The sequence below is a fragment of the Scyliorhinus canicula genome, chromosome 12 (assembly GCF_902713615.1).
Source record: "Scyliorhinus canicula chromosome 12, sScyCan1.1, whole genome shotgun sequence".
NCBI lineage: Eukaryota > Metazoa > Chordata > Chondrichthyes > Carcharhiniformes > Scyliorhinidae > Scyliorhinus > Scyliorhinus canicula.
The window spans coordinates 33,503,427-33,567,420 of NC_052157.1; the positions used below are offsets into that span (position 1 = coordinate 33,503,427).

General features: G+C 47.3%; 1 protein-coding gene across 1 annotated transcript; it reads right to left on the reverse strand.

The window, feature by feature from the left end:
• Positions 1-3,485: 3,485 nt before the first annotated feature.
• On the reverse strand, positions 3,486-60,736 carry pdia3 (protein disulfide isomerase family A, member 3). The gene is made up of 13 exons (XM_038814986.1): positions 60,511-60,736; positions 45,234-45,312; positions 43,067-43,184; positions 39,387-39,494; positions 32,003-32,132; positions 29,626-29,742; positions 23,014-23,139; positions 21,630-21,812; positions 15,355-15,463; positions 14,035-14,163; positions 13,857-13,936; positions 13,715-13,772; positions 3,486-7,458 (listed from the first exon to the last, which is right to left on the reverse strand). The coding sequence occupies exons 1-13, from the start codon at positions 60,645-60,647 to the stop codon at positions 7,342-7,344; spliced, it is 1,491 nt and encodes a 496-aa protein (XP_038670914.1). The 5' UTR covers positions 60,648-60,736; the 3' UTR covers positions 3,486-7,341.
• Between the last annotated feature and the right edge of the window lie 3,258 nt (positions 60,737-63,994).

The following is a 63,994-nucleotide window of genomic DNA, read 5'->3' on the forward strand; positions in this document are numbered from 1 at the left end:
TCTCCCCCCCCCCCCCACCCCCACCCAAGAAAAGCAGATGTGGAAAATCCTTCTCAGTCCCAATTAGTGATTAGAATGTATAAAAGAGGATGAATAGGCTTGAAGGGATATGGAAACAGGCAAGTAATTTCAATTAGAGATGCTTACTCATGTGGAGAGTAGGCCACATAATTAGTTGTGTGTGGTAACCTTTATGTATAACCTAGGCTGGCACTCCAATCCCGTGCTGTATCATCAGAGGTGCTGGCCTTCAGTTGGGGAGGTTAAACCAAAACGTCTGTCCATGCTGATAGTTGAGGTGGATGTTAAAAGTTCAATGATGCTGCTCCTGTGCAGTTCCAACAGCAGCGTATTCACCCATCATCTTGGTCAACATTTCTCTGTCTCTCAAGTAACGCCATCACAAAATGGTCATTTTTGATGCTTAGATTTACTGCACTCAGCCCTTCAGGGACTGTTTAGCACACTGGGCTAAATCGCTGGCTTTGAAAGCAGACCAAGGCAGGCCAGCAGCACGGTTCGATTCCCGTAACAGCCTCCCCGAACAGGCGCCGGAATGTGGCGACTAGGGGCTTTTCACAGTAACTTCATTGAAGCCTACTCATGACAATAAGCAATTTTCATTTTTTATTCAGACCTGTCCTGTCATTCAATTTTATTATGACCGATCTGCATGTTAACTCCGTTTATTCACCATCCTTTAATATTTTTACTTAACAATAGAACGAAGAGGATGATAATTTATGTTGGGGGCGGTGAAAAGTTAACGTGTCATGTGACAGGAGGAAGTCTGAGGTGAGGCATCTAGTGCAAGTGTAAAACCTCGCCCCTCCAAAACATTTCTGAATAAAGAGTCACCGGTGAGTCTTAAAAATAAACTTTTCAAAGTCAATCTCATTAACTTAAGCTTTGAAATGTCTGATCATTAATTTGCCATTGTAGCCAGCATTTTCACTTCCACAGCCAATGTCTTTCTCCTGTTCACTTGACATATTCTTGAAACATTTGACTTATTTTTCAATGTTTGCAGGAGAAAGATTTATAAATGCTTCAAAAACGTATTAGAGATTGCATAGTTATAGGCTGCCTTTCTCCAGAGGGGAGACTAATAGTGCATTTAAATCTACTCAATTCACCCTTTCCAGAGCACCTGTCCCCTATTTATATGCATTGTGAATAACAAAAAAAAATCCTTTCTCCTTCTAATCCATTTTTCTGTGTTTTGACATGTTTAAATTTATCGTAAACTCTGGACATTCTCTGTAAACATTTAGCATTTTAAAGTATTGTTGAGAGGAGGGAATATTTATAATTTAACTACTTATAAACGGTGAAGCCAAAACAGAGCTAACCTTTCTGTTGCCATTCAATAAACACCATTTATAATGATACAAACTGAATGGCACCAGAGGAAAAGATGTTTTCACTTATCTACGATCAGTGCCACGTGGGATGGGAACCAATGATCATGTTAAAATTGTAGTTCAGAATTGTAGCCAACCTATTCGCCATGTGAAGGCCTTGCATTCACATTAAGGCAGAAATGAAATCAAAAGCAACACATCTCAAACGGGTGAGCATGTTATTTGAATGTGGTGTCAGAGCACACTCTGCTGGTCAGCCAGTAAAGGTGATTTATTTTGAATGGCTATCATGTCACTTGCATCCAACTGACCAAGCCTTTTGGACTGTGCATCAATTCATGTGTAGTTGAGAGTCAATTAAAATGCCTGCAACAGTCAAAAGGCAGTCAAGGTGAAGGATGTGGCTGAGCTAGAGGCCATTTCAAGACAGCATCAGAGCTAGCGCCAATTAGTTTTTACGGGTCTGTAGTAATCACCAAGCCAGGCTTCCGCAGGGCTAACTTGAGCTCTCTTAACCCTCCACTGAATTTTTCAGGGGCATTCTTCAATGATGAGTCATTGATTGGGGTGCACCATAGCTCCAAGTGACCTGCAAGGCCCCACTTTGACCAAGTAACTTCACAAAGGCATTAGCCGGCGTGGAAGCGGTTGAGGAGTGTCCACTACTCAGGTGGCACTATTCAGGTTGATGCATGGGTGGGTTGTGGGATCTGTGATGAGGAAGTGTTTATGGTGGCATGTTGGTTCCAATCCTGCTGCTACATGGCCTCGGCTGTTATTCCTTGACATGATGTTCTTAGCTATGTAGGCTGGCATGATGGGAGACAAGCAGCCAGTGGCCTGGTATGGTCATTACAGATTTCATAGAATTTACAGTGCAAAAGGAGGCCACTCGGCTCATTGAGTCTGCACTGGTCCTTGGAAAGGGCACCCTATCTAAGACCACACCGCCAAACCCAGTAACCCCACCTAACCTTTTTGGGACACCAAGGGCTTTAGCTTGGTCAATCCAGCTGACCTGCACACCTTTGGATTATGGTTGCAATCTCCCTCCTTTTGTGAGCAGGTACTATGTTACTCAGGAGCAGGGGCCCGAAGAGTTGTTGTTCAGTCAAATCAAGACAGAAAAGCCAACCTCTTCTACTGAACATTTTGATATAAGCAAGCTTGGGGCAAGAGAGCAAATGTCTACAACCCCCCTCCCCAAGGACCAGCTGAGACAAACACATTCTTCCTTGCCTATCGCATCCAGCTGTCCACATGAGAGTTCAATCGCCATCACAAAGAATAGGACTACAGAAGTTGACCCTTATGCCGAATATTTGTCAATGAGTACTCAAGCATAAAGCAGATTCATTTTGAGGAACCAGCAGGCATTACAGAAAGGGATTTTTATGCATTCAATGGCAAAGGGACAACATTCACTCCTGACATTAATAAAAGCTATTCCGATTCAGTGGGCTCAGGAGTATCGATTTCCTTTGTTCTGATTCGACTTGGAATCTTGCGCACCTCACAAAGTGAAGTCATAAAGTAGGCTGATCAACTAGTTTGAAGAATGCTCACACACAGCAACCAGGACGTAAAAAACACCGATTTATAATTCACTTTTTAATCATTTTACAGAAAGCAAAATTAAGATTGGGGGATGCATATGGGATCATGGCAAGCTTTTTAAAAAATAAATGAAAACCATTTTAAAAATCATGGATTTTTAGAAGTTGAGGGAATGACAAATTAGGTTTCTTGGGGCCAGAGAGGTCATTCAGAAGTAATTGTGGCTTAGCGAGAATGCCGTTGAAAGCTCAATTTACATCTCATGCAACAAGATTTCACATTTTCAAAGTTACAAAAAGTCAAATTACTGTGCGTGGACGCTGTCTGGTTCTCTGTTGATTGTATCGGTGTAGACTCCAACAGTGCATCCTTGAGAGGGGTAAGTTATTACTGTCAGCAACCTTCAGATTTCCATGTTTAACAACATGTCAGTTGCCAGGTGGTGCTGTCAGTTTTACACAGGAATGGCAGAACACATCTGCATTTTTGCCTCATTACACAGCACAGCAAATTTCAGGTTAATAGATCATTTATGTTGAATAAAGGTTACACAGCATGGGTTTCAGAAAACTATTTATGGACCATAATCAGAACCCCATATAAATATTCTTTATACTGATAAAGGCTCAATAATGAAGTGTAAATTTTCTAAACGTTTTCTGCTTTCCCTTTAGCATGGGTAAAGTTTAGCAGGATCAGGAATTGGAGGAAGCGGAACTTTCTTCCAATTTACAGCACCTTTCTGATCACAAGTCCTGTGGATTAAGAACCCTGCAAAATGACACTAAAAAGGCCTAAATATTATGCAAATTAAGAATGCCAGCTAAGAATACCCAGGTTTCTCAGAAAATACCCTGTTCGCAATCCACAATGGAAGTCTGTTTTTTTTTTTTAATTGTCTGCTGGGCAGCGTTTGTTAATAGTTTCGGATTTAGAATCCTGCTTTTGCAGCATGCCCTGCTTTCAGCCTAGAGTATCGAACAAATCTCTTACCGCATGTGCAGGCGGGTTGATGCACTAGCTTGAAACATATTGGTTCAGTGTAGGTGCTTCCAACCTTCAGGGAAGATATATTGTAGACTGAACATATAAATTGTACTGGACAGCAAGGAATTTAAAATATAAGGAAACATGATTTAAGAGTACTGGAGTGAAATAAAATTTAGAACCAAAACGGGATATTAAATATTGATGCTCAAGGTAGAGAAGACTGGCAGTCTTCTACAACAGAACCACTGAATCAAGCAAATACCCAGAATACAATATTATAAACCTTCAGCAGGCCATGTTCTTTGGCAAGACAGTATTTAATATCTGTATACATTTTAATTCCCAATCAGATTATGTAGATATTCAAGCAAGGTTTATTTATCACCCCAAAATTGTTTCTTTACTGGACAATTCCAGGTCAGTGTTTGGATCAAATTCTTTCATGCTTGAAGTTTGTTATTTTAATCATCACAATCTCTACTTCTACATCCAATCCCAGGTTTGCAATTAAGTTACTCATTCTACCCAACTTAAAAAAAAAAGACATCTAATGTCCACTTTTTATTTTGCAAATGGAGGAAAGTGTCTTATTTCATGACTAGTAATTTCCAAAGCCTACACTCTTCTTTGAGCATTGTGACTTAATATTTTGGAAATGTACCAAATATTGCACACATCAATTGAGGAGAGGGGGGAGATCTCAATATTTGTACAAGTTTACAATAATAATGAGTCAAATACCATCAAGGTGCATCTTCACAGATTGGCCTCAATGTTTCACTGCATATTTAGCAATTTTGTTTTAATGAACATTCCTACATGTACACATCTCTCATTCCAAAATGCACTTTTAAATCTATATTAAAAATCCAGGCCAGTCCTTGCAAATCCTTTTTGGCATCAATCTCAGGTTTATAATTTGGTCAAATGGCCTGGGGTTTAAAGCAAGACTATGTTACAAGCATTCTCTTCTAAGTCATCGATATCACTGTCAATATAAAGCATACCCCCAACAACTCCATTGATTTACACCTCAAAGCCAACAATTCTTTCATTTATTACCTTTTAATTTCTATTGCTAAATAGTTTTAAAAGTACAGTGAATGTTTCTTTTCAAGTAAATGTAAAATGTAAATGTCGCCAGTCCCAGAGAACCATAAGCTGCTCTCCCCTTTTGAGAGAGGGAACTGACTGGTGATGATTTAACCGGAGGGTCACCACATCTCAGGAGAGGCCTTTACAAATAATCTCAGCCAGTCTGGGAATTGAACCCATGCTCGCATCATGAACCAGCTGTCCAGCCAACTGAGCTAGGTGCTAACCAGCAGTAAAGTTGGGCATTTCTGAATAGGAATCCATTCAATCCCTCAAGCTTTTCTGCCACTCGGGTCATGGCTCAATTGTGCCTAATTTCCATTTACCAGTCTGATCTATCTCCTCACTCAATACCTCACCCAATAAGAATCCAACTTTTGAATATATAAATCCTTTTTTGGAGGGTTGGGGGGGGCGCACGCCAGACTTTCAATCTGTGCTTTCTGATTTCACGCTCGAGTGGCGTGGCTCCAATTCTTTTATTCTGCATTCCCCTGGCAGAGGTAACATTTTTCTTATTTATCTTAACCCCATCATCAGTTTCAACATCAACTACACTGCCCCTTAACCACCTGGTTTCTTAGAATCATTGGTCATTTGGTTCATTATGGTGGTGCCAACTCAAGCTTTCTATTGGTCCCACTCACCTGCACTTTTTCCTTTTAAAGTAACTTACTGAATCTGCAGCTGCCACCCTTCCAGGCAATGCATCCCAGAAATGTTTTAAAGTTCTAATCTTCCTCCTGGATTTTTTTGACAATTATCTAAATACTTAATTACCAGTTGTCCTAACAGTGGAAATTTCATCCTCATCGACACCTCAATTTTAAGCTAATATCCTTTAACCATCTCTGATGTAAGAACACTGCCGGGTTCTCCAATCTTTCCCCATCACGAAATACCCCCATCTCTGGAAAATCATCCCTACATCCTTTCTGAAGGGTAGTGCTCCTTGTTGGAGACCGTTATTCCGCTTAAGGTCTAACTAATGATTTATGACATTGTCTTCATGATTGAATCCTTCTCTGACCTCTCCCTCCTCCAACAGATTGTGACACCTGACAGCATTCAGATGAAGAAATGTAAGGGACAAAGTTAAGGGGCCTTGAGGGATTCTGGAGCAGACAATGCATGAATAAAGAGAAGCCAATGCTAAAGTTTTCCTGTTATCAAATATTTGAAAGCAGAACTAAGCAAGTGAAATTGAGGGGTGGGTCAGTTGCAAAAAAAGGTCAAGGCCAAAGTCACCATATCACTCAATTTTGGGGCCATATTGCTGTTGGAGTGGGAGGGTGGTAACAGCTGGATTGGAGTAATTCAAACAAAGGGAATTGAAATGTGTATGTTAATCTGAGAGATAACATATTGCAGGATCTTGAAGAAACAATTACCACCCTAAATAGGCTTTACAGACAATACTTAGTCATTCTCAGGATAGGCAATTATTCACTACCAATATTCACAACACCAATGGTAACAGAACAGAATGATCTATAATCAGCCCCACAGAAGGCAATATAGGCTGTCCAATTGTGAAGATGTACAAAACCATGAAAAATACACAGTCAATTTCAAAAGGCTAAAAACAAAAAATAGGGCATCAGGAAATGTGGCATCCAGGCATATTCTAAAATAGCAGCAGCAGTGAGTGACCTGGTCCATCCAGGACATTTTCAGTTCCATTGGGTCATCCACAGACCGTGGGGCCCATGTGGAGGGGAGAAATATTTTAACAAGGTTGATAATGTACACCTGGAGTTGTCAGTACATCTGAGTACCCACCCTTCAGATCATTCAAGCAGAAAGGAAAAAGAACAGGATGCCTGTAGTTTTCTCACAAGAGCCGTGACTTGAACTTTTATCACCCACATCCCAAAGGTAGGTTAAACTTTGTTATTGCAATTTAGCTCCTCACATTTACAACTCAGAAGTTCAGAAGATTAAAGTGAGCAGTTAAGACTGAACTAAATATACCCAATGAAAATACAACCCCGAGATAATGGGAGCAAACTGAAAATAAAATAAATGGAGTGCTACAAATTTGGTGTGCAAATATTGCAGTGCATCTGGTTTGGTTTAAAGGGGTTTATTGTTCCAAAATGTACAAAAACATTCACCAGTACAAAATAAGACCAAAACAAAACCTGAATTTCTGCCCCTTTTGATTCAATAACTCCGATAGTGCATCTTAAAATTGATACAGAAATGGGACCGGTATGGCAGACTGTGAATCCTCTTAGAAAGTGACTATACCACCACCAAATCTCAAACCCAACCCTGGCTCCAATTACTCCTTGCATATCAACATGTTAGAATTAGAGGTGCTTCTAGTAATTTACAGATCTTCCTTGTCCTTCTTCTTCTTTGATTTCTTTTCTTCCACTGGTACAGCCAGAGGGTTGGTAGATTCTTTCTTCAAGTAATTCATGAAGTCATTAACTTCACGACCTCCCTAAAGTAAGAACACAATTATTAGTACATAGGGGGTCAACAGCTATTGTGACAAATCAGGAATTAAGAGACGAGAATCATTTTGCTCAGTATGGACTCAAAGGAAAACTCCCCTTGTCAAATCCAAATTAAGGCTGGGATGCAAAGATTTTGAACATATAAACATTACTCTGCTCATCATTCCCTTGCTACAAGATAAACAGCTAAGCAGCTACTAAAAATAGTACATACAGGAGGGGACAGATTTTGTTGAGAAGATTCTTCTCAGATGACCCTTAGTTGGCCAATTCACATTGTAGAATTAGTTTCTTCAATCATTTTTTTTATAGCTGCTTGCACATTCTTGGCTGTGTGGAGGTCTAAACAATAATGCATAGCCTAACTGAGGCTCCAACAAAAATTGGCCAGCAGCTCATTCAAAAAGCATGCTCAAAAAGAAATGGCTGCACCTTTTCCTGCTATTTCTTTTCCAAAGAATTTCAAATGTATATTTAAACATTTGATACTTTCGGGCAATACAAATGGTAACAGAAGAAAGACAACAAGAGGACCAGATGGCTGGTAAAGTATACGTGCTATTAGATGTTGCTTGTCCTCTTTGGTATTTAAATACCCACTTAAGAGGCAGCTATGCACTATTCCTAACAGCAACACACATTGTATGCGCGACATTGATTGTGTGATAGTGTGGCCATTGATAAGGACCTATAAACCATTTGCATTTCTTTATCTTGCTAAGATTTCAAATCTCTAAGCAATCTGGCAGACATGACTACTCAATTGTGCCAGGCCCCAGGTAGGCACCCAGAGAACTGAATCCTAGTGTCTTTTGAACTGTTATACATCTATCACTCACCCATGCAAAGCTATCACACAAACATACAGTCCTTTCACTGTAACAAATTCATCTGTTAAGAGATTGCACATTCAAGCTAGTGTACAATTTGAACTCTTGCCAGACTCAGCTTCCAAGGGCATCATACTTCACGCCATTAATGTAATCGAAATGCACTGGGACCAATCAGGTTGGCATATCCTCATCATGCTCTCAAAAAGCAGCAACTCAAGTGCACTTTGTTTTTTTTGATCAAAAGGGCGGTGCAAACAAGCCTCAAAGAAAAGGAAAAACACCAAATCACTGATGAGTTTCAAGTGGTAAAAGATCGCCAGAGGTATCCAAATATTTCTGTCTGTGCCTGTGGGCACATGCTTAGTTAATGGCAGCTCGAGGAAGACCATCCGACAGGCAGGTAGTCCTGCCTCTACAAGTCTTTGAGTAATTCGGCTTCCGGTGGCAGTTATGAGGGAGTAAGTCGCACATTTGGTGGCTCTCGCTCCGGAATGACTTTAAGACCTTTCCCCCCGACTTTTTTGAACTTTTGAGCACTGGAGTGAAAGACAGTAACACTCTAGATCTGAATCCATACAGAGTTGTATGGACTTGAGGAGCAGAAGGGAGCGAAAACAGGCGAAGAAGGGGCTGAACAAAGGTGGTGTGGAAGCTCAAGTGAAAAGATGAACAGACCACGGAAAGGACGGTCCAGGCAGCACTGGACAACATGCTGTAGGTCATGAAAGAGAGCTTCGCAGCACTGAAGCGGGATAATTTGGAGAGACTTGACCAGAGGCTGGATGCTCAGGATAAGAAGGTCCAAGCACTGGAGAAGACAGTGGAAGAGTAGGCGGATTTGCAAACGGTAGCGGACGTGGAAATTAGTAAGCTGAAGGAGCAGCAAGCAAGGCTGATGGACAAGCTGGAGGACCTGGAAAACAGATCTCGCCGGCAGAATCAGAATCATTGGGCTCCCGGAGGGGACCGAGGGAGTGGATGCCACGGTGTGGCAGACATGCTGCAGAAGCTGGTGGGGGATGATTTCTTCCCACGTCCTTTGGCAAGCTCGAGGGGGTGAAGGTGGTCCTAGTGAATGTTTACGCTCCAAACTGGGATGATGTAGATTTCATCAAAAGGGTGCTGGGGAAAATCCCCGACTTAGATTCGCCCAAGTTGATTATGGGTGGGGACTTTAATACAGTCCTCGACCCCGACTGGTAGTGCTCCAGAACGGGCAGGGTCCCGGCAATGGCAAGAGAACTCAGGTTAGGTGGATTGGCCATGATAAATTGCCCGTAGTATCCAAAATTGCCATCAGTGTTGGGTGGGGTTACTGGGTTATGGGGATAGGGTGGAGGTATTGACCTTGGGTAGGGAGCTCTTTCCAAGAGCCGGTGCAGACTCGATGGGCCGAATGGCCTCCTTCTGCACAGTAAATTGTGTGAGAGAGAAACTGAGAGGGTTCATGGAACAAATGAGGGGGGGGGTGGACCCCTGGAGAATCAGCCGGCCGACGGGGAAGGAGTTCTTGTTCTAGTCACATGTTCACAAGGTTTATTCTCGTATTGACTTCTTTATTATGAGTAGGGACTTTTTGGAGGTGGTGAGGGATACTGAATACTCGCAGATTACTATTTCGGACCATGCTCCACATTGGGTCGACCTACAGATCTACAAAGAAAGTTATCAGCGCCCACAATGGAGGTTAGAGGTGGGATTGTTGGCAAGTAAGAGGGTGTGTGAGAGAGTGGGGAAATGCATGCAGGACTACCTGAAGGTCAACGATACTGGGGAAGTCTCAGCAGCGGTGCTCTGGTAGACGCTGAAGGCGGTGGTGAGAGGGGAACTGATCTCAATCCGAGCCCATAGGGACAGAACGGATAGGGCAGAGATGGACAGACTGGTGCAGGTGATGACACGGACGGATAGGGAATATGTGGACTCCCCGAGGGCAGAGCTACTTAGGGAACGACGGAGAATGCAGGCGGAGCTGGGAGCACTATCCACTGGGAAGGCCGTAGAGAAACTCAGAAAGGCCAGGGGCGCGGTGTAAGAGTATGGGGAGAAAACCAGCAGAATGCTTGCGCAGCAACTTAGGAAGAGGGAGGCAGCCAGGGAGATAGGGACGGTAGTGGACGGGGCAGGGAACCGGGTGGGAGACCCGGCAGGACTGAACAGGGTATTCAGGGACTTTTACAGTAAGCTGTATACCTCGGAACCCCCCACGGGGCCGGAGGGGATGAGGCGCTTCTTAGATGGGCTGACCTTCCCAAAGGTGGGCAGGGAAAAGGTAGAGGGGCTGGGGGCTCCGATTAGAGCTGAAGTAGTAATGGGGGGCCTGAATGCCATGCAGTCGGGTAAAGCCCCGGGGCCGGATGGGTATCCAGTGGAGTTCTACAAAACGTTTGCGGGTATACTGCGGCCGGTGCTGGTTAGGGTGTTTAACGAGGCGAGGGTAAATGGGGTGTTAGTCCAGACGATGTCACAAGCCACCATCTCGCTGATATTAAAACGGGATAAGGATCCAGAGGTCTGTGGGTCCTATAGGCCAATCTCCCTGATTAATGTAGACACTAAACTGCTGGCCAAGGTCCTGGCGTCCAGAATCAAAGACTGCTTACCGGACGTGATTGTGGAGGACCAAACAGGGTTTGTTAAGGGCAGGCAGCTGGTAGCCAATCTAAGAAGGCTACTCAATGTGATTATGATGCCCCCGGAGGGCAAAGAGGAGGAGGTAGTGCTGGCAATGGATGCCGAAAAGACTTTTGACCGGGTGGAGTGGGACTATTTATGGGAGGTGCTGGGACGGTTTGGGTTTGGAGAGGGCTTTGTGGACTGGGTTAAACTACTATATCAGGCCCCGGAGGCTAGTGTAAGGATGAACAGGACGACATCCGAGTATTTTAGACTACACCGCGGGCCAAGACAGGGATGACCCCTCTCTCCACTGCTGTTTGCGTTGGCCATAGAACCGCTGGCAATTGCTCCGAGAGCGGCAAGGGGGTGGAAGGGAATAGTCAGTGGGGGATAGAACACAAGGTCTCGCTCTAGGCGGACGACCTGCTTTTGTATGTATTGGATCCAGCAGCAGGGATGGGTGGGATTATGGAAATCCTAGGGGAGTTTGGCCGGTTTTCGGGCTACAAGTTGAACATGGCAAAAAGCAAGATGTTTGTGCTGCAGGCGAGGGGTCAGGAGAATAGGCTGAGGGAGCTACCATTTAGGCTAATTGGGGAAAGGTTTTAGGTTATCTAGGCATACAAGTGGCGCGCGACTTGGGTAAGATGCATAGGTTGAACTTGTCCAGGCTGGTGGAGCAAATGAGGAGCGAGTTTCCGAGGTGGGATGCACTCCCGCTGTCACTAGCGGGGAGAGTACAGACGGTGAAGATGACGATCCTCCCGAGAGTCCTGTTTATTTTTCAGTGTCTCCCTATTTTCATTCCGCGGTCCTTCTTTAAAAGAATCAATAAAATCACCCTGGGATTTGTTTGGGCGGGGAAGTCCCCGCGGGAAAAGAGGGGGATGCTGGAATGGAACCATTGCGAGGGGGCTGGTGTTGCCGAACCTCAGCAACTACTACTGGGCGGCTAACATAGCCATGATAAGGAAATGGATGGTGGGTACGGGGTCGGTTTGGGAGCGGGTGGAGGCTGCTTAGTGCAGGGGCACCAGTTTGGCAGCCCTGGTCACGGCTCCCCTGCCTTTCCCGCCGGCCAGGTACTCTACCAGCCCTGTAGTGGTGGCGGCTTTGCGGCCAATGGAGGAGGCACGCGGGGGAAGTGGGAGCGTCGGTCTGGTCCCCAATATGTAACAACCACCGATTTGTCCCGGGGAAGATGGATGGCGCGTTTCGAGCGTGGCGGAGGTGGGAAGGATGGACGACTTGTTCCTGGAAGGGAGCTCCGCGAACATGAGGGCGCTGGAGAAGTTTGGGCTGGCGAGGGGGAATGACTTTCGGTACTTGCAGGATTTTGTACGTAGACAGGTCCCGTCCTTTCCACGCCTTCCACCGAGGGGGATCCAGGACAGGGTAATTTCCAGGGGTGAGGTAGGAGAGGGGAGTGTTTCAGATATTTATAAGGAGCTTATGGGAGCGGAGGACACAGGGACTGAGGAACTGAAACTTCAGTGGGAGGAGGAGCTTGGTGGGGAGTTGGAGGGAGGCGTATGGGCAGACGCTCTAAGGAGAGTAAACGCAACCGCAACATGTGCCAGGCTCGGTCTGATTCAGTCCAAGGTGATTCACCTGGCCCACATGACGGTGGCCCGGATGAGTAAATTCTTTGGGCTGGAGGACAAGTGTGCTAGATGTGGGGGAGGACCAGCGAACCATGTCCACGTGTTCTGGGCGTGTCCAAAACTCAGTGGATACTGGCAGGGATTTGCGGACGTCATATCCCAGGTACTGAAAACAAGAATGGCGATGAGTCCAGAGGTGGCGATTTTTGGGGTGTCGGAAGACCCGGGAGTACAGGAGGGGATAGAGGCCGACGTTGTGGCCTTTGCTTCCCTGATAGCCCGGCGACGAATACTGTTGGCCTGGAGGGACTCAAAGCCCCCAAAGACCGAAGTATGGCTGTCGGACATGGCAAGCTTTCTCGGCTTGGAAAAAAAAATCAAGTTCGCCTTACGGGGATCACTATCGGGGTTCGCCCGGAGGTGGCGATCATTCATCGACTTCTTCGCGGGGAACTAATCGTCAGCAGGTGGTGGGGGGGGGGGGAAAAGAATGCAGTTATGCCCCAAAAAGTGTCACTCCAAAAACAAGTCCCTAGACTTGGAAGAAATTTTCCCTAAAAAGTGGTAAGAGACAACTGCTAATTCCTGTTACCTACATCATCCGAGTTGCAATGTGCCTAGTGTTGAGCAGCAAGACTTATCAGAACAAAAATTAAGTCTTAACGATCCATGTGCCAAGTGAAGGCAAGACTTGCTTGTGGGGATTACTGATCCCTTAGCGACAGGGGACACTTCATATTCTTTAATGCAAAGGTATTTTAGATGATGCAAAAGCTTGAACCTTACTTCGCACTTGCTGCCTTAGTTTCTCAGATTTTGACTCCAAGTAGGACAAAAGAAAAAGCCAAGATGGATTGTGAAATAAACAGATTTCAAAGTTGAGAGGCTTTTGCTGCAGAGTACAGACATCTAGGCTGAGGAAATAATAGTGGATGGCAGTTTCATGTGATACCCAATTGTTGAAACCACCTTCTCCCCGAGAGTTATCTGACTGGCATACAGTTCCAATGAAGTTTTTTGCTTTAATGGTGCACCCTTTGCCAACAGACCAAGACCAAATGACAATTTAAGTATCAATAATGCCAGGTTAAATCTTTAGATCATTGAGTTGGGTCTTCATATTTTTTGGTACAGAAGCTGATCAACAACCGCCCTGCTGTAAATAGTACAGAGATTTTACATACCTCGTATTTCTTTGGACTCTGCTTCTTACCCATCGGGGAGAAATAAAGTGTGGGAAACCTAAATATTAAAAAGAAATTCAGAAGAGTTCCAAATCAGGAAATTAATTTCAACAAACAAATGACAAGTTTCCTCTGTTCTTACCCTTGAACTTCATATGGTGAAGGCACATCATTGGCTGTCGCATCCATCTTGGCAATAACAATGTTAGAATCGCTGCTCAACTAGCAGGGGGGAAAAAAAACAATGAGTCAAGAATATTACAGAACAATTTCTCTTTTAAAACCCAAGATCCATTTTTACAATCGGAATACAATCTAACCTTTTCTCCAAGTTCCTTATACTTTGGCTCCAGACTCTTGCAGTGGCCACACCATGGAGCATAAAACTCAATCAAGACATCCTTTGTTTCATCATTTACAATGTCATCAAAGTTCTCAGCTACTAGAATCTGTGAAAACAAAACATTTGCATTAGCAATTGAGCAGTCTCAGACAGGAACACGAAAATCTAACCAGGTAACATTCATGACAAGAAGAAAAAGCAAACTTTTTTTTGAAAATCATTCATGCTGGAAGTCATTTGTAGCAATTACAAAATACTGTCCCATTTCATTTCTCCAACTCATTTTCCTCTCAGATGTACAAACTGAATTATTTCCCAGATTTAAGTCTTATGTCCACTTACACAAATTCAAACATCTGATGCTGAAAAAAATATGATCAGAAACTTTGCCAAGCATAGTCAATTTATTTTAACCACATGTGTAATTTAGCATGACATCTCAAATGTGGCACTCTTGGAAGGAACTGGTGATCATCAACCTACTAATGCAAGGGTTTCCCTGCCTCATATTCAGGTCTAGGTTGCCATAATTACTCAACAATTCCATTATTGTACACCGAGGCTACCTGGATGGTAGAAGTGACTTTATATTAAAAACAAATTACATGTTTCTCTCTCAGGAAACGCACAAAATGGGGCCAAAATAGTACAGAATCAGACTTTTGAGCCAACAACTTCCTCCTAGAATGAAAATGTCAAGAAAAAACACACTGAATAACACCAGTATGATATATATTATCCCATGTCGCTATACAAAATGCATTAATACCGACATTTACGGGATGGCACAATAGCACAAATGGTTAGCACAGGTGGTTCACAGCGCCAAGGACCTGGGTTTGATTCCCAGTTTGGGTCACTGTCTGTGTGGAGTCTGCACATTCTCCCAGTGCCTGCATGGGTTTCCTCTGGGTGCTCCGGTTTGGTGCAACAGTCTAAAGATGTGCAAGGTAGGTGGATTGGCCATGCTAAATTGCCCTTAAGTGTCCAAAAAAAAAAAAAGTTGGGTGGGGTTACCGCGTTATGGGATGGGGTTGAGGTGTGGGCTTGAGTGGGTGCTTTTTCCAGGGGCTGGTGCAGTCAACGGGCCGAATGGCATCCTTCTGCACTGTAAACGCCAGGATTCTGTGATTTACAATTATTAGAACCCAACATTGACACTTCAGTCAAGACACTTAGCGAATAAAGGAAGGGTTGTGCAATTGCAGCAGAATAATTAGAGTAACGAGCTACTTCAGCCCAAAGTATCTCAGAAAATAGCTCAACAGTAAAGAACAATAATACCCAATAGACTAACCTTCACAGGACCATCATTGCTCTCTGGAATTGGTTCAGACTTAAGGTAACGTTTCAGTTTGCCAGCGAAATAGTCCTCTAAAAATCGTTCCAGTGCTTTGCCATCACGCCTGGCAACAAGAGAAAAAAATCAGATCCTCAAAGCAAAGAAAGTAGGTACTTGGAAACAATGGGCAGCCTGAATGCAAACAAGGAAACAAGTACTACAAGTCTGACTAAATAAAAAGATTGGTTAAAAGGACAGAAGTTTTTTTTTTGTAAAAAAAAATCACTATTTTTAAAATTATGCCATTATAGTAAGTCTCTTTACAAAGAGGTTAGTTTTGTACCTGCACCCTGCATTCATGCACAGATCCAAAATTACTTATCGGAGGTATGCATCACTTAAGCAGTCATAAACAACCAAATGGTGAAGTCACATGGGATCAGAGGAGAGCTGGCAAATTGGATACAGAATTGGCTTGGGCAGATAAGACAGAGGGGAGCAGTAGGAGGGTGCTTTTCTGAATGGAAGGCTGTGACTAGCGGCATTGCACAGGGATCTGTTCTGGGGCCTTTGTTGTTCGTGGTGTATATCAATGATTTGGTAGAAAATGTAGCTGGTCTGATTAGTAAGTTCACAGACAACACAAAAATTGGTGGAGTTGCGGATAGTGAAGAGGATTGTCGGAGGATATAAACTGGTTGGAGTTTGGTTGAAGAAATGGCAGATGGAGTTTAATCCAGACAAGTACAAGGTAATGCACTTTGGACGGTCCAATGCATGTAGGAATTACACAATAAATGGTAGAACTCTTGCGAGTAATGACAGCAAGGGATCTGGGCGTGCATGTCCACTGATCATGGAAAGTGGCAACGCATGTAGATAAGGTGGTCAAGAAGGCATACGGCATGCTGGCCTTCATCCATCGGGTCATTGAACATAAAAATTGGCAAGTCATGTTGCTGCTGTACAGGAGCTTATTAGGCTTCATTTGGAATATTGTGTACAATTTTGGTCGCCACACAACCAGAAGGATGTGGATGCTTTGTGGAGAGGGTACAGAAGCGGCTTACTAGGATGTTGCATGGTATGGTGGGCATTAGCTCTGAGGAGAGATTAGATAAACTCGGTTTGTTCTCACTGGAACAGAGAATGAGAGGCAACCTGGGGCGAAATTCTCCGCGGACCGACGTGACGGCCATTTCCGGCGGGAAAAAGCGGCGCGCATGACTCCGGCGTCCGGGCCTTCTTTTAAGCTGGCAATCTCCGTTCCCGGAAGGGCCAGCAGCGGACTGACGCGATAGGCGTCAGTTTCACCAGCTGCGGAAGTGGCGAGTCCCAGCGTTTGTGTGGTGGGGAGAGCGAAAGACCCAGTGGGGTGGGGGGGGGAAAGAAGAGCGACCCGGCATTGGGAGGGGGGGGGGGGGGGGGGGGGGGGGGAGAAGAAAAGAAGAAGAGCGACCCGGCATTGGGGGGGGGGGGGGGGGAGGAGGAATAAGAGCGACCCGGCATTTGGGGGGGGGGGGGGGGGGGGGAGAAGAGGGGAGAAGAAGAAGAGCGACCTGGCATTGGGGGGGGGGGGGGGGGGGGTGTAAGAGCGATCCGGCATTGGGGGGGGGGGGGGGGGGGGGGGGGGGGGAGAAAAGAAGAAGAGCGACCTGGCATTGGGGGGGGGGGGGGGAAGGGAGAAAAGAAGAAGAGCGACCCGGCATTGGGGGGGGGGGGTAGTATAAGAGCGACCCGGCATTGGGGGGGGGGGGGGGGGGGGGGGGGGGGGAAGAGGGGAGAAGAAGAAGAGCGACCTGGCATTGGGGGGGGGGGGTGTAAGAGCGATCCGGCATTGGGGGGGGGGGGGGGGGGGGGGGGGGGGAGAAAAGAAGAAGAGCGACCCGGCATTGGGGGGGGGGGGTAGTATAAGAGCGACCAGGCATTGGGGGGGGGGGGGGGGGGGGGGGGGGAGAGAGGAGGAGAAAAGAAGAAGAGCTACCCGGCATGGGGGGGGGGGGTAGTATAAGAGCGACCCGGCATTGGGGGGGGGGGGTAGTATAAGAGCGACCCGGCATGGGGGGAGGGGGGGGAGAAAAGAATAAGAGCGACCCGGCATTGGGGGGGGGGGGGGGGAGAGAAGAAGAAGAGCGACCCGGCATTTGGGGGGGGGGGGGGGGAAGAGAGGAGGAGAAGAGCGACCCGGCATGGTGGTTGGGGGGGGGGGGGGGGGGGGGGAGGAGGAGGAGAAGAGCGACCCGGCGTTTGTTGGGGGGGAGTTGCGGAGTTGAGGGAGGGAGCCGGAGAGAGGGAGCCGGAGAGAGAGAGAGAGAGAGAGAGAGAGAGAGAGAGAGAGAGAGAGAGAGCCGGAGAGAGAGAGAGAGAGAGAGAGAGAGAGCGCCGGAGAGAGAGAGAGAGCGCCGGAGAGAGAGAGAGAGAGCGAGAGAGCTGAGAGAGAGAGCGAGCGAGAGCGAGAGCGAGGGAGGGAGGGAGGGAGGGAGGGAGGGAGGGAGGGAGGGAGAGAGAGAGAGAGGGGAGGGAGGGAGAGAGAGAGGGGAGAGAGGAGAGAGGGGAGGGAGGGAGAGAGAGAGAGGGGAGGGAGGGAGAGAGAGAGAGGGGAGGGAGGGAGAGAGAGAGAGAGGGGAGGGAGGGAGAGAGAGAGAGAGGGGAGGGAGGGGGAGAGAGAGAGAGGGGAGGGAGGGGGAGAGAGAGAGAGGGGAGGGAGGGGGAGAGAGAGAGAGGGGAGAGAGAGAGAGAGAGGGGAGGGGAGGGAGAGAGGGGAGGGAGGGAGAGAGGGGAGGGAGGGAGAGAGGGGAGGGAGGGAGAGAGGGGAGGGAGGGAGAGAGGGGAGGGAGGGAGAGAGGGGAGGGAGGGAGAGAGGGGAGGGAGGGAGAGAGGGGAGGGAGGGAGGGAGAGAGGGGAGGGAGGGAGAGAGGGGAGGGAGGGAGAGAGGGGAGGGAGGGAGGGAGAGAGGGGAGGGAGGGAGAGAGGGGAGGGAGGGAGGGAGGGGGAGAGAGGGAGGGGAGGGAGGGAGAGAGAGGGGAGGGAGGGAGGGAGGGAGAGAGAGAGGGGAGGGAGAGAGAGAGGGGAGGGAGGGAGGGAGGGAGAGAGGGAGAGAGGGGAGGGAGAGAGAGAGGGGAGGGAGAGAGGGGAGGGAGAGAGAGAGGGGAGGGAGAGAGAGAGGGGAGGGAGAGAGAGAGGGGAGGGAGAGAGGGAGGGAGAGAGGGGAGGGAGAGAGGGAGGGAGAGAGGGAGGGAGAGAGGGAGGGAGAGAGGGAGAGAGAGAGGGGAGGGAGGGAGGGAGGGAGAGAGAGAGGGGAGAGAGAGAGGGGAGGGAGGGAGGGAGGGAGGGAGGGAGGGAGGGAGAGAGAGAGGGGAGGGAGGGAGGGAGGGAGAGAGAGAGAGGGGAGGGAGAGAGAGAGGGGAGGGAGAGAGAGAGGGGAGGGAGAGAGAGAGGGGAGGGAGGGAGAGAGAGAGGGGAGGGAGAGAGAGAGGGGAGGGAGAGAGAGAGGGGAGAGAGGGAGAGAGGGGAGGGAGGGAGAGAGGGGAGGGAGGGAGAGAGGGGAGGGAGGGAGAGAGGGGAGGGAGGGAGGGAGAGAGGGGAGGGAGGGAGAGAGGGGAGGGAGGGAGAGAGGGGAGGGAGGGATGGATTGCGGCGTGGAGAGGAGAGGAGAGGAGAGGGGGGGGGGGGGGGGGGGGGGGTACCGGCGTTGAGAGGAGGGGGGGTACCGGCGTTGAGAGAGGGAGGGCGGCGTTGGAGGGCGTAGGGGTGGTGAGGGGGGGTTGAGGTAGGGGGCAGCGGCGTGCAGGGGGGGGGGCGACGGATGGCCGGGACCAACGCACAGTCGCCCCCTCTGCACGCAGCTGCCCCTACCGCAACCCCCCCTCACCACCCCTACCCCCTCCAGCGCCCCTACCCCCTCACCACCCCTACCCACTCCAACGCCCCTACCCCCTCACCACCCCTACCCCCTCCAACGCCGCTACCCCCCCCCCTCACCACCCCTACCCCCTCCAACGCCGCTACCCCCCCCCACCACCCCTACCCCCATCCCTCTCAACGCCGGTACCCCCCCCCCCCCTCAACGCCGGTACCCCCCCCCCCTCAACGCCGGTACCCCCCCCCCCCCTCAACGCCGGTACCCCCCCCCCCCCCAACGCCGGTACCCCCCCCCCCCTCAACGCCGGTACCCCCCCCCCCCTCAACGCCGGTACCCCCCCCCCCCCTCAACGCCGGTACCCCCCCCCCCTCAACGCCGGTACCCCCCCCCCCCTCAACGCCGGTACCCCCCCCCCCTCAACGCCGGTACCCCCCCCCCCCTCAACGCCGGTACCCCCCCCCCCCTCAACGCCGGTACCCCCCCCCCTCAACGCCGGTACCCCCCCCCCCTCAACGCCGGCACCCCCCCCCCCTCAACGCCGGCACCCCCCCCACTAACGCCGGCACCCCCCCCACTAACGCCGGCACCCCCCCCACTAACGCCGGCACCCCCCCCACTAACGCCGCACCCCCCCCACTAACGCCGCACCCCCCCCACTAACGCCGCACCCCCCCCACTAACGCCGCACCCCCCCCACTAACGCCGCACCCCCCCCACTAACGCCGCACCCCCCCCCACTAACGCCGCACCCCCCCCCCCACTAACGCCGCACCCCCCCCACTAACGCCGCACCCCCCCCACTAACGCCGCACCCCCCCCACTAACGCCGCACCCCCCCCACTAACGCCGCACCCCCCCCCACTAACGCCGCACCCCCCCCCCCCCCCCCCACTAACGGAGGAAGGAAGGGGGGGAGGAAGGAGGAGGAGAGAGGGTGGGTGTGTGGGTACCGGCTTTCAGAGGGGGGGGGGGGGTGTGGGTACAGGCCTTCAGAGGGAGGGGGGGGGGGGGGTACCGGCCTTCAGAGGGGGGGGGGGGGGGGGTACCGGCCTTCAGAGGGAGGGGGAGGGGTTGTGGGTACCGGCGTTGAGAGGGGGGGGGGGGGGGGTGTGTGTGTATCGGAGGAGAGGGGGGGGACCCTGCGTTGAGAGGGGGGGGACCCTGCATTGGAGGGGGGGGACCCTGCATTGAGGGGGGGGGGACCCTGCATTGAGGGGGGGGGGACCCTGCATTGAGGGGGGGGGGACCCTGCATTGAGGGGGGGGGGGACCCTGCATTGAGGGGGGGGACCCTGCATTGAGGGGGGGGGGGGGAGACCCTGCATTGAGGGGGGGGGACCCTGCATTGAGGGGGGGGGGACCCTGCATTGAGGGGGGGGGACCCTGCATTGAGGGGGGGGGGGGGGGACCCTGCATTGAGGGGGGGGGGGGGGGACCCTGCATTGAGGGGGGGGGGGGACCCTGCATTGAGGGGGGGGGACCCTGCATTGAAGGGGGGGGACCCTGCATTGAAGGGGGGGGGGGGGGGGGGAACCCTGCGTTGAGAGGGTGGGGGGTTGCGGCGTTGAGAGGGGGGGGGTTGCGGCGTTGAGAGGGGGTAGGGGTGGTGGGGAGGGGGGGATGGGATGGTGAGGGGGGGGGTGGTTGGGGTAGGGGGCAGCGGCGTGCAGAGGGGGGGCGACGGTGCGTTGGCCCCGGCCATCCGTCGCCACCCCCCTCTCTGCACGCCGCTGCCCCCAAACCCCCCCCCACCACCCCTACCCCCTCCAACGCCCCTACACCCCCACCGCCCCTACCCCCCCTACACCCCCACCGCCCCTACCCCCCTCCCCACCGCCCCTACCCCCCTCCCCACCCGCCCCTACCCCCCTCCCCACCGCCCTGCGGGAGCGGGATGAACGCCGCTGCCGGCCGATTCTCCGACCCTGCGTGGGGTCGGAGAATTTCGCCCCTGATAAGAGGTCTACAAGATTGAGTGGCATGGACAGAGTGGATCGTCAGATGCTCTTTCCTAGGGTAGGAGAGTCAAGTACGAGAGGACATAGGTTTAAAGAGTGTGGGGAAAAGTTTAGATCAGATGTGCGAGACAAATTTTATTTTTTAAAGTGGGTGGTAAATATATGGAATGCACTGCCTGGGGAGGTGGTGGGAGCAGCATTTAAGGGGTATCTAGACAAATATATGAATAGGGCGAGAATGGAAGGATATGGACTCCGTAAGTGCATACCGTTTTAGTTTAAGCAGATACCATGGTCAGCGCAGGCTTGGAGGGCCCAAGTGCCTGTTCCTGTGCTGTTCTTTGTTCTATTCCAATATCATTCCAGTTCACGAGAATACCACAAATACATTTTCTGACCATATTAGTCTCAGTTCCTCTTTTGACAATGCTGGAATGTGCCAAATAAGAGTGACCTTTAAAAGGTACTTACGAGAACTCTTCCTGCATCACATATTTTTGATCTTTTGCAGTTTTGATTGCGACCACAGGAACGTCACCAGTAGCGGTGTCCAGGCCAAATTCTGAGAGCTCCTGACCGAAGGCTTTGTGGTTCGCAACAGCAAAATGCAGCTTCTCACCAGCATCCAGGAATTTCTGAGCGACCTTCATCACTCTGTACAATTAGAAGAATGAACAGAAACAAAAATAGTGAACAGTACGGTTAGTAAACAAATGGAAGGAAATAAGATAATCAATTTCAAAAGAGTAGGCTTTAAAAAAAAAATTAAATCTCCAGAGCTCACTGGTTCCCACATAATATTTGGGTTAAAGAAACAACTTAGTGGGTATGTGTTACAGATGCTGCCAATAGGGGCTGGTTTAGCTCACTGGGCTAAATCGCTGGCTTTTAAAGCAGACCAAGCAGGCCAGCAGCACGGTTCATTCCCGTACCAGCCTCCCCGGACAGGCGCCGGAATGTGGCGACTAGGGGCTTTTCACAGTAACTTCATTTGAAGCCTACTCGTGACATTAAGCAATTTTCATATTTTCAATTCCTTTCTTGCAGTACATTAACACAGTTACTTGCTGTATTTAGGTAGGTGCACTTCTATTCAAGTGTGTCCATTTACTTCCATTTCATATTTATTAGAGTGCTCCCAACCAAGAGGGAAATAAAAATACCTTTTTTGCCTCCAGTACTCAGTCCTCCAGTGCTCAGTGCAGCACAAGTAACACAGCCAAGATGTCAGGTCATGTTCGGAACTGGCCGAGATTCCCACCCGACAGTGTCAAATTGGCTATGATTACAGAAATTAACAAGTGGACGTCTGTCCTTTATTCAAAGCCGTCAGCTCTGTCCTGAATTTTGGATACTTCTGCACTGAGCATGCGTCTTCAGTAGCAACAAATTAAGACAGTACACATTAATTTGCTGAGAATTTAAGAGCAGAACCCTCGGGACATTTTCCAAGTGTCGCATATATGCTATATATTGTTACTGATGGCGTAATCACTGGTAAACCCAAGCTCCAGCAGCACAGCTACTGAAATACAGATTTTGCCACAGAAGGCAAAAAGGGGGGACAAACCCATGGAGATTAAGACTTTAGCCATCAGCAGCCACTGCTGCTATTGTGCTGCTTTGCTGTTAATTTCGATCTAACTGAATCAACTAATACAACCAGACTGTTCAAAATTGCCAAGTTGGAATCTTCAATAAACATTTCTACTGTTCTGAAGATGACAGTGGTTTAATAATGATATGCGTGCTGTGCGTGGACCGTGCAATAAAGTAGCACAGAACATTAGATGTTTCAAATATCAAACAAGTCACCGTTCATAACATTTAAATAGTTCCACCGTGCAGCCAGTACCTATTTCTCCAGTAGTTTGAACCCTTTGGATTCTTTTCATAATCCACGTCATAGTAAGCTATCAGCAGATCCTTCCCTTTAAACTGGTCTTTATTGTCTTCAGTCATATGGGCACAGATACCAAAGCTGAATAAAAAGAAATATAAAGTTACAAAAATTGACCACAATGCTTACTACAACATTTTATTAGACAACACTGAGCAGAGACCATTTGAATTGCCCTTGGCTGAAACCCACTACATGTAGTCAAATACAATTGGGGTGGAGAGGTACCAAGGGGAAGATTGCTGACTAAAACTTGAACTGCATCTCAACCACCTTATAGAATCATAGAATCCCTACAGTGCAGAATGAGGCCATTTGGCCCATCTGGTCTGCACCAACACTCTGAAAGTGCATCCCACCTAGACCCACCCTATCCCCATAACCGAATCTGACCCTTGGTCACTAAGGGGCAATTTAGTACGGTCAATCCACTCAACCATCTTTGGACTGTGGGAGGAAACTGGGGGAAACCCATGCAGACATGGGGAGAATGTACAAACTCCACATGAGACAGTTACCCGAGGCTGCAATCGAACCTGGGTCACGGTGCTGGAGGTTCTACCAGTGTGCCACACCCCTTATGGAAAATTAACAAGTTGAAAATTTATCTTTGTGGCACTACACAACAGAACTTTCTATCCCAATTAGTGTCTATCACCCGGTTACAATCCTAGGTGATGATATAACTGGATGGAAAGATCCCAGAGTGGAATCCTGGCTCTAAAGACATAACATTTTTAATTACAGAGTCACAGGACCGCTAATTAGTTTAAACAACTAGAAAAAAAATTAAACACGAAGAATTAGATGAAACTACAATACGCCATACTCTTCCCTTAGCTTAAAGACATATTTAAAGATTAACATGTATTATAAAGTACATCTCAAGCTATAATTGTCTCATTAACACAAAAAAACCTTTTCAGCACACAAAATGACTGTGGTTAAATACACACACATGCTCTGCTCTGAACCGAAGTTAGCGTCTGTGGATGTCTTCTCCGAATCTCCTTAGATGATTTGTCACCGGAGTTTCCAACCTCCACACCCAAAAAAACATGCTTTAAATTCCTTTAAACTTAGTTACAGCAAGTGTCTCTAACTCAGAACACTTTGTTTCAACTCTTCCTTGAATTGTTCTGAACAATACCCTGGTCTCTGTTCTCTTAACTCATCATTTCAAACACTCTTTTCTGCCCCAATTCTCTGGTTATCTGGACTATAAACAGCACTTTAGGAACCCTGCCTCTTTGCAGCATCCACCCTGTCCAGTCTTTCTTCTGGTGGAGTGGAGAGATGTTCACTCCCCAACATCCTGTCTCCACCTGCTCTCAAATAGCTTCAACTAAAAAAAAAAATTACCTTGCAAGGACCTCTAGTTGCTCAGCAACAGCCACATGTAAAATACCTTTTAGCTCAGTTGGTTAGACAGCTGGTTTGTGACGCAGAGAGGGGCCAGCAGTGCAGGTTCAATTCCCATATCAGCTGAGGTTATTCATGAAGGTCCTATCTTCTCAACCCTGCCCCTCGCCCGAGATGTGGTGATCTTCAGGTTAAAGCACCACCAGTCTGCTCTCCCCCCTCAAAAGGGGAAAGCAGTCTATGATCATCTGGGACTATGGCGAGTTTACCGTTACCTTATGCTTCACACTGTCACCCTATCGAAGCACATAGAAACATAGCCAGAGCTTATCAACCCCAACACGTGTAAACAACTTTATCCAGTATGAATCAAACTATAGGTTTTACCCTTCCAGGCACAGAAACATACATTGAACACGCCTAACACTTTACCTTATTTCTGATGTTTACCAATACAAACATAAATCCTTTAAAACTACCTTGGTTTCCATAACACTCAAGTAACCTCAATTCTACATTTAAAAACTAAAGACTCCCACTCCAATACCGGAAAGGAACCCCCACGTGCACAGTTCCAATAGGGAACAGGATATAACATAGAATCATAGAATTTACAGTGCAGTAGGAGGCCATTCGGCCCATCAAGTCTGCACCGGCCCTTGGAAAGATCACCCCACCCAAGTCCACACCTCCACCCTTTCCCCGTAATCCCACCTCACCTTTTTTTGGACACCAAGGGCAATTTAGAATGGCCAACCTGCACATTCGTGGACTGTGGGAGGAAACCGGAGCACCTGGAGAAAACCCACGCAGAGACAGAACGTGCAGACTCCACAGACAGTGATCCAAGCTGGGAATCGAACCCAGGTCCCTGGAGCTGTGAAGCAACGGTGGTACCCACTGTGCTACCGTGCTGCCCTAACATGCGAGAACATCAGTCTGGTTACCGATTTGTTAAGTAACTAATTCAAAGGGAAACAGGAATTGCACCAAAGGATTAAACCTGTATTTTATAAAGGAGGAAGGAATAAGTCAACTAACTGCAGACTAATTAGCTAAATGCCAATAGCGAGAATGCTGTTTGCAGCCCAGAATAATGAGTAGAACTAGTGAATGCTTAGAAAGCATGGAGCAAGTGAACACAGTCAGTGTGGATTAATAAAGAGCAGAGCAGAGTTGGGGAGGTGGTGGCGTATTGGTATTGTCACTGAACTAGGTGGATTGGCCATGCTAAATTGGGCCATGCTAAATTGCCCATAGTGTCCTAATAAAAGTAAGGTTAAGGGGGGGTTGCTGGGTTACGGGTATAGGGTGGATATGTGGGTTTGAGTAGGGTGATCATGGCTCGGCACAACATTGAGGGCCGAAGGGCCTGTTCTGTGCTGTACTGTTCTATGTTCTAACTAGTAAATCAGAAACCCAGGGCAATGCTCTGGGGAACTGGGTTCATATCCTACCACTGCAGATGGTGAAATTTGAATTCAATAAAAATCTGGAATGAAAAGTTTAATGATGACCATGAAACTATTGCCAATTGTCGTAAAATTCCATCTGGTTCACAAGTGTCCTTTAGGGAAGGAAATCTGCTGTCCTTACCTGGCCTACATGTGACTCCAGATCCACAGCAATGTGGCTAACTTTTAACTACCCCCGCCCAGTGAAATTAGGGATGGGCAATAAATGCTGGCCCAGCTGGCGCCGCCCACATGCCATGAACGAATTAAGGAAATTACAGAATTTAACTGGACAGAAGGGATCAGCATATTTTAATTTCCAAGGCGGCATTAATAAAATGAGACTCGTTATCTTTACTACTGTGGGCCTTAATTTCAGAGAACGTTAATATGAATAATAAGGTATCTTGGATCATTTCCGACTGAAAGTGAAGTTGCTGGAATGCCTCAGGGATCACAAAAAAAAAGTGTTGGAACATTGCAAGCCCTCTATCCGCAAGTGATTTGGAGAAGGACATATCAAATTTGCTGACACCACAAAATTGGGCTGGAAAATTAGACTTCAGAACCTACAGAGTCCTCATTTACGGGTGTGTGACTGAAACTTGCACCTTTAAGTGAAACGACTTTCTAGTGAGCCACAGGTTCTCATAAAAATCAATGTCAAAGTTAGACCCCGAACACCAATGTACAAGTTGAAATACTGTGCATTCCTAGCTGAAATAACTTTCAAAACACAATACATGGGTGTGTCATGTGAGAGTACCTTTAAGAAATGGGTGTTTATAAATGGGTGTGTATATAAATATCTGTAGTGAGAGTACCTTTAAGAAATGGGTGTTTATTACTGCAGTGATGTCAGAGAGGGGGGTGGAGCTGGGCTGTCTGTCCACTTTTTACTTTTGTTTTTGAGCAGGCTGCGTTTTAGTTTTGTTTTCAGAGCTGGATAGCTGCAGTCACAGCCAGAAGGTGTATGAATCTTTTTCTGTCATCTAAAGACTGCAAATCGATCCTGGTGATTTAAAACTAATAACAGTAGTGACTTTAATCTGATGTGCTTTTGGTAAAAGGTGTTTTAAGTCTTATGGATGTTAAAAGGAAAGCTTAAAGGATTACTTAGTGTTGTATTCTTTGTGGGTTGTATTTGAATTGATGGTTGCTAAGATGTTCACTGTATGTTTTAAAAAGGTTAACTTGAGTTTGTAGAATAATTAGTTTTGCTTTAAAAAATACTTTTCCATTTCTGCTGTACCACACCTATAGAGTGGGCCGTGTGCTCCCCATACCACAATCTAGTAAAAGATGTGGGTCAGGTGAACTCCATGATACACTTTAGGGTTCTCCAATCCCTGGCCCATAACAGGTGGCACAGTAGCACAGTGGTTAGAACTGTTGCTTCACAGTGTCATGGGTTCAATTCTTGGCTTGGGTCACAGTGTGGAGCCTGCACTGGTTTCCTCCCACAAGTCCCAAAAGACGTGCTTGTTAGGTGAATTGGACATTCTGAATTCTCCCTTCGTGTACTCAAACAGGCGCCAGAGTGTGGCGACTAGGGGGATTTTCACAGGAACTTCATTGCAGTGTTAATGCAAGCCTACCTTGTGACACAAAGATTATTAAATACTAAAAACATGCTGTTAAGTACTTTGGAACCTTTCACAGCAGAAAATGCTGAAGCATAATAACCTTCAAAACAATTTTTAAAATAAAACACAATATAAATGCGATATCAATTAATTGTACACTCGCCCACACGTTTTAGACTGACCAGGCTTCACCAGTTTTAAACTGACCAGGCTCCACCTAGTGGCAGAGGTTAATTGGTGCAAGACCTCCTGCACTGATCAACTTCTGGCACTAGATGGCGCCCAGCACCTTGGTGTGAATTCAAGAGATGGAGCCAGGAGCAAAGCAGCTGAAAGCAGGCAGACCGTCCAGGCCAAAGATAGAAACCGAGAAGGGGAAGCAAGAAGGAGGGACCAAGAGCAAAGGCCGTAGCAGGGGCCATGATGGATGCAAGGCCAAGAGCAGGAGGCCTAACTGAAGTCCCTAGTGGTCACGACAGACACAGAGGACTTTTAAGTTAACAGAGGATGGTGTGGGAGATGGGCGAAAGAGAAACTTCAACACCAAGAAAAGGAGTGGAAGCACTGGGGAAAAGGCCATGTGAGCAGACAGGCCATATATGAGGAAGTCTCTGGCAAACAAAGTGAAAGTGAAACTCACAACACAAGGACAGCAACTTTAATTGAGTAAACGTTAAATAAGCAACTTACTGTTCACTTCTGATATAGAACCTTTAGTAGCAGAATTATAGTTAGAAAAATCCATTATACTGATAATTGAAGTTTGTTTTTTTATATTGAGGAGCATTTAACACAAAGGCAAGGTAATACTTCTACACAGGCATTAGTTAGAAATTTGGCATATACGTAAACCAAAAGGTGTTGTGATTTCCAGATTGTTGACTAACTGGTCCATTCCCATTGGTCGCGCGTGGGTTATAACAACTTAGTTAAGTCAATAGGAATCCGAGGGGAAACTCTCCACTGGTTGGGGGCATACACAACAATAAACAAAGTTGGTTGTGGTTGTTGAAGGCCAATCATCTCAGTCCCAGAACATGACTGCAGGAGTTCCTCAGAACAATGTTCACGGCCAACTGCTTTATCAACGATTTTCCCCTCAAACAGAAGGCTGGAAGTGAAGATGTTTGCTGATGATTACAGTGTTCAGAATCATTTGCAATTCCTCAGATACTGACAGTCCGAAACCTAGGCAACATTCCGATTCAGCCTATGTTGCATCTGTATCACTCAAGTGCCCATCAATGACCATTTCCAACAAGGGAGAATCTGTCCGATGATATTCAATGGTATTACCTTTGTTAAACCCCTAACCAACAACATCCCCAGGGCTTGATTTACTATCGACTAGAAAAAGTAATGGACCAGCCATATAGATACCGTGGCTACAAGAGTGGGCCAGAGGCTGGCTGACAAGTAACTCACCTTCCATCTCCCCAGAGCCTGTCCACCATCTACAAGGCCTAAGGAGCATGATGATATACTGTCCACTTGCCTGAATGAGTTCAGCTTAAACACCACTCAAGAAGCTCGATACCTGCCTCCCCCCAGGACAAAGCAGCCAGCAACATTGGCACCAAAATCCAATACACACTTTTACAGTCACCACTGGCACTCAAATGGCAGTGGTGTATATTATGAAACCCATGACCTCTACCAGCTGGAAGAACAAGGGCAGCAGATATGTGGTCTTTCGACCTGCAGGTTCCACTCCAAGTCACTGACCAAGCTGACTTGTAATTATACCACCATTACTTCATGGTCACCAGGTCAAGAACCTGGAACTCTCTCTCTCTGATAGCACTATAGGTTCACCTACACCACCTAGACAGCAGCGATTCAAGTCGGCAAGTCAAGGACACCTTCATGGACAATTGGGGGCAGACAATGTTGGCCTTGCCAGTGATGCCTATCCCACGAACAAATAGAAAATCCTTTACAAGACATGAATAATAACATTTATTTGATATTAATACATCAGCTTTGAAGTCTGCCAGCATGACCACAAATGTGATTTGAATAATTTGGTTGCCTTAAATTTAATATGCTTACTCTCTTCCCACCACGGAAACCAGCTTCAAGAAGCACGGTGAAGCATCAAGATCCATAATCAAAACACTCAAAAGTCATGTCGTTTTAAAATTTGTCACAGAATCAGCACTTACATGTTGTCGAGAACAAATTTCTTTACTTTCGCATTTGTGAATTTCTCTTCTGTGTACTGTACACTGCTGCTCTCAAACTTGTTTGCCAGTCTTGGAGGTCGGAACAAGATAATTCCCCTATTTAAAAATAAAAGCCAGCATCAGGAAAATGGTTAGTAAAAGGTTCAATTTTAGTCTTCACTGCTTCTACTGTGTTATATGTTTCCCCCCTTCCCCAGAATCAACATTATCTGGAATTAATGCAAATCCAAAAGAGATGCTTCAGAATCACCATTTACTGCTCTAATGTTACAGTCTGCATTTATCAGACACTAGCTGCTGGTGTTCCACACAAAGCACATTTCACTGGCCAGATTGCATATGTGCATGATGGGGTCTCGCTCTCTCTCAGCAGGTGCTAGGATAGGTAAGGTGCAGGAGAATTCGGAATCGGTCATTTCCATTTTTTAAAGTATATGGTCATCAAGCAGCAGATAGGTTTTAATTCTGGGGAATTTATATCCTAAATGTTGACTCTGTTAAAGATAAAAAGCTTTAACAAAACATCTTTCTTTCTTCCCCCCCCTCCCCCGTGCTATTTCTATTATTCATGATCAGAGCTGGCACATCCCCAGAAAAGCATTCCGATACAGTTGCTTTCCCAAACAATGCTGCCAACTGCTTCTCTCATTCTTTCCGTTTCCCTTTTCATAGATCTATGTGCATGATGAAATGGTGGAAAAATAGGACTTCATTGCCCATATGGCCAGCAGCATGCTTTTCATGACAGGTTGCATCTTCCTTGAGGTAGCTATCCAGAATTACAATGAAGTCGGAAAAATCGGTTTCTGTCACCAATAGGGTAAAATTTCAAATAGTCACTTCCTTCAATAACGTAGGAACATGAGGTGATTGGAGCAGGGGCAGACTAGTGTCCCCGAGCTTCCTGCACTCCTCCAAAAAGATAATGGTTCAAGGTTTACAATCCCACTTTCTCACCCACAGTAATTCCATTTCCCTCAATTCCCTTACTCTGTCTTGAGCATACTCGGTGACTTGAGTTTCCACAGCCTCTGGGATAGAGAATTCCAAAGATTCACAAAGCTGCGAATGAAGGAATCTCTCATCACTCATAGAATTCACAGTGCAGAAGGAGGCCATTCAGCCCATCGAGTCTGCACCGGCTATTGGAAAGAGCACCCTACCCAAGGTCAACACCTCCACCCTATCCCCATAACCCAGTAACCCCACCCAACACTAAGGGCAATTTTGGACACCAAGGGTAATTTATCACAGCCAATCCACCTAACCTGCACGTCTTTGGACTGTGGGAGGAAACCGGAGCACCCGGAGGAAACCCACGCAGACACGGGGAAGATGTGCAGACTCCGCACAGACAGTGACCCAAGCCCGGGAATCGAACCTGGGACCCTGGAGCTGTGAAGCAATTGTGCCAACCACAATGCTACCGTGCTGCCCACTCCTAAGTGGCTCACCCCTTACCCCCAACACCACGACCCCCAGTTCTAGCTGCTGCAGACAGAAGGAACAGTCTCTCAGCATGCACTCTGTCAAGTCCTCACGATCCAAGTATTAAGAAAGAATGAACAACAGCTTTTAATGCAATTTTGTCCCAAGTTCAATATCCGTAGAACTGTCCAAATTCTGGCACGTTTTTAAAGGCTTTCCTGAAGATGTCCAGGAAATGGAAAAACTGGATGAATGCTGACTTGGATCAAAGTTACACATGTTTAATCAATATTTCTAGTCTGGGTGCAGCTTGCATTTATACATGGAACAGGAAACAATCAAAACATGGAAATTGATTAAAAACTAAGACTGGAGAAATAAGTATAGTTTAAATAGCAATTTGAAAATGACTTGCAAACTTTTCTTTACATAATAAAGCCTCAAAATCAAGCACTGTATCATTAGATGTTGAAATACTAAAGTGTTAGTATTGGAATTCCCCTGTCTACAAAAATATATCCCAACTGAGTTAATGTGTCTGCTCCAACTGCAAGTGTCTACATGCCAATATAGCATAGCATAGCAATATAACAGCATAGCCTTAAACAATTCTTAGCTTATCCATGAAAAGCCTGAAATTTAGACGGCCACAGTTGAAAAAAGAATCTACGGAATCAATTTTTAAAAAGCGGAGGACAATGCACTGTTTTGGAGGTGAAAATGAAAAAAGGGTCATCACTGAGGACAATCTCTTGCTGCAAAAGGATTTATATCAAACAGAAAGGGTGGAAAGAGACGGCCGATTTATTGAAGTCCCCTAAGTCAGGAGCCAAACCTCTGCATAATATAAAAGCCCTCATGTATTACTGCTTTGTAGCCAAAAGACAGGGTTAAGACTGGATGGTTCCAAACACATTTCAGTACATACTTGCTCTTGATGTCATATTTCTCAAGGAGTTCTTCTGTATTGGTGTGTGCAAAACGATAGTTCTCTCTCATTGCACTGGCTGCTTTAAGGAAATCAGCCTGGGGTGTGCTGGCAGAGTCTGCAAAGAAACCTGCACAACAAACATATACAAATCAATTACTTATTAAACATCTTGGCAAATTAACATCAGATGTAGACTCACCCATAACACAAAGCTGAGAACTCTTCTTTTCCATGGCATTCACCCCCCCTCCACCCCCAAATAATTCAACTTCAATTCCTGATCATGAAAAAGCATCTTTAGTTATGGAGGTAACATTTTCAATAAACCTATGCTTTAAAACCCAAGGTCAGAAATATTATAAAGCTGATTTGCAATTTACCCAGCATGTGGAAAATTGCCCAGGTGTGTCCTATCCACAAAAAGCAGGACAATCCAACCCTGACAACTACATTGGTCCACTATCAATCATCCACAACATGATCAAAGGTGTCATCAACAATTCAATTGAGTGCCACTTACTATGTAATAAGCTGCTCAGTGACACTCAGTTTTGGTTCTGTCGGGGCCACTCAGCTCAAACTCTCATTATAGCATTGGTCCAATCATGGACAAGAGTTGAATTAGAGAGCGACGGTGAGACATCAAGGCAGTAGTTGAACAAGCATGGCATTAAGGAGCCCTAGCAAAACTGGAGTGGGGGAGAAAAACTCTCCGCTGATTGGAATCACACCTAATGTCGTTGAAATTCAGTCTCAGTTCCAGGACATTGCCGCAGGAATTCCTCAGGGTAGTGTCCTAAGCTCAAACATCTTCAGCTGCTTCATCAATGACCTTCCTTCCATTACAAGGTCAGAGTGGGGAATGTGTGCTGATGACTGCGCAATGTTCAGCACCATTTGTAACTTTGACAATCAAGCAATTCAAATGTCCATATGCAGTAAGACATGGTTAACATTGAGGCCTGGTCTGATAAGTGGCAAGTAACATTTGCGTCACCCAAGTGCCACATAATGACCTCCAACAAGAGAGAATCAATTAGGCAAGTTACAAGGACACAACAGAGTTCAACAACTTCAGGTGGTGACTTTTCTTGTGCCTCTTGGCCCTCCTTTTTAAAAAGAAGTACGCAGAAATTATTGCAATGCTAAACCACCCCTTGCTCCATCACCGGACCATCGGTCACATGTTAAGTTTTGCTTTCAGGGGCAATACGGTGGCCTAGTGGTCTTCAGTTTTTTAATCTGTAAAATATTTCTGCAATTTCCCTTTAATCTGAAAGCAATTTAGAACAGGTTGTAATCAAGTTAGTCGTTACTTACCAACCAGTGACATTTGTCACTGTTTTTCCCACTTTATGGTGAGCTGCTCCCCACAGCTTCCTTCCCATGCTGTTCTAATTGGCCGGGTCTGCCTCTCTGCACACTGTTTTTCTCTCTGAAGCTGCTCTCCCTTCACCCACTGTTTTAATTGACCGGTTCTCTCCTCCCCCCCCCCCCCCCTCCCCCCCCAAAAAAATCACTGGGTATGCCAGCATTTATTACCACCCCTCACTGCCATGCGAATGTGGTGAGCCACTATCTTGAACTGCTGGGGTCAGTGCTGTTGGGAAGGGAGTTTCATGATTTTGATCCAGTGATTGTATAGTTTCAAGTCAGGGTGGTGAGTGACTGGGAGGTGGTGTTCCCTTAGGATGTGGATGTAGATATGGGCATTCAGCGATGGTAGTGAATGGTACTGCCATTGAATGTCGAGGAGAGTTGGCTTGATTCTCTGTTCCACAACAAAAACAGAGTGCTGGGAAAACTCAGCAGGCCTGGCAGCATCTGGGGAGATTCCCCTCCCAGTCACTCACCACCCTGTGGGGAGCAGCTCACCATAAAGTGAGAAAAACAGTGACAAATGTCACTGGTTGGTAAGTAACGACTAACTTGATTACAACCTGTTCTAAATTGCTTTCAGATTAAAGGGAAATTGCAGAAATATTTTACAGATTAAAAAACTGAAGACCAGTTGAAAATTTAAAAACTAAATTAAACAAAATAGAGTTGCAGCGCCAGGTAATGTGTTGCACCTGCATGATGTGGGAGCTGGTGGACCCCATTGTTGTTCGTAGTGACCACGCCTGTAGCAAGTGTTAGTTGCTTCGGGAACTCCGACTCAGAGTTGATAAGCTGGAGTCTGAGTTTCGGAAACTGTGACACATCAGGGAGGGGGAAGAGTTACCTGGGGAGGCGGTGGTGTAATGGTATTGTCACTGGACAAGTAATCCAGAGACCAGGTTTGAATCCCGTCAAAAAATCTGGAATTAAGAGAGTCTAATGATGACCACAAAAGCATTGCCGATTTTCGTAAAAATCCTTCTGGTTTACTAATGTCCTTTAGGGAAGGAAATCTGCCATCCTTATCTGGTCTGACCTACATGTGACTCCTGGCCCACACAGCGATGGGCCGAATGGCCTCCTTCTGCACTGTAAATCTATGTTGCAGGAGCCTCAGGTTTGACATTCTTGCCCCGTGTGGACAAGAGCTGGGACTGCAGGGAGGGTGAGCAAACTGTGGGACAGGAAGCCATTCAAGTTGGGGGAGAAAAGTGAAATATAGTTGTATTCGGGGATAATATAGCCAGGGGCAGACACTGCTCCAGGATAGAGAGTCCGAAGGCTGTATTGCCTATCTGGTGCCAGGATTCAGGATCTCTCACCTGGGCTCCAGAGGAACTTGGGACTGGGTGGGGAAAGATCCAGTTGTCATGGTCCATGTAGGTACCAGCGATATAGGTAGAACAAAGATAGAGGTTCTGCTGAGGGATTATGAGCAGCTCGGAGCAAAATTAAAAAGATGAACCAAGGTAACAATCTCCAGATTACTACCTGAGCCACGAGCTAATTGGCATAGGGTCAATAAGATTAACGTTAAAGGAGAAGGTAGGAGTGCAGGTTAGTAATGAGGCTGATTGTTACTAGTAAATAAAAGGAAGTGACAGAATGTGTGAATGTCATATTGCATCAAGGAATCGTACAAGAGTAGGGAAATTTGATTATAGAACTAACTTAAAGGCTTTGTATCGGAATGCACAAAGCATTCGGAATAAAATTACACAACGCATTTGGAATAACATTAATGAGTCAACAGCGCAAATATCGACAATGGGGCAGAGGTCCCAGGTTCGATCCCGGCTCTGGGTCGCTGTCCATGTGGAGTTTCACATTCCCTCCGTGCCTGCGTGGGGTTCGCCCCCACAACCCAAAAAGATGTGAAGGTTAGGTGGATTGGCTCTGCCAAGTTGTCCCTTAATTGGAAAAAATGAATTGGGTACTCTAAATTTATTCTAAAAAAAGAAAAATTTAAAAAATATAGACAATGGGGTAGGATTTGGTGGCGATCACAGAGACATGGTTTAGGGGTAACGTCCAAGGGTACTTAGTATTTCGAAGGATAGGCAGGAAGGAAAAGGAGGTGTAGCTTTTTTAGTAAAGGCAGAGATCAGTGCTCTAGCGAGTAATTATATTGGCACCGGAGATCAAGATGTAGATTCAACTCACTTTAGATGCCATGGGTGCCGGTTGCTCGGGAGTGGGGGGGGCTCCGTAGGTACAAGATTTCTGGTTTGGTGGAGAGGGTGAAAGCGGATCTGGCAAGGTGGGTTGGTCGCCCTTTGTCACTGGTGGGTCGGGTACAGGCGGTTATAATGAACATGTTGCCACGATTTCTGTTTATTTTCCAATGCCTGCCGATTTTCCTGCCAACGGCACTTTTCAGAGAGATTGAAGGAATGATTACCTCATTCATATGGGGAGGGAAGGTGGCCAGAGTTAGAAAGGTGCTACTACAGAGCAGAAGGCAGGCAGGAGGTTTGGGTCTTCCGAACCTGATGTATTATTACTGGGCTGCGAATGTGGAGATGGTGTGGATCTGGGTCAGAGGGGTTGATTCCCAGTGGGTCAGAATGGAGGAAAGTTTGTGTAGGGGGTCAGGATTGAAGGCGCTAGCAACAGCGCCGCTCCCGATGGCCCCGGGGAAATACTCGGAGTCCAGTAATAATAGCTTCATTGAGAATTTGGCGGCAGGGTCAAGGGAAATGCCGATTCAGGGGAACCACAGATTTGAGCCAGGGAAGTGGGACGGAAGAGAAGGGGATTAAGACACTGAAAGACTCGTTTCTTGGGGGTCGGTTCGCTGGATTGAAAGAGCTGGGAGTGAAGTATGGGCTAGAGCAGGGGGAAATGCTTAGATACATGCAGGTTCGAGATTTTGCCAGGAAGGAGATACAAAGCTTCCCGCTGGAGCCGGCCTCCACAATGCTGGTGACAGGGCAACTGGAGAAGGGGGTAGTGTCGGCAGTTTATCGGGCTATTTTGGAAGAGAAGTAGATCAAAGCAAAGTGGGAGGAAGAGTTGGGAGAGGGTATAGAGGAGGGGTTCTGCTGTGAGGTGCTCCGGAGAGTGAACGCCTCCGCCTCGTGCGCGAGGTTGGGGCTGATACAGCTGAAGGTGGTATATAGAGCACACGTCACAAGGACAAGCCGGCTCTTTGATGGGATAGAAGGTATGTGTGAACGTTGTGAGGGGGGGGCCCCCGCAAATCACATTCATATGTTTTGGTCCTGTCCAAAACTGGAAGGAGGCTTTTAGGGTAATCTCTGAAGTGGTGCATGTGAAATTGGACCTGGGCCCTTGGAAGGGCATATCCAGGGCGTCGTACCGGCCGGGTTGGAAACTGTTGTGGAGCCAGACGTTGTAGCCTACGCCTCGTTGATCGCTCGAAGGTGGATCCTGTTGGGATGGAGAGCAACCTCTCCACCCTGTGGCGTGGCACGGGGGACCTGTTGGAATTCTTGACTCTTGAGAAGGTTAAGTTTGAACTGAGGGGAAGGATGGAGGGGTTCTACAATTAATGGGCGTTATTCATTACGCACTTTCAAGAATTGGATAACATCGAACATTAGTTGGGGAGGGACTGTGTGTGTTAATGGTGACTATGGGCGATTCCCGATTCCCTTTTGTTATTTGTTCATGTTAACATGCGTGCAGTTGTTTGGGGGTTGGTGGGAGAATGGGATTGTTGTTGTTGATATAAGGATTGACATTATATTAGTTACTGCTTATTGTTTATTGTTGGTGGATGCAAATTTGGGAGAAAATGCAAAATAGGAGAATAAAAAAAATGTAGATTTGGTCTGGGTAGAAATAAGAAATAGCAAGGGAAAGAAGAACCTAGTGGGAGCAAGCCATAAAACTGTAGCTCTGCAGGCTACAGTAGGAGGTTCACGGGATTGATTTCAGAGATGAAGAAAGATTGAGCTGTTTAGACCTATATGTTCCACAGCTTAAAAGAGAGAACTAAATGAGGTGTATATAAGATTATAGTCAGTGATAGCCGGCGTGGCTTTGTTAAAGGAAGGTCATGCCATACAAATTTAATTGAATTATTTGAGGAAGGATTGATGAGGGTAGTGCAGTGGATGTTGTCTACATAGACTTTAGAAAGGCATTTGACAAGATCCCACATGGCAGACTGATCAAGAAAGTAAAAGCCCGTGGGATATAGGGTAATGTGGCGAATTGCGAAAGTGAGTTACTGAGGACACATCTGTATGGGTTACTTAATGCTAGTTTTAATTCCAAATATAACAAATTGGACACCATTTCAAAAACGTGAACCATCACTTTTTTTTCTGCCACCTATTTCCTTCACTATCTTCCATTTACAGGTAGTGATAACAAAATTAAAACAGTGAAAACAGATACATCCCATCCCCTTCCCAGAGGAAATCTTTCTCAAAGTATATGGGTAACCAGAAAGGTGAATTTTGGACTAGTTTATATACATTGCATCATGTATAAGAATTAGTTGTAATGAATAGTTATGCAATGTTTTAATTGCTGAGATCTTAACGGGTGGAGTTACCAAGTGTTGGTATATGACTAAAGTGGAAATTAATGAAAGAAATGTAAATTGGGAGCAATTTCTGGCACGCCCAATAGTTGTTTCAAACTACAAAGTGGCAACCCTTAATCTGAGACTGTTAAGACACCAGCATGTTTTGGCAAAGATAGACTGCATTTAGGCATTAGGTTGGAGAAGTGTATGGTTCCTTTAAGATCCGCAAGAGGTGGTAGTCACCCCTTATGAACAAGATTACATCAGGGAATGAATCTACCAAGACCGTGGAAACTCACGGAGGAACATTTTGAATACCAAACTCACTGGAACGAGGCTGGAGGCTCAGAACCAGGCAATCCAGAGGTTGGAGACGACTGTGGGCGAGCGCAAGGAGCAGCTCACTGCGATGGCGGCCGAGATGGGGGTGATGTGGGATACTCAAGAGGTGGCTACAGGAGAAGGTGGAGGATTTGGAGAACTGGTCCCGGAGCCAGAACCCGAGGTTCGTGGGGCTGCCAGAGGGCAGCAAGGGAGCAGACGCTGGCTCGTACTTGACTCAGATGTTTGAGAAGTTGCTGGGAGAGGGGGCCTTTGAACGACCCTTGGAGGTGGACCAGGCATACAGAGCGCCGATGAGGAAGCCGCAGGAGAACGAGCCGCCAAGGGCGATGGTGTTTCAGCTGCACCAACATTTGGATAAGGAACGGATCCAGGAGGTGGGCCAGGCAGACAAGGCAATGTACCTGTGAGGGCTGCCCGTCGGGAATGTGTTCCAGTATTTGCAGGCGAGGGATTTTGTTCGGAGGCAGGACCGTCCTTTCCTCATCTGCCGCCCCAGGGGCTACAGGATAAGGTGGTGTCAAAAACAGGGGTTGGGGGAGGGGAAGATTTTGGAAATTTACGAGAAACTGATGGACTGGAAGGGAGCCCTGATAGGGGTAGTGAAGCGCAAGTGGGAGGAAGAGTTGGGTAGGGAGTTCGAGGCTAGGCTGTGCGAGGATGCTGAGGAGTGTGAAGCTAGCCTTAGCCTTATCCAGTCCAAGGTGGTCCACAGGGCACATGACTGTGGCCAGGATGAGCAGGTTTTCTGAAGGGGTGGAGGAAAGATGTCAGCAGTGTGCAAGTGGCCCTGCGAATTGTGTTATGTTTTGGGTGTGTCCAAAGCTTGGGGATTCTGGCAGGGGTCTGCTGACATTATGTCGGAGGTCCTGAAGGTGGTCCCGAGGTGGCGATTTTTGGTGTGTTAGAAGACCCAGGAGTCCAGGGGGCAAGAGAGGCCGATGTCTTGACCCTTGACTCCCTGGTAGCCCGGAGATGTATCTTATTAGAATGTGGGGGGGGGGGGGGGGGGGGGGGGGGGGGTGAGTTGGTTATTTGCAATGTTGGTTTGATTTGATCTGGGATTAAGTTTGTTGTGTTAAGATATAAATGCCTCAATAAAATAAATTTTTTAAAAAAAATACTTGCATTCCATTAGTTTTACTGACAGCTACTCACCAACAACTGAAGCATCGGCGTCATTAATGAAGTTCTCCAAATCGTCAGCAGTTTTAATTTCTACGGAGCTTGGTCCTGCCTGTTTCTTCAGCTGGCTGACAATTCCATCTGTGAAAATATAGCAGATGCATGAGATACTGCAGAACTAAAGACATCCCTATAATCAAGTTAGTGTTCTCAACTAGCCCCGAGTGACACCAAGCCAAAACTATACAACAATTATGCAGCAGCATCGGATGAGTCACAGGACATGATACGCAAAACTTGAAACTATTTGTTGTTCAGATAATTGGCAAGTAAGAGGCCAAAGTCAAAGGAAAGCAGAGTTCTGAGGTGGTGGCAGGTGATGCAAGGTTGATGGCAGTAGAGATGGGGTTAGGAAAAGCCATATAAAAATTTGAAATACACGGTTGAGAATTTTGAAGTGGCGGCATTGGGAGATCTGAAGCCAACGTACAGGTTAGCAAGGAGTGTGAGAAATGAGGATTATGAGCAAGCTGAAGTACTGGAATGGACATCTGGAGGTGACAAGGCACAAGGGGTTTAAGCAGCAGAAACTTTAGTTCTTGGGATGAGTGTGTCACTGCAGCCGACGTGAATTGTCCATTCTTAATTGTCCTTGAAACGTTGATGGGTGAGCAAGCCACCTTCATGACAGTACATGTGGCATAGATGCTTTTTTTCTATAATGGCTTAAAACAACCGAGTGGCTTGCTGTACCACTTCTTGGGCAATTAAGAACTAACCACATTGCTGTGGGTCTGAAGTCACGTGTAGGCCATATCAGGTAAGGACGACAGATCTCCTTCCCTAAAGGACAGCGAACCAGATGGATTTTTACCACATTCCACGTTTCATGATTATTGAGATTATTTTGTTCCAGATTTTAATTAATTGATTTAAGTTCCCCAAATTGCCATGGTGGGTTTGAACTCATGTCTCCAGAACACGAGTCCAGGCCTCATTACTACTGTGCTACCATCACCTGGGCGTGGAGCTGACAGGCATAATTACTAAGTCTTTTGACAATGATAAGCTGGTAAAGTTTAGGTTGGGGTCAAAAAGAGACCAAGGTTTCAAACAGCTTGGCTATACTCAAGACGATGGCTCGGGCAGCACATGGAATCAATGGAAACGATATGGAGTTTGTGGTAGGGCAGAGGATAATGGCTTCTGTTATCCAAAAATGCTTAACTCTGGTTCATCCAAGATTTGATGTCAGATAAGCAGTGTGACAAGAAGGCAGTTGAGGAATTGAAATAGGTGATGGAAGCATAGAACTGGATGATGTCAAAAATACAAATGCAAATCGCTCCATGTTTGATGATAACACTCAGGAGCAGCATGTCGATGAGGGCTGGGAAGGAGCTACGAATAGATGGGCTTTTGAAGGTCAGCACAGGTAACTATACTGGGACAGGAAGATATGCTCAAGGGGTTATTTGACAGACAAGAGCAGAGATAGGATATTTTTACTAAGCTGAATAACTGAAGGGAGGCTTTAGAGGATAGTGTGGCATTAAAGGCTGCAGCAGATTGAGAAAAGAGTTTTTGTGAGGTTAAGACAACAGGATCTGAAACCCATGGATAAAACAGAATTACAGGCCAGTTAGTCTTACTTCGGTAGTAGGCAAAGTAATGGAAAGGGTACTGACGGATAGGATTTCTGAGCATCTGGAAAGACACTGCTTGATTAGGGATAGTCAGCACGGATTTTTGAGGGGTAGGTCTAGCCTTACAAGTCTTATTGACTTCTTTGAGGAGGTGACCAAGCATGTGGATGAAGGTAAAGCAGTGGATGTAGTGTACATGGATTTTAGTAAGACATTTAATAAGGTTCCCCATGGTAGGCTTATGCAGAAAGTAAGGAGGCATGGGATAATGGGAAATTTTGGATAACGAACTGGCTAACCAATAGAAGTCAGAGAGTGGTGGTGGATTGCAAATATTCAGCCTGGAGCCCAGTTACCAGTGGTGTACCGCAGGGATCAGTTCTGGGTCCTCTGCTGTTTGTGATTTTCATTAATGACTTGGATGAGGGAGTTGAAGGGTGGGTCAGTAAATTTGCAGATGATACAAAGATTGGTGGAGTTGTGGATAGTGAGGAGGGCTGTTGTCAGCTGCAAAGAGACATAGATAGGATGCAGAGCGGGGCTGAGAAGTGGCAGATGGAGTTTAACCCTGACAAGTGTGAGGTTGTCCATTTTGGAAGGACAAATATGAATGCGGAATACAGGGTTAACGGTAGGGTTCTTGGCAATGTAGAGGAGCATAGAGATCTTGCGGTCTATGTTCATAGATCTTTGAAAGTTGCCACTCAAGTGGATAGAGCTGTGAAGAAGACCTATGGAATGCTAGTGTTCATTAACAGAGGGATTGAGTTTAAGAGCCGTGAGGTGATGATGCAGCTGTACAAAACCTTGGTAAGGCCACATTTGGAGTACTGTGTGCAGTTATGGTCACCTCATTTTAGGAAGGATGTGGAAGCTTTGGAAAAGGTGCAAAGGAGATTTACCAGGATGTTGCCTGGAATGGAGAGTAGGTCTTACGAGGTAAAGTTGAGGGTGCTATGCCCTTTTCTCATAGAACGGAGAAGGATGTGGGGCGACTTGATAGACGTTTATAAGATGATCAGGGGAATAGATAGAGTAGACAGTCAGAGACTTTTTCCCCGGGTGGAACAAACCATTACAAGGGGACATCAATTTAAGGTGAATGGTGGAAGATATAGGGGGGGATGTCAGAGGTAGGTTCTTTACCCAGAGAGTAGTGGGGCATGGAATGCACTGCCTGTGGAAGTAGTTGCGTCGGAAACATTAGGGACCTTCAGGCGGCTATTGGATAGGTACATGGATTATGGTAGAATAATGGAGTGTCGATTAATTTGTTCTTAAGGGCAGCGCGGTAGCATTGTGGATAGCACAATTGCTTCACAGCTCCAGGGTCCCAGGTTCGATTCCAGCTTGGGTCACTGTCTGTGCGGGGTCTGTACATCCTCCCAGTGTGTGCGTGGGTTTCCTCCGGGTACTCCGGTTTCCTCCCACGGTCCAAAGATGTGCAGGCTGGGTGGATTGGCTATGATAAATTGCCCTTGGATTATCATAGAATTTTGGACACTATGATTAAATTAGGACAAAAGTTCGGCACAACACCGTGGGTCGAAGGGCCTGTTCTGTGCTGTATTTCTCTATGTTCTATGTTCACACAGGGAGATGAAGAAATTAGTGAAAGAGGTGACATCAAAACTAAAGCTCAAACAATAGATAAGCTTGATCCTCGGGTTAGCACTGCTGCCTCGCGGCGCCGAGGACCCAGGTTCGATCCCCGCTGGTCTCTGTCCGTGTGGAGTTTGCACATTCTCCCCGTGTCTGCTTGGGTCTCACCCCTACAACCCAAAGATGTGCAGGGTAGGTGGATTGGCCAAGCTAAATTGCCCCTTATTTGGAAAAAAAAAGAACTGGGTACTTTAAAGTTATTTTAAAAAAGCTTGATCCAATCCTTAAAGAACTTGATAAGTAAACCTGATTTGTAATCAAGAACTCTCTGACGCTGACAATTTAAATCCATCAAGGTATAAATAGTGACCTGAACTACCTCCTAGGTGGTGGCATTAGCTGCCCACAAGTATTGTAAACTTATAGCCACTAATGGGGAATAATTCTCACCATATTACTTCATACCTGCGGATCTAGGACCGTCATAGGAACCAGACTCCTCACCATCACGGAATATCTTCAACGTTGGGTAACCACTGACTCCATACTTGGTACATGTGTTTGTATTTGCAGTGCAGTCAACCTGGTTGAAGAGTTTGCACAAAATATCAGACCAGAATACAAATCCTACAACACTTAAGTGGTGTCTCAACTGTTACAAGAAAATGAAACAGAAATTTAAGTATTGTTTTCCTACTTCAAAGACTTTCAGCAGGGTATCTGCAATTTATATTCATGTCAAATAATTAAAAACTGATTTAATACAGGAACACTCTGTTTTTAGCTTCTACCTCATTGTTTTATAGGCATTAGTATATAAAAAATGATCCGATTTAATAATTTAGGACAAGAACCAGCAGTAGTGATTTATAGGCATTAGTATATAAAAAATGATCCGATTTAATAATTTAGGACAAGAACCAGCAGTAGTGATATACAAGTGATTTGCCCAAGTTCTCTTAATTTATCATCTCATCATTTTTCTGAAGACTGTACTTCCACTGTTTGTTTTACTAATCCATGATGAATAAAGGGTAAAGTATTATGAGTGTAAAACCACAAAACATCAACCCAACCATGTAAACCTTTGCAACACTGACACTAAAATGCAGACCGAGTTTGGCATTCAAAATGTTTCTCCGTGAGTTTCCACGGTCATAGTCATACCAAACGAAGATTCATTCCCTGATGTAATCTTGTTCATTAAGGGACGACTACCACCTCTTGCAGATCTTAAAGGAACCATACACTTCTCCAACCTAATGCCTAAATGCAGTCCATCTTTGCCAAACCATGCTGGTGTCTTAACAGTCTCAGATTAAGAGTTGCCACTTTGAAGCTTGAAACAACTATTGGGCGTGCCAGAAATTGCTCCCAATTTGCATTTCTTTGCTTAATTTCCACTTTAGTCATGTACCAACACTTGGTAACTCCACCCGTTAAGGTCTCAGCAATTAAAACATTGCATAACTATTCATTACAACTAAATCTTATACATTTTTTTTTTTTTTTTTTATAAATTTAGATTACCCAATTATTTTTTCTATTAAGGGGCAATTTAGCGTGGCCAATCCACCTACTCTACACATTTTTGGGTTGTGGGGGCGAAACCCACGCAGACACGGGGAGAATGTGCAAACTCCACACGGACAGTGACCCAGAGCCGGGATCGAACCTGGGACCTCAGCGCCGTGAGGCGGCTGTGCTAACCACTAGGCCACCATGCTGCCCAACTAAATCTTATACATGACGCAATGTATATAAACTAGTCCAAAATTCACCTTTCTAGTTACCCATATACTTCCGAGAAACATTTCCTCTGGCAAGGGGACGTAGCTGTTTTTACTATTTTAATTTTGTTATCACTACATGTAAATAGAAGATAGTGAAGTGTCATGTGAGAGTACCTTTAAGAAATGGGTGTTTATAAATGGGTGCATATATAAATATCTGTAGTGAGAGTACCTTTAAGAAATGGGTGTTTCCTACTGCAGTGATGCCAGAGAGTGGGTGGAGCTGGGCTGTCAGCTTTTTACTTCGTTTTTGAGCAGGCTGCAGGGTGTGTTTTAGTTTCTTTTTCAGTGTTGGAGCTGAAGCCAGACCAAGCAGGTATACTGCTGTTTGCTCTGCCATCAAAAGACTATCTCTTGATCATTTGGTGAATTCAGAATTATAAATATTTTCAGTAGTGACTTTAACCTAATGTGCTTCTGTTAAAAGGCGTTTCTTTTGCAAGTCTTCTGGATGTTAAAAGGACAGCGTAAGCATTACTTAGTGTTGTATTCTTTGGGGGTTGTATTTGAATTGATGGTTGCTAAGATGTTCACTATGTTTCAAAAAGGTTAACTCGAGTTCATAGAATAAACATTGGTTTGCTTGAAAAAATACTTTTCCATTTCTGCTGTACCACACCTGTAGAGTGGGCCGTGCGCTCCCCATACCACAATCTAGTAAAAGTTGTGGGTTAGGTGAACTCCATGATACACTTTCTAAATCCTGGCCCATAACAGAAGGAAATAGGTGACAGAAAAGAACATGCAGATTCACATTTTTAAAATGTTGTCTAGTTTGTTATATTTGGAATTAAAACCAGCATTAAGTAACCCATGCAGATGTGTCCTCTGTAACTCACCTTCGCAAGAGGAACTTTGCCTTTCAACCTAGTGGCAGCAGCTTCATACTCTGGGGCCAACCGCTTGCAGTGGCCACACCTGCAGAAAGGCAGACGCAAATGATTAGAAAACAGTATACCAGAGCAGATCTTACAGCTATTGCACTCGGCTAAACTGGATTCTTTCACGGTGTGTGGGCGTTGTTGGCGAGGCCAGCATTTATTCCCCGTCCCTAATTGCCCTCAAAAGGGTAGTGAGCCTCCTTCTTAAAATGCTGCAATCCATGTGTTGTAGGTACACCCAGTGGTGTTAAGAAAGGAGTTCCAAGATTTTGACTCAGTAATTGTTATTAGGAATGAGGAATGGGCTATGAAAGAAGAGTCAAGAAATAGTTTTATTTTAAATTAAAACTGAGGAGCTTGAATGATATGATACAAAGGGGCTGGATTCTCTGCAGCACGACGCCGAAATAGTATTCACCGCCGGGGCGGAGAATCCAGTTCCACGCACGGAATCAGGACCAGTGCTGGTTCCACTATTCTCTGATCCCCGAAAAGCGGCGTACCCAGGAAGTACACCGCGCCACGAATCCCCCACCTGCGGCCGATGCTCGAGGCCCACCCCGCTATTCTCCGTCCCCGACCAACCGAAGTCCCGACGGCGTATTTCTAACATGGCCGCAGCCACTAGGGAAACTTGCGAGGCGGCTGCGGATCGAATCCGCGGCCGCCATGGTCGGGCCAATCGGATGGCAGGGGGGCCTCATAAGGGACCGAGGTATTTTTGAGCAGGCGGTCCGAGCACGTGGCCGATCAGGAGCACTAATTCTGCAGTCAGAGTCCGACATGGAGCACAGCGCGGCGACCATGGGCATGGGTTGCCTCTGACCCAGAAGTGCAGGGGGCCATATCTACAGCTAGAGCTGCAAGCTTCACAACGGCTCCCTGCTAGCCCCCTGCAGGGTTGTGAATATGTGGCCTTTTGACGCCAGGTTTTCTGGAGTAAAAGGCCACAGTTTTCACGACGGCATGGGGACATAGTCCCTGAAATGGAGAATCCAGTGCAAAGTCTCCACAATTACAAGGGTTATGATAGAGTAAATAGCAACAGATTGTTTCCACAGGTCAATAAAACAAGAGATCACAAATCTAACATAATTACAAAAAGAATTAATAATTTGAGTTAGAAAAGGTCCTTTCATACAGGCAATTTGAAATTCTATATCACCAACTATTATAAAAGAATCCACTTTAACTGCTTGATGGACAGACCAACCAACCACATTACAACATTCTACACACTGCAGTTTATGATGTTTATTGCCGTCTCCAGGCATTACATTTTCAGTACCTTGCCACTGTTATAATGCGGCAACCTTATTGCAACATAAAGAATCTTAAATAACTTTGCTGATTTCCACAAATTATACTGATCACTTTACAAAACTAGCTGACAGTGCATGTAACACTTAATCCACTTATATTATTTGCCACCTGCCATACTGAATTTGTAACTGTTGGAGGTGTAATTCAGTACCACAATTCAGGTGGTTTCAGCAAAGGTAGAGGAATGCAAGTTGCGACCAATTGTTAACAATTTTACACCAAGTGGAACGAGACTTGAAATTATTTTTTAAAAAAGGACGTTTTCGTGTAACTTTCTTCAGACACTTCACAAGATATCAAACATGTTCACTAGACAAGTAGTCTGAAGAATATTAGTAACTAGCAGGATTAAGACAATTCAGTTTTTGTGGCAATTTTATCTGGCATTTGGGTTGCTGTTCCAGTGCCATAATTGTACACACTGGTACAGAAAAGTTTATTTACACCAAAAGCCTTCTCCAGTTATATTGTTATATTAATGCTCAGGAATTGAATCACAGCTAGAGAATTCAAGTCAGTAACACAAGACCTTGAATATAGAGCCTGATATGGTGTCACATTTTTACAATACTGCAAATTTCACAATTTATATCAATCTGTTACTTAAAAGATCAGGGAAAAGAAGCATATTACATATTTCAAATGTCTAAGTGCATTACTGAAAGTTTAGAAACACGATATCAATGGGAAATCTCGAAAATATCGAATTAATGTAGAAATATTTTGAATTTTAGCAGCATAAATACTGTAGGTCTAAGAAATTCCAAAGCAAACTAAATTGGTACGTTACAGGACAGGGATTTGCCCCCCATGCCAGTGTTGGATGCAACCCCATGGGCGGAACGGTAGCACAGTTGCTACACAGCTCCAGGGTCCTAGGTTCGATTCCCAGCTTGGGTCACGGAGTCTGCACGTTCTCCCCTGTGTCTGCTCGGTTTCTTCCCACAGTCCAAAGATGTGCAGGTTAGGTGAATTGGCCATGCTAAATTGCTCTGTGTCCAAAAAGGTTAGGTGGGGTTACTGAGTTAAGGTGGAGGCGTGGGCTTACGTAGGGTGCTCTTTGTAAGGGCTGGTGCAGACTCGATGGACCAAATGGCCTCCTTCGGCACTGTAAATTCTATGATCCATGGCTGTTCATTCACATTTAATTTAAACTTTAAAAAATATTAGTACAGATATTTCTCAGATAATAGTTACAGATTAACTGAAACTACGCACGTGCCAAGAGTGGCCTGAAAGATGAACCATAGTTATGCTGCTATCAAGGTCAGGATACCTTCACAACGGCTTTAGTCTCCAAGTGAGCCAAGTACTTTAACTAGCTTGAGGCAATTTAATAAAGGAAACAAAGATGAAGCATTTACATTTTAATAAGGTTCGCATTTAATTTCAACTCAGTTTTTAAGTACAAATTGAAAGACAAGTCATACTGGCCATGCCTATAATACATCATTAATAAAATGATTTGTAATATTGCCACAGAGCTTTCATGGTTAGCTTCCAGTAACTTAAATTAACTATTATATGATACAGCATTTGCTCCACTGCTTTGGGTTTCATACTAGAAAGCAGTCAATAAAGCTGATCTCGGACACCAATGCTGCACTGAACCCATCTGCCAGGAACAGCTAAAGTCACTCTCTGCACAATTTTTTGCTGCTCATTGTCACTTGTAGTGATCTGAGAAGAGGCTCATATCTCCATTATTCTTCACTGTGATTCCCACATACAAATTTACACCCTAAAGCTACTCTATCCCTTGTCCTAGTCCACCTGATATCAGAGCCAAAGTAAATACTGCCATTTTGTGCTTTCTCTTCAAACTCTTACACCCAATATCCTTATTGACCAGAAAGATGAGCACATGAATAGTTAAGACCAGAGGTACTAGGGACATAAATGAGGGTCTCAGCGGCAGGTGAACTGAGACAGAGTGGTGTTATGCCGGTCTGATAATTTGGTAACAGTGGAGAAGTCAATGAGGTGGTAGTGAGATAGAGCTGTGTGTCATCGGCTCACACGTATGCCATTGGATAATGTTGCTCAGTGGCAAAATATCCATAAGGAGTAAGAGGAGGCCAAGGATAGATCCTTGGGGAACACCAAGGGAACTGTGCGAGAACAGGAAACAACTGATACTCTGTGTATGACGAGAACAAAACCAGGCGAGAGCAGTCCCTCCCATTAGCAGAGGATGGTGTGGTCAAACATGCAAAAGCTGTCGGCAGGTCAAGAAGAACAGAGAGAGAAAGTTTACCTTTGTTACAGTTACATAGGTAAAAGCTGTTTTAGTACTGGGAAGGGGCAGAAAACTGACCTGTGGGATTCAAACATGGAGTTCCGGGAATGATGGGCACAGATTTGAGAGGCAACAACACGTTCAAGGACTTGAGGGAGGGAGTTTGGAGATGGTCCAGCATTTTGTTTTTTTTGAGAAGCGCATTGCCAGCAGATCTGAAAGAGTGGGACACAATACCTGAAGTAAACTGCTACAGTATCAGCCAACATGGGAGACCAGAGGGAGGAGGTTGAGAGGTAATAGGGTTAAGGGAACAGAAAGTGGATCTCATGGACAAGATGACCTGAGGAGACATTGGAGAAAAAGAAGGTTGTGAGTTCAGGGCTAGGGCAGGAAAAGCTTTAAAAGTAGGTGAGTGGAAAGGAGGGAGATGCTGGCAGCTGATGGGCTGGTTTCCATTGTCCTCCGTCACTTTTCAACTGATAAGCCTTGGCTTAGGGAAAACTGGAAAGGTGGTTAGCCGAACTCAAGCTGGTGGCATTGTTAATCAAAGGCACTAGCGACTTCCGGTGGCGGCTATGAGGGAGTAAGTCGCGCATTTGGTGGCTCTCGCTCTGGTCAGACTTTTAGCCTTTCCCCCTGACTTTTTCGAACTTTTGAACGCTGGAGTGGAAAACAACTGCACTGTAGATCTGGATCCATACAGAGTTGTATGGACCTAAGGAGTAGAAGGAAGCGAAAACAGGCGAAGAAGGGGCCGAACAAAGGTGGTGTGGAAGTTCAAGTGGGAGGAAAGATGGCCGACGAACGGACCACGGAACGGGCGGTCCAGACAGCACTGAACAACATGCTGACGGTCATGAAGGAGAGCTTCGCAGAATAATTTGGAACCGTTTCAGAAAGCGGTGGAGCAACTGGACCAAAGGCTGGACACCCAGAATAAGAAGGCACTGGAGAAGACAGTGGAGGAGCAGGCGGATTTCCAAACGGTAGCGGGTTCGCAATTAGAAAGTTGAAAGAGCAACAAACAAGGCTGATGGACAGGCTGGAGGACCTGGAAAATAGGTCTCGCCGGCAGAATCTGAGAATCATTGGGCTCCCAGAGGGGACCGAGGGAGTGGATGCCACAGCATATGTGGCAGACATGCTGCAGAAGCTGGTGGGGGAGGATTCTTCCCACGGCCGTTGGAGCTGGACAGGGCACAGAGTGCAGGCGAGGCAGCCGCAGGGGGAGGGGCGATGGTGGTGGTCAGGTGCCATAGGTTCGTGGACAAGGAGCGGGTTTTACAGTGTGTCAAGAACACGAAGAGCTGCTCATGGAACAACAGTGTCCTGCGTATCTATCATGATCTGAGCCAGGAGGTGGCCAGAAGGAGGGCAGCCTACAGACAAATTAAAGAGATCCTGTTCAAAAAGGTCAAGTTCGATCTACTTTTTCCAGCGAGGCTTTGGGTCACATACAGGGAACAGCAACACCATTCTGACGACCCGGAGGAAGCGATGGACTTCACTAAGGGGAATGGACTGGTGCGGAACTGAGGACCGATGGATTCAAGTTAGAATCTTTCAAGGAATGTTTACATTTGTTCATGGATTGCCCTTAGTGTTGGCGATGGTGTTCGGCACATTCTTTTATTTAAAATTTGGGGTGTTTTTGTTCTTGTCTGTTTTAAAGTTAAAGTTATTGTGTGCTGGGGGCCTGTACGGGTTCTTTTTGCTATTTTTCTTGGAATGTTGGGAGGGGTTGGGTGGTAGTGCCCACCTCATTACAGGGAGGTCGGGGGTGGGAGCTGCCAAGAGGCGGACCAGGGGAGGCGCGGCACATGGGCTGGGGGTGGGCCCAAGAAGCAGGATGGCCTCCAACCAGGCTGATCACCTGGAATGTTAGAGGGTTAAACGGGCCGGTCAAGAGGGCAAGTGTATTCGCGCACTTACAGGCTTTGAAGGCGGATGTAATGTTGCTGCAGGAGATACATTTGAAAGTGGCGGACCAGATTAGATTACGGAAGGGCTGGGTTAGCCAGGTCTTCCATTCGAGGCTTGACACTAAGACCAGAGGGGTCGCAAGCATGATTAACAAACAGGTTCAATTTGAGGCAGACAGCACAGCTGCGGGTGGCAGATTTCTCACGGTCCGGGGTAAGCTTGAGGGGATATGGGTAGTCCTAGTGAATGTATACGCTCCAAACTGGGATGATGTACATTTCATCAAAAGGGTGCTGGGTAAAATTCCTGACTTGGATTCGCACAAGCTGATTATGGGTGGGGACTTTAAAACAGTCCTTGATCCCGGCCTGGACCGGTCGTGCTCCAAAACGGGCAGGGTTCCGGCAATGGCAAGGAACTGAGAGGGTTCATGGAACAAATGGGGCGGGGGGGGGGGGGGGGGGGGGGGGGTAGACCCCTGGAGAGTCAGTCGGCCGACGGGGAAGGTGTTCTCGTTCTATTCACATGTTCACAAGGTTTATTCTCGAATTTACTTCTTTATTATGAGCAGGGACTTTTTGGAGGGGGTGGGGGACACAGGATACTCGACGATCACTATTTCGGACCATACTCCACATTGGATCGACCTGCAGGTCTGCAAAGAAAGTTACCAGCGCCCACAATGGAGGTTAGAGGTGGGATTGTTAGCAGATGAGGGGGTGTGAGAGAGAGTGGGGAAATGCATGCAGAACTACCTGCAGGTCAACGATACAGGGGAAGTCTCAGCAGCGGTGCTCTGGGAGGCGCTGAAGGTGGTGGTGAGAGGGGAACTGATCTCAATCTGAGCCTATAGGGACAGAACGGACAGGGCAGAGATGGACAGACTGGTTCAGATGATACGTACGGACAGGGAATATGCGGAGCTCCCGAAGGCAGAGCTACTTAGGGAACGACGGAGACTGCAGGCGGAGCTGGGGGCGCTATCCACAGGGAAGGCAGTACAGCAGCTCAGAAAGGCAAGGGGCGCGGTGTACGAGTATGGGGAGAAAGCCAGCAGAATGCTTGCACAGCAACTTAGGAAGAGGGAGGCGGCCAGGGAAATAGGGACGGGGCAGGAAACCAGGTTGGAGACCCGGCAGGACTGAACAAGGTATTCAGGGACTTTTACAGCAAGCTGTATGCCTCGGAACCCCCCACGGGGCCAGAGGGGATGAGGCGCTTCTTTGATAGGTTGACCTTCCCAAAGGTGGGCAGGGGGATGGTAGAGGGGCAGGGGGACCGATTAGAGCTGAAGTAGTAATGGGGGGGCCTGAAGGCCATGCAGTCGGCTAAAACCACGGGGCCGGACAGGTATCCAGTGGAGTTCTACAAAAAGAACTCGGGGATAGTGGGGCCGGTGCTGGTTAGTGTGTTTAACGAGGCGAGGGACAATGGGGTATTGCCCCCGACAATGTCACAAGCCACCATCTCGCTGATATTAAACCGGGATAAAGATCCGGAAGCTTGTGGTTCCTATAGGCCAATCTCCCTGATTAATGTTGACACTAAACTGCTGGCCAAGATCCTGGCACCCAGAATCGAAGACTGTGTACCAGATGTGATTGTGGAGGACCAAACGGGGTTTGTAAAGGGCAGGCAGCTGGTAGCCAACCTAAGAAGGCTGCTCAATGTGATTATGATGCCCCCGGAGGGCAGAGAGGTGGAGGTAGTGGTGGCAATGGATGCCGAAAAGGCTTTTGACCAGGACTATTTATGGGAGGTGTTGGGACAGTTTGGGTTTGGGGAAGGCTTCGTGGATTGGGTTAGACTGCTATAACAGGCCCCGGGACTGGGGCAGGATGCATAAATTGAACTTGTCCAGATTGGTTGAGCAAATGAGGAGTGAGTTTCGGAGATGGGATGTGCTCCCGCTGTCACTAGCGGGGAGTGCTCAAACGGTGAAGATGACGATCCTCCCGAGATTCCTGTTTATTTTTCAGTGTCTTCCTAATTTCATTCCGCGGTCCTTCTTTAAAAGGATCAATAAAATCATCCTGGGTTTTGTTTGGGCAGGGAAGTCCCCGCGGGTAAAGAAGGGTATGCTTGAAAGGAACCGTAGTGAGGGGGGGCTGGCGTTACCGAACCTCAGCAACTATTACTGGGCGGTTAACATAGCCATGATAAGGAAATGGATGGTGGGTACGGGGTCGGTTTGGGAGCGGGTGGAGGCTGCTTCGTGCAGGGGCACCAGCTTGGCAGCCCTGGTCACGGCTCCTCTGCCGCTCCCACCGGCCAGGTACTCCACCAGCCCTATAGTGGTGGCGGCTCTGCGGATTTGGGGCCAATGGAGGAAACATGCGGGGGAAGCGGGAGCGTCGGTGTGGTCCCCAATATGTGACAACCACCGATTTGCCCCAGGAAAATGGACGGCTTGAGCATGGTGGAGGTGGGAAGGATGGGCGACTTGTTCCTGGAGGGGGACTTCTTGAGCATGAGGGCACTGGAGGAGAAATTCGGGCTGGCAAGGGGAAATGACTTTCGGTATTTGCAGGTGCAGGATTTCATACGTAGACAGGTCCCGTCCTTTCCATGCCTTCCACCGAGGGGGGATCCAGGACAGGGTAGTTTCCAGGGGAGAGGTAGGAGAGGGGAGAGTCTCGGATATTTATAAAGAGCTTATGGGAGCGGAGGACACAGGGACTGAGGAACTAAAACTCAAGTGGGAGGAGGAGTTTGGTGGGGAGTTAGAAGGAGGCATATGGGCAGACGCTCTAAGGAGTGTAAACGCAACTGCAGCATGTGCCAGGCTCAGCCTGATTCAGTTCAAGGTAGTTCATCGGGCCCACATGACAGTGGCTCGGATGAGTAAATTCTTTGGGCTGGAGGACAAGTGTGCCAGATGTGCGGGAGGACCAGCGAACCATGTCCACATGTTCTGGGCATGTCCAAAACTCAGGGGCACTGGCATGGATTTGCTGGCGTCATGTTCCAGGTACTGAAAAGAAGGGTGGCGATGAGTCCAGAGGTGGCGATTTTGGGGTGTCGGAGGACCCGGGAATCCAGGAGGGGATAGAGGCTGATGTTTTGGCCTTTGCTTCCCTGATAGTCCGGCAACGAATACTGTTGGCCTGGAGGGACTCAAAGCCCCCAAAAACCGAAGTATGGCTGTCGGACATGGCAAGCTTTCTCGGCTTGGAAAAAAAAATCAAGTTCGCCGTACGAGGATCACGGGGTTGGCACGGAGGTGGCAATCATTCATCGACTTCTTCACAGAGAATTAATCGTCAGCGGGGGGGGGGGGGTTAGAATAGTGTAGAGTAGCGGGGGGAAGAATAGGCGGGTCGATTTACGAGAGAGGAGCTGTTATTTGCACTATGTTTTTGCAATTGATATTTGTACACTAATGTAGGTTGTTACTGCTTACGCCAACAAAACCTCAATAAAACAGTTTGTTAAAAAAAAATCAAAGGCACTAGCTCCCACATGATTTCAAACTGTAATCCACCCAACACGATGATTGCATGAGACAGGAATTCACCACTTATTCTGCATTGAATCAGAGCTGCGTGGTCTGCTTGAATCCAGAACTCCTTTATGGATCAGTATTTGGTTTAGCTCAATGGGATAGGCAACTGGTTTGTAATGCAGAACAAGGCCGGGTTCAATTTCTGCACCAGCTTACCTGAACAGGCGCCGGAATGTGGCGACTAAGGGCAGCACGGTAGCATAGTGGTTAGCACAATTGCTTCACAGCTCCAGGGTCCCGGGTTCGATTCCCGGCATGGGTCACTGCCTGTGCGGAGACTGCACGTTCTCCCAGTGTGTGCGTGGGTTTCCTCCGGGTGCTCCGGTTTCCTCCCACAGTCCAAAGACGTGCAGGTTAGGTGGATTGGCTGTGATAAATTACCCTTGGTGTCCAAAATTGCCCTTCGTGTTGGGTGGGGTTAGTGGGTTATGGGGATAGGGTGGAGGTTTGCGGTTGGGAAGGGTGCTCTGTCCAAGAGCCGGTGCAGACTCGATGGGCCGAATGGCCTCCTTCTGCACTGTAAATTCTATGAATAAGGGTTTTTCCCAGTAACTTCATACTTGTGACAATAAAAGATTATTATTAGTGTTTCTTTGGTGGCCTTACTAGGAGGGCACTGATGCGCCAGAGCATTTGCAACTTGGTCTGGTGCAACTTATACTGGTGCTGCCCTCCACTTACATCAGAGTTGAGAATGAGTTGCTCACTTTCCATCTGTATTCTCACCTGATTTTTACACAGTTCCACGTGACAGTTTAAAGTATATTGTATATTTTGTCCCAGTTCATTTTCGAATTAGTCACTGTCATACGACTTCTTAATAAAAAGAAGCGCCAAGATTTCAAAGGAGTTGGTTTAAAGGCTCTTGCAAAAAGCTGGCTGTACTCAAGTGCTGACCAGGGACAAAATTTAGTTTGAAATCCCACAGCCCAACATATCCATTATCATCAAATGCAATGAAGAATTCAATAAATATACTCTGTTGGATCAGCAGCAAAAAATTAAGAGCACTGTAAAAGAAACGCATGACTGACAACTGAAATATATCAAGTGTCATAACTACTGCCAAAATAAATATTTAGTTATCTACATTAGACATATAGGTAGCACAAGAAATATCATGACAGCAATCAGATTAATCCATTTGTAGGACATCCTCGACACTCCAACAAGTACGGTTGCTCAAATAAGGTTTATGTTCCGTCCACATCACTGGATGAGAATAGTTTGCTCATTTGTAAATTACTATTCATGATGCAAGATTTTTAAATCAATTACTGTTTCATATCATCTAATGCATCCCCTTGTAGTCTTTATATTTGAAAAATAAAGATGTAAAATCAAAAAAAAAGCTGCATATGCCACAGGCTTCTTCAAAACTCAGAAGATGAGTAAAGTTTCAATTTCACAATTATTCTGCATTTCACTGTTCAGGAAATGTTTTGATTATCTGATAGCACGGTATCAGCTTAGTCCAGTTATAGCATCTAACCCAAGTCAGAAGGTTGCCTGCATACCCCACTGCAGAACTACCAAATCATCTGTGCTGATACTCAAGTACAGCATCTTTCTGATGATCTTTCTCTTATGATCATTACATAGTAAAAGCATTATTCGTAACCTGGATGTGAGGATTGAATCATGAACTGCAATTACACAAATTGGGCATGTTTGCATAGGAAAAACAGAAGGCTGAGGGGTGACGTGCTGTATTTGTAGCATTTTAAAATGGACCAACAGACCGTGGCAAGTTGCATTACCTCACCCAGCATATTCAAACCACAGGACAAAGCCGGCACTTGGTGGTACAAAGGAAAATACAGCACAGGAACAGGCCCTTCGGCCCTCCAAGCCCGCGCCAACCATGCTGCCCGTCTAACTAAAATCTGCTGCACTTTCCGGGTCAGTACCCCTCTATTCCCATCCAATTCATGCATTTGTCCAGATGCCCCTTAAATGTCACTATCGTCCCTGCTTCCATCACGTCCTCCGGCAGCGAGTTCCAGGCACCCACTAACTTCTGTGTAAAAAAACTTGCCTCATACATCTCCTTTAAACCTTGCCCCTTAGTAATTGACCCCTCTACCCTGGGGAAAAGCCTCTCAACGATCCACTATGTCTATGCCCCTCATAATTTTGTAGACCTCTATCAGGTCGCCCCTCAAGCTCCGTCGTTCCAGTGAGAACAAACCGAGTTTATTCAACCGCTCCTCATAGCTAATGCCCTCCATACCAGGCAATATCCTGGTAAATCTCTGCTGCACCCTCTCTAAAGCCTCCACAACCTTCTGGTAATGCGGCGACCAGAATTGAACACTATACTCCAAGCGTGGCCTAACTAAGGTTCTATACAGCTGCAACATGACTTGCCAATTCTTATACTCAATGCCTCGGCCAATGAAGGCAAGCATGCCGTATGCCTTCTTGACTACCTTCTCCACCTGTGTTGCCCCTTTCAATGACCTGTACACCTAGATCTCTCCGACTTTCAATACTCTTTAGGGTTCTACCATTCACTATATATTCCCTCCCTGCATTAGACCTTCCAAAATGCATTACCTCACATTTGTCCGGATTAAACTTAATCTGCCATCTCTCCGCCCAAGTCTCCAAACGATCTAAATCCTGCTGTATCCTCCGACAGTCCTCGTCGCTATCTGCAATTCCACCAACCTCTGTCGTCTGCAAACTTACCAGTTACATTTTCCTCCAAATCATTTATCTAGACTACGAACAGCAAAGGTCCCAGCACTGATCTGCACAGACAGCCCTCCAATTAGCACCCTTCCATTGCTGCTCTGCCTTCTATAACCTAGCCAGTTCTGTATCCACCTTGCCAGCTCACCCGTGTGACTTCACCTTTTGTACCAGTCTAACATGAGGGACCTGGTCAAAGGCCTTACTGAAGTCCATATAGACAACATCCACTGTCCTACCTGCATCAATCATTTTTGTGACCTCTTCGAAAAACTCCATCAAGTTAGTGAGACATGACCTCCCCTTCACAAAACTATGCGGCCTCTCACTAAATACGTCCATTTGCTTCCAAATGGGAGTAGATCCTGTCTCGAAGAATTCTCTCCAGTAATTTTCCTAACACTGACGTAAGGCTCACCGGCCTGTAGTTCCCTGGATTATCTTTGCTACCCTTCTTAAACAAAGGAACAACATTAGCTGTTCTCCAGGCCTCCGGGACATCACCTGAAGACAGTGAGGATCCAAAGATTTCTGTCAAGGCCTCAGAAATTTCCTCTCTAGCCTCCTTCAGTATTCTGGGGTAGATCGCATCAGGCCCTGGGGACTTATCTACCTTAATATTTTTCAAGGCGCCCAACACCTCATCTTTTTGGATCTCAATGTGACCCAGGCTATCTACACACCCGTCTCCAGACTCAACATCCACCAATTCCTTCTCATGGTGTTGGAAAGAGAGAAATTTAAAGCCAAATCTAAAAAATCTCAAGTGAGAAAATGGTAATGGAAGAAGCTCTCTCGGGAGAAAAAGTGAAAGCAAATAATATTTTTGTGTATCATAGATCCTGTAGAAAGAGGCCATTAGGCCCATCGAGCCCGCACCAACCCTCCAAAGGAGCACGTCACTGTTCCCGTAACCCCACCTAACCTTTTTTTTGGACACTCAGGGTCAATTTAGCATGGCCAATTCACGTAACATGCACATCTTTGGACTGTGGGAGGAAACCGGAGCAGGAGGAAGCCCATGCAGACACTGGAAGAATGTGAAAACTCCACAGTCACCCAAGACCGGAATGGAACCTAGCTCCCTGGCGCCGTGAGGCAGCAGTGCTAACCACTGTGCCAAAGTAGATTTATTCAAATGCAAACAGGATAGAATGATAGATTTTTCAGACAATATTTTGGGACATTGTATGAATAACCAGAGACATAATTGGCTGGACGTCTCCCACACCTCTCGCAAGTGTCCTCCACAACCTCAAACAGCCATCTCATCCTTGATCTCGTCGGGTGCACTCTGTGCACCACCTTTAACTGTATTAACCCCGGGGGCAGCACGGTGGTTAGCACCGCTGCCTCACGGCACTGAGGACCCGGGTGTGATCCCGGCCCCAAGTCACTGCCGTGTGGAGTTTGCACATTCTCCCAGTGTCTGTGCGGATCTCACCCCCACAACCCAAAGACGTGCAGGTTAGTCGGATTGGCCATGGTAAATTGCCTCCTAATTGGGGAAAAAAATTGGGCACTCTAAATTTATTTTAAAACTACTGGATGCTTTAAAGGACTATATAACTTGGCTTCCCAAAGCTTACCATCATTGACAGTTTCACCACCTCATGTTTGGATCTGCTGTAATATAGAGATTGACTGCAATGACATCTCCATAATTTTTGTTCTATATGACCATTGAAATTATAGAAAGTGAACTAGATAAGTTGTAGCCTCTTTGATGAGCAATTTCAACATTACCTGAAGGGAAGTTCTGTAAAATGTGTTTCTACTAGATGCACAACTAAATGAATCTCTTGAACTTTCCCGTATCATTTAAGACAGAGTTTGGGGATTTAAATTGGACTCAGTTCATACTCCTCCCACACATGGTCCATAAAGAGATAAGAGTAAACTTGTTCACCCAATCATCTGACCTGAAACCACATCTCCGTTTCAGAGTCAAAAATCCTGGAACTCCTTCCCAAACAGCATTGTAGGTGAACCTTCAGCAATCTCTCAAGGTTGAGTATGGACTGGCATTAAATGCTGGTTATGCTTTATGAACAAATTAAAACAAACCAAGGATAAGTAGTTCTGGTTGAGATGTGTGATTAGATGCAATGATAAACAACGACTATAATCTACTAGTTCAACTGTATGTAATAGCTATGTCACAACATTATCCATACAAGACCGAGTCAACCTGATGGGAAAGCCTTTGGGATGCAAAGAAATAAAAAAAAATGCTTTTAGTTACTAGCACTAATCACAGGAGCAGAACCATGTCATTCAGCACATCGGGTCCGCTCCACCATTCAATGAGATAATGGCTGAGCTGATATGATTCCCATGACCCTTGATTCCCGCACTAATTTAAAATGTCTATATCAGCCTTGAACATCCTTAACGACCCAGTCTCTACAGCCCTCTGCAGTAAAGAATTCCACAGATTCACTTCCCTCTTGAGAAAATAAATTTCCCCCTTATCTCGGTCTTTAATGGGTGACCCTGTACTTTGAGAGATTATGCCCATTGGTCCCATAAAGGGAAACACCCTCTCAGCATCCACCCAGTCAAACAAGTGGCTAGGTTAGTTACCCAACTATTCTAGAAGGACAATGGGGCAAACATATCCTGGGATCTGTAAGCTCCCCTCCAAGCCAGACAACATCCCGACTTGGAACAATGTCACCATTCCTTCATTGGAATTTAGCACACTGGGCTAAATAGCTGGCTTTTAAAGCAGACCGAGGCAGGCCAGCAGCACGGTTCAATTCCCGTACCAGCCTCCCCGAACAGGTGCTGGAATGTGGCGACTAGGGGCTTTTCACAGTAACTTTATTGAAGCCTACTTGTGACAATAAGCAATTTTCATTTTTCATTTCATTGCCACTGGGTCAACATCCTGGAACTCCCTCCCTACATTATAACTTCCCTTTGTTTCTGTTTGCAGGTGCTTGTTGTTTACCCACTGTCAGTAATGCCCAACCAGGTAACATTTCAGCAGTTGCTACGGGCTCAGGCTGAACCATCCCAAGCACTGGCCTGGCACCAAACGTCGTCGTCACCGTCACGTGTGGTCTAGGAGCAACAGTGGGCCAATCAGCGCCGGCCACCGGTTCCTCGCGAGCCAATCGGCCGGGGCCACGGGGCGCGTGCCCATCACTTCCGCTTCCGACCGCACAAGGGGAGGCTCCATGGGAGTTGTAGTCCAGTCCAAAGTGGCGCAAAAACTACAAGACCCGGAGAGCCATGCGCGTCCAGCCACTAGAGTCCTATCAAAATCATCCTGTGGGCTAATAAATTGGCCAGTTGGGGGAGGGGATTGCTAGACATCTCAACTCCTCGCACCCCCACCACCCCCCACCCAAACACCGGTCAGTGCGCCATCGGCATCCGGGACACGGTCGAGCTCTTTCGCGGCGGGCGGGGGCCAGCTAGGCTTAGTTAGCGCGCTGTGGGCAAAATGAGGGACGGAGGCGACAGAGAGATGAGACGGAGGCGACAGAGAGAAAGGGCGGCCTCGGTCTCCAGTTGGAAGCTACGTGGGCACTCACCAGGGGGCGAAGAACTCCACCAGGACTAGATCGTGTTCCCCGACCCGATCCTCGAAATCGTCGTCCGTCAGCTCGAGCACGTCGCTGGCCGACGCCGCGGCGACCATGCAGGCAGCGAGGAGCAGGAGGCGAATCATAGCTGGGCGGGTGGGGAGGGGGACTTTGACGCTGCGCTCCGGGCCGCCGCTCACTCCGACTGTTCTGGGGCGAGACGGTGAAATGGAAAGAGCCGGAGCCGAGCTGCCCGAGTGTGGCGCCCGGCCATTGGACGGCGCTCGCCTCACGTGGGCGGCCGCCTGCCAATCAGGGCCGCTGGCGGCTGGCCACCTGGACCAATCGCGGCGGCGATCGGGATTCTGCGCAGTCAGGCCGGAGGTGAAAGCTGCCCTGTCATTGCGACTTGTGTAATGCTGCAGGTTGTCCTGGTCACCACCACCCACCAATACCTGAGACTGAAAGCAGTGCTTAGAAAAGTTCTGTTGGAAATACTGTAAGCAGAAGAAAATACACTGCCTTCTGGTGCATGAAAGTAGGTTTAAAATAAACTTCGATTTGGCAATCATCCAATATTAATTCTTGGCAGGTGAAAATAGCCTTATTATTTCTTGCAACTGTCCATGTAAAAAGGTGCAGATTTTTCACCCTGCAGAAAAATATTTTTAAATTGCAAAGTGACACGAAACTGGCAGACCCCCTCATTCATGATGTTACAACCAGCAAAACATTAACTGACACTAATAAAATCATCTTGATTTATTACATCAGTGGTCATTGTGGATAGCCCGAAGTCGGTCATCTTGCGCGCTGGTGCATGTGCCGTGGGACAGGGCATTTGGGGGGCTCGTTGAACTTCCCAGGACGATACTTGATATCGTAGTTGTAGGTGGAGAGTTCGATTCTCCACCTCAAGATTTTATCATTTTTTATTTTGCCCCGTTGTGCGTTGTCGAACATGAAGGCTACTAACCATTGGTTGGTGATGAGGGTGTACCTCCTACCAGCTAGGTAGTGCCTCCAGTGCCGCACGGCTTCCACTAGGGCTTGTGCTTCCTTCTCAACCGAGGGTTGTCGAATTTCGGAAGCGTGGAGGGTCCTAGAGAATAATGCTACTGGCCTGCCTGGTTGAGTGTGGTAGCCAGTGCGACGTCTGACGCGTCGCTCTCTACTTGAAAAGGGATGGACTCATCCACCGCGTGCATTGCGGCCTTGGTGATATCGGCCTTGATGCGGCTGAAGGCCGCGCGGGCATCATCCGTCAGGGGAAAAGTGGTTGTTTGAATAAGTGGGCGGGCTTTGTCCGCATAGTTGGGGACCCACTGGGCGTAGTAGAAGAACAGCCCCAAGCATCGTTTTAGGGCCTTGAGGCTGTGGGGAGGGGGGAGTTCTGTGAGGGGGCGCATACGGTCGGGGTCGCTCCGTTCTCTACGACATAGGCGAGAATGGCTAGTCTAGTAGTACAGAAGATGCATTTTTTCTTGTTGTATGTGAGATTGAGGGATTGGGCGGCCTGGAGGAACCTCTGGAGGTTGGCGTCATGGTCCTTCTGGTCAAGGCCGCAGATGGTCACATGGTCCAAGTACGGGTATGTAGCCCGCAAACCTTACTGGTCCACCATTTGGTCCATCGTTCTCTGAAAGACCAAAACCCTGTTAGTGACGCCGATGGGGCGTGGAAGTGGAAGAGCCGGCCGGCTGCCTCGAAATCAGTGTACTGGCGCTCTTCCGGGCAGTTTGGGAGCTGGTGGTAGGCCAACTTCAGATCGACCGTGGAGAACACACGGTACTGCGCAATCTGGTTGACCATCTCCGCTATGCGGGGGAGGGGGTACGCATCGAGTTGCGTGAATCGGTTAATTGTCTGGCTGTAGTCCACAACCATCCGATTCTTTTCCCCGGTCCGGATGACCACCACTTGCGCTCTCCAGGGGCTGTTGCTGGCCTCGATAATCCCTTCACTCAACAGTCGCTGGACCTCCGACTTGCTAAACGTCATGTCCAGCATACTGTATCGTCTGCTCCTGGTGGCGATGGGCTTACAGTTAGGAGTGAGGTTCGCAAAGAGTGAAGGGGGGAAGACCTTGAGGGTCGCGAGGCTGCACACCGTGGGGGGGGGCAAGTGTCCGCCGAACTGTAAAGTCAGGCTTCAGTGGTTACATTGAAAGTCCAATTCGAGCAGTCGGGGGGGGGGGGGGGGGGGGGGGGGGGGGGCAGAGGTGGGGGAGGCCGTAGAGCTTAAAACGAGCATACTCTGCGCCCTGCATCGCGAGATTGGCGATACAGTACTCCGGATATGAACCGAATGGGACCTGGAGGCAAGGGAGATTGTTTGGAAGGCTGGGTAGGTGTGGAGGGAGCAGCGCCTTACCCTGTTGGGGTGAACAAAGCTCTCTGTGCTCCCGGAGTCGAAAAGGCAGGGGGTCTCGTGCCCGTTGACCCTGACAACCATCATGGAGTTCTTCAGCTGTTTTGGCTGCGACAAGTCGAGGGTGACTGCACCCAGCTGCGGGTAGTCTGTGGTCGGTGGAGTTCCAAGATGACAGCCCCCATGAGTCGCACGTTTCGGGCTGGGCGAAGATGGCGACCAAGATGGCCGCCCCCATTGGTCACACATGTCGGTCGATGTTGGGGCTGGCGGCCAAGATGGCGGTCCCCATGCGTCGCACGTGTCGGTCGGTGTTGGGGCCGGTGACCAAGATGGCGGCCCCCACGAGTCGCACGCTGCCGATGATACATCTGAGAGCAGGCACACAGCCACATTGCGGGGTCAAGGGCCGCGAGTCCATGGGTCGGGCCCGGTGTGCTTTCGATTTCTGGGCCTTTAGCTGGCCCAGACAGACCATAGCAAAGTGCCCCTTTTTCCCACAATCGCTACACGTTGATGTGCGGGCTGGGCAGCGCTGCCGGGGGTGTTGGTCCTGGCCGCAGAAGTAGCACTGCGGTTCCCCGGGCTGGGCTGGCAGACACGCGGCACAGGCCTGCGACATAGTCGGGTCCGACGGGGGTCGCGACGTGGGCTTCCATGAGGGGTTCGGCAGGCCCGCGGGGAACGCGCTGAGGTTCTGGTAGGCCACCTCCAGTGAGGTCGCTCGCTTTACCGTTTCCCGCAGGTCGGAGGGCGACCGCCGCCTCGTACGTGGTTGCTTTCTTGATCATTACGGAGATTCGATGGCTCACCTGGGCGTGGAGGAGTCGCAGCTTGAGAGTCTCTGTGGGAGGCGTTGTGGAGGAGTTGAGATAGGCCTCGAAGCATCGGAGCCAATGTTTGAATATTTCCTTGGCTTCGGACGAGCGGGCATCGAGTTTGAGTCTGTCTGGCTTTAGAGCGGCTTCCATATTGCTGTCTATGACTAATAAATTGATATACCTTCAATTCACAGTGAGGCAGAGAGAGCAAGTGAACAGTAGGCTTTATTAGCCATGAACTTGCCTAGCCAGAATCAGTAGTACAAATGAATGCCACCCACAAGAGACCGGTTTATATATGG

Bases quoted from the DNA above. Each gene is read 5' to 3' on its own strand.
- pdia3 (XM_038814986.1), bottom strand. From the start codon at position 60,647: ATGATTCGCCTCCTGCTCCTCGCTGCCTGCATGGTCGCCGCGGCGTCG. The intron at 29,743-32,002 runs GTATGTACTGAA...ATTTTTAAATAG, and splicing joins AAATATGACATCAAGAGCAA to GGGAATTATCTTGTTCCGAC. The intron at 23,140-29,625 runs GTAAGTGCTGAT...CTTTTTATTCAG, and splicing joins AAATTTGTTCTCGACAACAT to CTTTGGTATCTGTGCCCATA.